The 72,089-nt window shown below is 37.1% G+C and overlaps 2 protein-coding genes across 8 annotated transcripts; both read right to left on the minus strand.

Moving 5' to 3' along the window:
- Positions 1-13,141: 13,141 nt before the first annotated feature.
- LOC107795285 (syntaxin-132-like) lies at positions 13,142-21,908 on the minus strand. Its single transcript, XM_016617896.2, has 13 exons — positions 21,740-21,908; positions 19,445-19,564; positions 19,226-19,282; positions 18,093-18,141; positions 17,251-17,339; positions 17,093-17,166; positions 16,402-16,444; positions 16,263-16,323; positions 16,128-16,153; positions 15,947-16,024; positions 13,687-13,767; positions 13,483-13,548; positions 13,142-13,365 (listed from the first exon to the last, which is right to left on the minus strand). The coding sequence occupies exons 1-13, from the start codon at positions 21,755-21,757 to the stop codon at positions 13,192-13,194; spliced, it is 936 nt and encodes a 311-aa protein (XP_016473382.2). The 5' UTR covers positions 21,758-21,908; the 3' UTR covers positions 13,142-13,191.
- An 18,416-nt stretch (positions 21,909-40,324) lies between these two features.
- LOC107795295 (uncharacterized) lies at positions 40,325-52,008 on the minus strand. 7 transcript variants are annotated; one of them, XM_075253951.1, is made up of 12 exons: positions 51,675-52,008; positions 46,219-46,427; positions 45,955-46,131; positions 45,599-45,865; positions 45,368-45,515; positions 45,179-45,266; positions 44,850-45,091; positions 43,939-44,148; positions 43,745-43,837; positions 43,576-43,674; positions 43,165-43,496; positions 40,325-40,593 (listed from the first exon to the last, which is right to left on the minus strand). In XM_075253951.1, the coding sequence occupies exons 2-6, from the start codon at positions 46,418-46,420 to the stop codon at positions 45,242-45,244; spliced, it is 819 nt and encodes a 272-aa protein (XP_075110052.1). In that variant the 5' UTR covers positions 46,421-46,427; positions 51,675-52,008; the 3' UTR covers positions 40,325-40,593; positions 43,165-43,496; positions 43,576-43,674; positions 43,745-43,837; positions 43,939-44,148; positions 44,850-45,091; positions 45,179-45,241. The 7 variants fall into 7 exon arrangements, with proteins under 7 accessions (XP_075110052.1, XP_075110051.1, XP_075110047.1 ...); XM_075253950.1 differs by having other exon boundaries at positions 44,850-45,097; XM_075253946.1 differs by adding an exon at positions 46,537-47,092 and having other exon boundaries at positions 44,850-45,097; positions 45,179-45,515.
- Positions 52,009-72,089: the final 20,081 nt, after the last annotated feature.

The following is a 72,089-nucleotide window of genomic DNA, read 5'->3' on the forward strand; positions in this document are numbered from 1 at the left end:
TGCATTGCATCAACACAATCCTACAATATCTCACAACCAGTCAGTCCAAAAATAAATCCTATACTACAATGAAAATCAAACAAAAACAAGAAGAAAAACACATGGGTTGCCTCCCAAGAAGAGCCTGATTTAACGTCGCGACACGACGCAAGTTACCATCAAATCATTTGAGATGAAGAAGTGCCACCACGTGGCTGTCATTAATTTTTCCCAGGTAGTGCTTGACTCTCTGCCCATTCACTCTGAAAACTTCCCCATTTTTGTTCTTCAAGTCAAGTGCACCAAATGGGGTCACAAACACCACTTCAAAAGGTCCACTCCATTTTGACTTAAGCTTTCCCGAAAACAGACGAAACCGAGAGTTGAACAAGAGAACCAAATCACCCACTTTGAACTCCTTGCTACGAGCATATTTATCATGAAGGTACTTCATCTTGTCCTTGTACAAGGATGAACTGGAGTAGGCATGGAATCGAAATTCATCAAGTTCATTAAGTTGCTCCACACGAAGATTTGCTGCCACATCCCATTCAAGATTTAACTTCCTCAAAGCCCACATGGCCTTGTGCTCTAACTCAACCGGTAGATGGCAAGCTTTCCCAAACACTAACCGATACAGAGACATACCAATCGGAGTCCTGTAAGCAATCCTATAAGCCCATAGAGCATCATCCAACTTCTTTGACCAATCGGTCCTATTTGCATTGACCGTCTTTGACAATATACTCTTGATTTCCCTGTTTGAGACTTCAACTTGGCCACTTGTTTGAGGATGATAGGGAGTAGAAACTTTGTGGTTGACACCATACTTTGCAAGCAAAGTGTCAAAAGCTCTATTACAAAAATGAGACCCCCCATCACTTATGATTGCACGAGGAGTACCAAACCTTGTAAAAATGCTCTTCTTGAGAAATGCAACAACACTCCGACCCTCATTGTTGGGTAGAGCCACGACTTCAACCCACTTTGAAACATAGTCAACCGCCACAAGAATGTATGTGTTTCCATATGATCTAACAAACGGGACCATAAAATCAATGCCCCATACATCAAAAATATCAACCTCAAGAATGGTATTGAGAGGCATCTCATCTTTCTTCGAAATTCCACCCGCTCTTTGACATTCGTCACACCTCTTCACAAGTTCACTTGCATCTTTGTACAAAGTTGGCCAATAAAACGCACAACTAAGAACTTTGGAAGTCGTCCTCGCCCCGCTATGATGGCCACCATAGGGAGAGGAATGACAAGTCTCCAAGATACTTAATTGATCTTCCTCTGGGATACACCTTCGGATCACACCATCCGTGCAAATCTTGAACAAGTACGGCTCATCCCAATAGAAATCCAAACTATCCCGTTTGAGCTTCTTACTTTGGTTAGAAGAGAGCTCATACAGGATTATACCAGTCAGAAGGAAATTAGCAACGTCCGCAAACCATGGCATACCATTCACCGACACCGAAAGGAGTTGTTTGTCGGAAAATGAATCATTGATCTGTAGGCCATCATAAGGCCTCCCCTCCTCCTCCAAGCGGGACAAGTGGTCCACCACTTGGTTTTCACTACCCTTCTGGTCCATAATCTCCAAATCAAACTCTTGAAGTAACAAAACACATCGCATCAGTCTAGCTTTGGAGTCCTTCTTCGTCATCAAGTATCGGAGTGCGACATGATCGGTATGGACTATGACCTTGGCACCCATAATATACGGCCAAAATTTCTCCATTACGAACATAATAGCCAAAAGTTCTTTCTCGATCACCGTGTAGTTCACTTGAGCATCATTCATTGTCTTGCTCGCATAGTACACTGGATGAAACATTTTGTTCATTCTTTGATCCAAAACTGCCCCAACTGCAACATCGCTCGCATCACACATGAGCTCAAAGGGCAAGCTCCAATTAGGTGCAGTGATTATAGGAGTGGTGGTTAACTTGTTCTTGAGAAGTTCAAAGGCTTGCATACATCTCTCATCGAACACAAACTTGACATCTTTTTCCAATAGTTTGCATAAAGGGGTTTACTACCTTCGAAAAGTCTTTGATAAATCTCCCGTAGAACCCCGCATGCCCAAGAAAACTTCTAACTCCCTTGACAGAGGTAGGGGAGGGAGCCTTGAAATCACATCAATTTTTGCTTTGTCTACCTCAATACCATGCTTTGAAGTTTTATGCTCAAGAACTATGCCCTCTTCCACCATGAAGTGACATTTCTCCCAATTAAGAATAAGATTGGTTTCTTCACAACGGGCCAAAACTCAATCAAGATTTTTCAAACACTCATCAAATGAATCACTCACAACACTAAATTCGTCCATGAACACATCCAAAATATCTTCCACCATATCGGTGAAAATGGCCATCATACACCATTGAAATGTAGTCGGTGCATTACACAACCCAAAAGGCATTCGAGAAAAGGCAAAGGTGCCATATGGACAAGTGAATGTGGTCTTTTCCTGATCTTCCGGAACAATCAAGATTTGGTTGTATCCAGAATACCCATCCAAGAAATAGTAGAAGGCACGCCCAGCAAGTCGGTCTAATATCCGATCAAGAAAAGGCAATGGAAAGTGATCCTTACGGGTCATTTTATTCAACTTGCGGTAGTCCATGCATACCCTCCAATCGGTGACGGTTCTAGTAAGAATCAACTCATTTTGTGAATTTGCAACCACGGTCATGCTACCTTTCTTCGGTACACATTGCACCGGCGAAGTCCACGAGCTATCAGAGATGGGGTACACAACCCCGACATCCAACCACTTGATCGCCTCCTTTTTCACAACTTCTTGCATTGCCTCATTCAACCTCCTTTGATGTTCCAAGGAGGGCTTTGCATCATCTTCCAAAATAATCTTGTGCATACAGAATGCGGGGTTTATCCCCCGAATATCAGCTAAAGTCCATCCAATTGCCTTTTTCTACTTTTGAAGCACCGCCAATGTAGCATCAACCTGCATGTTAGTAAGACAAGAGGAAAGAATAACTGGCAAAGTAGAACTAGGGCCTAAGAACTCATACCTGAGGTGTGGAGGCAACGACTTCAACTCCAACACCGGAGGCTCCTCAATTGAAGGTTTTGTTGGTGGAGTCTTCCTATTTTCAAGGTCCAAAGATAGTTTCCTAGGCTCATAAGAGTAAGAGACCATCCCATGTAAAGCGTTCACACACTCCACTTGGCCCTCATCATCATTGACATCAAGATTCAACAATACTACTTCTAGAGGGTCCTCCACATTGATCATTGCACTGTTGTCATCAACTATCACTGCCGTGACAAGGTCCACAAAAGAGCACACCTCGGAATTATTGGGTTGCTTCATTGACTTGCACACATAAAAGACCACTTTGGCATCACCCACCCGGAAGATGAGTTCCTCTACTTCCACATCAACTAAGGCCTTCCTAGTAGCAAGGAAAGGTCTCCCCAATATGATTGGAACTTCATAATCCACCTCACAATCCAAGATCACAAAATCAGCTGGCAAGATAAATTTGTCCACCCGAACAAGCACATCATCAATAATACCCAATGGTCGCTTCATCGTTCTATCCGCCATTTGCAATCTCATGGAAGTCGGCCTCGGTTTCCCAATATCCAAAGTCTTGAAAACTGAGAAGGACATCAAGTTGATACTTGCCCCCAAATCACATAGAGCCTTAGCAAAGTCCGCACTCCCAATGGTGCAAGGAATGGTGAAAGCACCAGGATCTTCAAGCTTCGGGGCCATTGAATGCACTATTGCACTAACTTGGTGGGTCATCTTTATAGTTTCACAATCCATGGATCATTTCTTTGTCACCAAGTCCTTCATGAATTTAGCATAGCCCGACATTTGTTCAAGAGTCTCCACCAAAGGCACATTGATGGATAAGCTCTTCATCATATCAATGAACTTTTTAAACTGATTCTTATTTTTCTACTTCGCGAGCCTTTGAGGATAAGGTGGAGGTGGCCTTGGCAAAGGAGCCTTGGCTTTAGGCACAACCGGCTCCGGCATGTCTATTACGTGTTCCCTAGAAGGGTTCACGTCAATTTGAGTTTTCACCTCGGCATCTTGAATATCAATCCTCACTTCTTCATTCATATTCTCATCAATCACATTTTCAACCATCAAAGGAACTTCATCTTCTTGCAACTCAACATCATCACCCAAAATTTGCTTTTGTTTGAAGGCATTCACATCACCGCCTCGTCCACTCCTTGTAGTTACTGACATGACATGATTGTTCCCACCCTTCAGGTTTACTACCGTGTCACTTGGTAGAACCCCCTTAGGGCGAGTATTCAAGGATCGTGAGATTTGGCCTAACCGAACCTCCAAATTTCTAATTGAGATATTGTGGGAAGACAACTAAGTATCAGAATCCGCATTCTTCTTCATCATCTGTTCGAACATCATTTTAATTATCCCCATATCATTGTTAGAAGAACTAGGACCTTGGGATGGAAATGGGGATGAATTGTTCGGTTATTGGTACATTGGGGGCCTTTGAAAGCCTTGCCCCCGGTTTCCTTGATTACCATTGTTCCACCTACCTTGCTTGTTGTTACCACCCCAGTTGTTGTTGTTACCATTCCAACTACCCTGATTGTTCTGATTATTGTTCTGATTGCCCCAATTTGAATTTTGGTTGTTGTTCCCCCAATTACCATTGCCTTGTTGTTGTTGATTGCCCCAATTGTCTTGGAGTCTCCATTGTTGTTGGTTGGAAGAATTGTCCGTTTGGCCTTGATAATTATTTATGTATTGCATCTCTTCATTCTGCACATCATAACTATTATCTTGGAATCCACCACAATCATTGTCAAATTGCTCTGAATTCCCTTGGTTCTGTTGACCCCTTTGTCTTCTTTTGTTGACTAGCATGTTGACACCCTCCATAGCATTCACTTGGCGAGGATTTTGAACTTGTTGCAACTGTGCCTTTACTAGTTGGTTCATTGTAGTTGTCAACTCAGCTATAGCCTGCCCATGATCATGTAACTCCTTGTGCAAATGAGTGACCATGAGGTCACCCTAGGACACATTGACTCTACTTTGCCAAGCAGAAGAAGTGTCAGTCATCTCGTCAAGAATGTCACAAGCATCATCATAAGTCAGCTTCATGAAGTTGCCCCCAGCAAGTTGGTTCACTATGCATTGGTTTGTTATGTTAATTCCCCGGTAGAAAGTCTGTTGGATCATCGCCTCAGTCATATCATTGTTGGGGCATCCTTTTACTATTGTTCTATAACACTCCCAAATCTCATGCAATGGTTCAGTGGGATCCTGCTTGAAAGCCAAGAACTCATCTCTCAATGGTGCCATATGCCCGGTGAGAAAATTTTTGCAATCAACTTGTCCGCCAACTCATTTCAAGTAGTGATGAAATGGTTGGGAAGTCACTCAAGCCAATCCAATGCCTTCCCTCTAAGTGAAAATGGGAAGAGTCTCAACTGAAGTACATCCTCGGACATATTTGTTTGCTTGCTCCCCCAACAGGTATCCACAGAACCTTTGAGATGTTTGTAAACATTCTGATTGGCAGCGCCCGTGAAATACCCACGATGCTCCAGCAATGTCAGCATCACATTGGTAATTTAAAAATTGCCCGCCCGGATAGGGTGGGACAATTGCACTTGCATAGCCTTGGTTGGGAAGCACTCGAGGAGCCGCTCTTGGAGGTGGCGGGGGAGGGTTTGGAATATTATCATTAGTCTGACGGCTTCTCCTTTGTCCTTGAGGCACAATAGGGACCTCATCATCAACATTGTCATCTACCTCCTCCCCCGGCGGAAGATCTCCAAGAGGTGCGTTGTTTAAGTTTGCTGTCATTTTGTACCTGAAGTTGTGACACACACAAATTAGTAACACGGAAGGGAAAAAGAACAATACACAATACTATTTAGATAGATAGCCAAAATCGTTAGCTCCCCGGCAATGGTGCCAAAAAGTGATCGAGGCCAAACCTGTATTACTATGAAGTAGCAAGAGAGGTCGAAGCAGCTTTTACCCGAGAAGGTCGAGATCTATTTCCACAGGGAGCTAGATATTGGAGTTGAGTTTCTATTTAAATGAGAGTTGTGTAATTGTTCCTAATTGCACTTCTAAACATTGTTTGTTTTTATTTTACTTCTAATTTTATATATTAAGATGCTAAATTAGGCCAAGTAAAGCTAAGATTAAACTATTGAAGGTTGTTCAAATAGATAAAAGGCACTAGGGTAGTGACTTTCTCCTAGGTGGCTAATTGACGGATTCTTGAGTCTAAGGCTAGATTGTCACATTTGGGGAGTATGATATAACCATTACACGATTCTACTCACTCTATACCTCTCGGTAGTTCGAGTAATTTTGCCCGAATTGACTTTTTCAAGACCAATTGGGTATGATAATTTGTGCAAGCAATTGAGGTTCAAGTCGGGTATTACTATCTCTAAATTTAACCCTTTAGTTGGGGCTATCAATCTCTTGAGTACGCCCCAATTCCTTGTTGGACCAATTTCATAGACTTAGGCTCTCTTTCTTAAGAAGAGCCAAAGTCTACTAGGCATAAACTAGTGTTTGCAACCACTAATTCAACATTAAAACCCTAAATTAGTCCAAATATCAAACACTCATAGACAATCAAGCATCAAAACACAAGACCCATCAATTACCCACACTAGGGTTGAGCCACAACCCTAGCTAATGGGTCTAGCTACTCATGATTATAGAAGAAAATAAAGAAATAGATGAAGAATAGCCCATAATAATTAATTACTAGATAAAACTTGAAGATTCAATGATGAAATTAAGCTAAAATTACTCAAAATGGTAAAAGAGAACTATTCACGAGCGCAACTCTACGTCCAAAAATAACTGATGACCTAAAAATGGGAAAAGAAACTATTTATACTAGGCTGAAAATTCTGGACAAAAATGCCCCTGTGGGGCTAGTGCGGACCGCACAAAATCGAGTGCGGCCGCACTAAGGCTCTTGGCTGAGATAATGTGCTCTCTGAAGTTGGTCACCGCGGACCGCAGAAAATGCACTGCGGCTGCGATGGCTTCTATTACGGTCCGCACAAAATGGATTGTGGACCACATTGGGCATAATCCTCCAATTGGCAACTCTTTGATCTTGGGCTCTGCGGACCGCACAAAATCGAGTGCGGCCGCAGTGAAATCAATGCGGTCCGCACAAAATCCTTTGCGGCCGCATTGCTTGGTTGCCTAAAATGCCTTCTCTCTGAACTTCATCTTTGTGGACCACACAAAATGGTGTGCGGCCGCACTGGCCCTGTTTGACTGAGCTTGGCCTTGATCTTGGTACTTTTGCATGTTTCACTCCTTTTTGAGCTGGTTTTTGACAAATTATTACCTTGTTGATCAAACCCTGCAATCAAGTACAACATGTGAGACTTTGGGACTATTTTGTACATATTTCTAATCAAAACTTAAGCAAGAAGGAGAGTAAAATGCATCATAACCCCTAGTTATCATTTGCCCATGTGAATTCTCTTTTATTTTTGCAAATCATATGTAAATTAACATGGCTAAAGCAACTATGCCAACTAAATAAATTATCAATATTGATAAAGTTCAGGTTTACACCATGATGTGTGCAATTATCAATAAACTCCAAGTTTATTATGATACGGGTTTTTATATCAATAAACTTCTACTTTATTATGGCATTCTTTTATTTGTGTAGTACAAACTGGAGAATAAAGCAGGTAGCTTTTTACATACATATCACCTCGCTACAAGTTGTAGTAATATAAGATATTATACTTTTCCTTTATTTATAGTCTCAATATAACCAGTCAGTTTTGCGAATACTTTAGAAACTAAATAAGTTTCTTTGAGACTTACTATAATATAATGGCTTATTGATAATTAATTTTGTTTCTTCAAAATAGTATAATTGGCTCTTGCATAGTTCTCAATTAATTTTGTAGTACCACATATTCATCAACATCCATATGGTGAATATCTCTTTTAAAGAGAAAGTTATACCATTATGGTTATGGTCAAAATTATATGCAAGATCTGTTTCTTGCTAATCACAATGCCAAAATATTTTGGCGTTCAATACGTACGTGACCAATGACCATTTATGCCATAATAACATTATTTTCTTATTTCCTCTCAAACCTCCTTCTAGAGGTGAGTGTGATATATACCACTAGCACACTCATATTCTTCCAAAAATGAATATGTATTCACAAATCACATATTGTCACATTCACATCATGAATAGATCATAATCATTTATATGTGCTTTACAAAATCTCATGTCAAATCGATGGCAAACATTACTTTCACAGAGTGAAGGATTATTTTGAGAATCCTTATTATTCTCATTGCCACAATGATGACGATTATAATTTCTCTTATTACCACATCCACATCCATTGATACCTTCACGATAATAATTTTGTCTTCTTTCAGACTTATTACATATTGCTACCACATTCTCTTAAGGGAATGGGAATGGAGCAAATTCAATGGGACGGGTTTCCACTTTTTGTGCTCACGATCATACATGACTTTGATCATGGCAAGACATAGAAATTTTACCACTTCGAGTGGTTATAATTTCTTACTAACTCCATTAGAGTTATAATCTAAATTTATTGTCTTTGCTTGTAATTAAAATCAAATTATAGAATAAAAGAAAAAAATACGGTAAAATACATACATTAAATTCAAAATTTAATCATGAAGGAAGTTATTGGAATAATTGACAATCATTATGCTCAATCCCAAAGCTTCTACTTAATTGGTTAGAGTCTCGTGCTGATAATGTGTTATAAAATAATGAAAAAGAATATTGCAAAGAAAGAGAGAGAATTCTTATTGGTTTTGGAATTAATTACAATGGAATAGAACCCTTCTATTTATAGGGAAAAAATGACTTAGCCACCAAATAACAAACCCTAAAATATAGACATTTACCTTAAATAGAATTCTATTTATAACATACAACATGTATTTATATGGCTCTAATTAAGTCATTTACAATAATTTATTAAGTTTTTCTAGTTGCTCATATAACGTGATATTTTCACTGCACACCAAAAAACAATAAGGGTCTATTTGAAAAGCCATCTGATAATTGGAATTGGTGTATTTATTAGGGTAGTAATTATACCGTTTAGTAATTATACAACATAGTAATTACGACGACCTATTTGTTTGTCATAACGTAGTTACAATGTAATTACAAGCATACTATTTGGTTGCACAAGTGTAATTACACAGTTAAATTAAATTTTAAATGAAATAATTATCAAAACTTAAAAGTTAATATAATAAATATATTCCTATAAATAAATTTTATAAGTATAAATGATATTAGATTTGGTATTTAAGATGAATATTTTTTCTTGAATATATATTAATTAATAATCATATATTTATAACTAATATTGTAAAAATAATTTATATATATATATTCCAAATTAACAATATTTAGTTTAATATCTATAAAAACTAAAAACATACATTTTATAAGAACATCATGAAATGTAATTTTATAAAATAAATTAATATTTACAAATATAATGTCAGAACATTTTTCAAATATTTGACAAAACTAATCTATCAATTCTAACTAAAAAATGAACAACATGCAATATAAAATAACAAGTCAATACTACTAAAACAAGTAAATTGAAACCATAAATATAACACAATTGCAAAATTCAATAAAATAAAATAGTTTAACATATGTCAAATTCCAACATAATAAGAATAAGTTCCATTACAACTTAAGATTAGGAAACATAATAAGTTTATAACCTCATTCAACAATGAAATTCTACTTTAATGGCATCGCTCATTATATGCCAAGTTTGTTAATGACTCATTATTTCTAATATTAGGAGGTGTAGTTTCAAAAATTAGAATAATAACGCAATTACACTAAATGAAGAAAATAAAACAAATAAGAAATAAACTATACGAGCAATTACATGGAATCACAAGAAGTAAAGGTAGAAAATAAAAGATAAATAATGTGCAAAGAAAAATATTTTAAAATTAAAAAAGAAATTTTAAAATAAAAAATAAAAATAAAAAGAAATTAAAATAATGGAAATAAAAAGTTATAAAAAAATAAATTAAAATAAAAATAAAAAGGAAAGAAATTAAAAAGTAACCTTGTAATTACACGGTGTAATTACCACCAATTTTCACCTCCCCTTAAGAGCATGTATGGAAAGCCACCTAGGATTTGGGTGTAATTACACAGTTTGGCATGTTTGTCTAGCCAAGTAATTACCTGGTCAACATTGAATTGAGTGTAATTGGAGAGATGTAATTACACTCTCCAATATTAATTTATTTTATCAAACATGCATTCCATAATGTTCTTACAAAATATATGTTTTTAGTTTTTATAATTAATTAAACTAAATATTATTATTTTGAAAAATATATATCAATTATTTTTACATATTAGTTATAAATATATGATTATTAATTATTGTATTTTCATGAAAAGATATGCATCTTTAATACTAAATCTAATTTCATTTATACTTATAAAAAATTATTTATAGTCATATATTTATTATTTTAACTTTTAAGATTTGATAATTACTTCACACTTGTTCAACCAAATAACACGCCTTGTAATTATACTGTCATTACGTTATGACAAACAAATAGGTCGTCGTAATTACTAGGCTGTGTAATTATTACCCTAATAATTACGTCAATTTCAATTATCGGGTGACTTTCCACACAGACCCTAAGAATTCGAAAGTTTAATTACACCTCTGCAATTATACCCAATTCCATGCTGTCCAAGTAATTACTTGACCAGACAAATATGCCAAAATGTGTAATTACACCCAATACTCAAATCTAATTCCTAAGTGGCTTTCCAAACACACTCTAACTTGAACATAGAAATACATGTTAATGCTTTCTACATTAAGTGATTTATAATAGTTGGAGCAAATCATAATTACCCTAGGGCTTGGACCAGAACTCTTAATTCCTCTAAAGATTAATTAACCAATCAAAAATGACATTATTGTCACAACCAGAGTTATGAGCCTTCAAAATATTGAGAGGGTCAGCTTGAGAAGCAAAAAAGTGTACTGAAAAAGAAAAAAAAAGAGTAGCAAAATGAAGCTCAAAAATTTATCCACCCTAGCCATTTAGTTTAGGAAGAAAGAGATGGAAGCTGATGTTTGAACTAAGATATTTGAGTTTGTTCAGTATGGATGTTCATGTTAGTTGCTGATACATGCAAATATATCGTACTAGTACTTTCTCACCATTTATTTTTCAAGAAGAATAAAGGGTTCGATGTAAAAAAAGTTAAAATTTCTAACTTCAGTCTTAATTCAGACATCAATTTTTATTCTTTTTCAAAACAAGATTTGCATTATTAGAAATTAGATAAAACTACTAGTATTTGCATTATATATATATATATATATATTTAGACCAGCCATGTTGTATGGGCTGAATGTTGGCTAGTTAAGAACTCACATGTCTAAAAGATGAAAGTAGCAGAGATGAGGATGTTGAGGTGGATGTGCGGGCACACTAAAATGGATAAGATTAGGAATGGAGATACTCGAGAGAAGGTGAATGTGGCCCCCATGGATGACAAGCTGCGGGAAGCAAGGCTCAGATGGTTCGGGCACGTTCAGAGGAGAAGCCAGATGTCCCTGTGAGGAGGTGTGAGCGGCTGGCTTTGATGGATACGAGAAGAGGTAGAGGGCGGCCTAAGAAGTTCTGGGGAGAGGTGATCAGACAGGACATGGCGTGACTTCAGATTACTGAGGACATGACCCCAGACAGGAATGTGGAGGTCGAGCATTAAGGTTGTAGGTTAGGAGGTAGTTGTGCATATTTCTACAGCGCACCAGAGTGAGGATAGTCTGTTGGGATTTAGTCTTAGACTGCTAGGGGTTAGTGTTGAGTTCACACTACTCTTTCCTTCCTCTTAGTGCCGAGCTTTATCTACTTGTTATTGTTTTGCTTTTCGTCTATTTTCTGGTTCTTGTGATGCTGTTATTTTTTCTATGATTTTTATTGATGGTATTGATATATTGTCTCTTTTCGTCTTCTTGAGCCGAGCTCTATCGGAAACAACCTCTCTATGTATACACTACTATTCTCAGACCCCACTAGTGAGATTTCACTGGGTCGTCGTCGTTGTATATATTATAATTAAAAAATATTTAAAGAATGTTTGGAAATTTTGTAGTCAAAGGAAAAAGTTGTTAACTCCTCAAATACTAATAGCGTCAAACAAAATAGAACGGAGGGCGTACCGCCTAATTTATAAATTGATTTTTGTTTAGCGATGATTAATAATTTTGACCAGGCAAAGGGCTGATGGCGACAAAATTACACTCATTCGAATCAATGAGTCACTAAAGTTAGGATTAATTGATTTGTCAAATTTTAGGAACTAGCTTCGAGTTTCTTGATTTTGAATAGAAGAAAAAAATAGAGGAAACTGAATGTAGCTTGGAAACTGGGAATTGAAGTAGCTGCTGACCGCCAGCATTTTTGGGGGAAAAAAAGATTTTACTGTTTATTCTACAACATGACTATGTGTCAAAATGATAATGGCAAAGATAGTAAGCAAAGAAGAACTAATCCAACGTAAAAATATTAAAAAATTAGTAATATTACTTGTTAAGATCAACCAGAACAAGTTAAAGAAGCTGATTTCCAGCTGAGTTATATTAAAGGATGCTATATTTGGAGAGTATTAAAGTTGAGCAGAATCAGACTCCAAAAAGGATTTAAGAAAAATTCTCAATAATGTTAGGATTAGTTGATTTGTCAAATCAATATGAGTCGTCAATAACTCGTTCACGCAAAAGACATTGGAGTTTAATGCACCCAAGCTGGCCTAGACACCATGGTTTCAATAAAATTTGAATCAATAGTATTCTTCCAGTACAGAGTAGTATTCTCCCAAATTCCAACCAAGAAAAAGAAAAAGATTACATATTTCAATCGCAGGTCAGACTCTATAAATAGAGATAAGCCCCAAGGTCCACATGTACAAAACCAAGAAATGGTATATATCAATAGCATATCCAGTGATAGTATCCATTATATATATATATATATATATATATATATATATATATATATATATATATATATATATATATATATATGTATATATATATATATATGTATACATTGCTTAACTGGGTGATGAATAAATTAAATTAAGCACCCTTGTTACTGCTCCATGGTTTAATCACGCCAACGACGATGATTGCAACAATAATGAGGAGGATAATGATGGCAAAGCACATCCATTTTCTGGAATTCCTTTGTAGTTTCTTCGCCTTTTGTAAAGCAGTATTCCCTGATTGCACATGGTCTACAGCAGTTGAAACCTGAAAATTCGGGTTGTTTGGAAATGAGGAAACATAAATGTAGCAGTCCCAAAGTGCCAATTCTTATTTTAAACAGGCTAGTAGAAGGGATAATACAAGGATAAAGAATTTCAGTACCTGTGATTCTATATTATCAAGCATGTCTCCTTGAGCATCAACCAGCACTGCTATGTCCAAGAATATCTGCGTAGCAGTATACAATAAAAAATTTAACCAGATATGTATTACTCATTTATCATGTCCCCATATATATATATATTCCTTTAATTGTCATGTTTCCAAATTGGTACCAGACTAGATGTGAATAAGGAAAGCATATACCTGTTGCAACTCAAGAAGCTTTCTCTCTAATTCTCTGACTGCATCATGGCGCTCTTGAATTTCAGCTAGAGTGCCCATTATCTGCAAGTCGCCAACAATGAGAACCAGTATACTATTAAATCACCAATCACTAAAATTTCAACTTACTAGCAAGATTACTAACGTACCTAAGCTTCTTTATCACACAATAGGCCAAAAGTTTGCATGTAATGTTATTTAATAGAACATGAAGAGAAAAAGAAATAAGGATCAGGTGATGGTGGTTCACTTTCATTGTATATTTCGGGCACTAGTTGTTACATTTCATCATACTTGGTCATTAGATCAAGATTGGCGGCCAAAAAATGATATGCACTGAAATAATAACATAAAACTCCAGAAAATCTTATCAATTTCAGTCACCAAAATAATAACCCTTTCCCACTATTATCTGCTGCCTCTATCACCAAGCGGCCAGAGCTAGTTCCCCTGCTATCTCCCCTCTTTTGAACATAATTCCAGTATGTTGCGTCATTCACTTTTTCGAGTGCTACACTACTCCAAGGGAAAGCCACTGATCAGTCATTAGCAGCTTGAGGATAAAAAAGATCTTTGTCAACTTGGCCTTATCCAGCTTGTATATTTCGGGCACTAGTTGTTACATTTCATCATACTTGGTCATTAGATCAAGATTGGCGGCCAAAAAATGATATGCACTGAAATAATAACATAAAACTCCAGAAAATCTTATCAATTTCAGTCACCAAAATAATAACCCTTTCCCACTATTATCTGCTGCCTCTATCACCAAGCGGCCAGAGCTAGTTCCCCTGCTATCTCCCCTCTTTTGAACATAATTCCAGTATGTTGCGTCATTCACTTTTTCGAGTGCTACACTACTCCAAGGGAAAGCCACTGATCAGTCATTAGCAGCTTGAGGATAAAAAAGATCTTTGTCAACTTGGCCTTATCCAGCTTGTATATTTCGGGCACTAGTTGTTACATTTCATCATACTTGGTCATTAGATCAAGATTGGCGGCCAAAAAATGATATGCACTGAAATAATAACATAAAACTCCAGAAAATCTTATCAATTTCAGTCACCAAAATAATAACCCTTTCCCACTATTATCTGCTGCCTCTATCACCAAGCGGCCAGAGCTAGTTCCCCTGCTATCTCCCCTCTTTTGAACATAATTCCAGTATGTTGCGTCATTCACTTTTTCGAGTGCTACACTACTCCAAGGGAAAGCCACTGATCAGTCATTAGCAGCTTGAGGATAAAAAAGATCTTTGTCAACTTGGCCTTATCCAGCTTGTATATTTCGGGCACTAGTTGTTACATTTCATCATACTTGGTCATTAGATCAAGATTGGCGGCCAAAAAATGATATGCACTGAAATAATAACATAAAACTCCAGAAAATCTTATCAATTTCAGTCACCAAAATAATAACCCTTTCCCACTATTATCTGCTGCCTCTATCACCAAGCGGCCAGAGCTAGTTCCCCTGCTATCTCCCCTCTTTTGAACATAATTCCAGTATGTTGCGTCATTCACTTTTTCGAGTGCTACACTACTCCAAGGGAAAGCCACTGATCAGTCATTAGCAGCTTGAGGATAAAAAAGATCTTTGTCAACTTGGCCTTATCCAGCTTGTATATTTCGGGCACTAGTTGTTACATTTCATCATACTTGGTCATTAGATCAAGATTGGCGGCCAAAAAATGATATGCACTGAAATAATAACATAAAACTCCAGAAAATCTTATCAATTTCAGTCACCAAAATAATAACCCTTTCCCACTATTATCTGCTGCCTCTATCACCAAGTATTAGCATCAGATCATCCAGAATAGTCATTTCCCACCGTTCATTCCATTTCTAGGAATTTGACGATCCCTATCAGACTTAAGAGGGTTGAAAGATGGATCATTCCAATGTCAATAAGCAGCTTCTGAGATGGTAAAAGAATGTTGCTGGAGTAAGGCATCACGGGCTTTATGTGATTCTGAGAAAACGTATTTAAACATAAAACAGCACTAAATGGCATAGGCTGGCCCAATTCCATGTTTAACAAAGCAGTGGAAAAGCCAACAGAAACTTAAGCTATTTACAAGCATGGACTTTTTAATCCCAGAGATAATAGCTTCAAGCATTAAGATATTGATCCTACGCGCTATGTGAATAGGTTACAACCTAATAATACTAGCGCATAAGGTAACAATACAAATTTTTTGAAAGGAAGAGATTGCAAAAACCATTGAGCAGGTTCATACCTGTCCTCGCCCTTGTTGCTGAATAGCTTTCTGGAATATTTGTTCACTATCCCCAGTCTCTATCAATCTATCAATTGTCTGAAGATGAAAATAGAGGGAAACAAGAAAAAGGGGGACAGTTAGAAGATATACGAAAAAGAATCTACGTTCTCAATAAGTAACAAGAACTACAAAGCTTTACTTCTTCATCAGCTCGATTACCCGTCACTGGCGACCACAAAAAGAGAAAGATACAAACAAAAAAAAAAGCAATTAGAATTTGTTTTGAAAACATTTAAAATCCATGCAGAAATTCAAACTCAGAAGTTTTTTGCACCTGTGAATACTCGCCTTTCAACAACCTCACGGTATTCATGGTGGATGTTTTCTCTTAAAGTCTGCAAACATTTTAATCAATTGAACCTAATAGCAAGTAAAACCTAGAGAAAAAGCCATTCTTAACGCAACTGACGTACCTGAAACTCGGCCATCTTATCTTTGAACTTCTTTTTCAAGGAACTGCGCATATATAACGAGTTAAGTGCATACCATAGGTATATCAAGATAAGTATTAAGAATGTGCAATAATGCAAGAGGGAAAGACTAAAGAGAACAATAAGGGCTTCACTTTAACTATTTCTCCCATATATTAAGCACTGACAAACTGGAAATTACTAACTGAATTGTTTCCACATGTGTGCATATAAGAACTAAGAGTAAAAGTTAAGATTTTAATACTTTAATGATTTGATAACAGGGAGTACTATAAGGAGGAAACACACTGTTTCTGTTTAACAGGGATTATAATCACCCATCCATAAATGAATTACTAAAAGGAGGAAATACACTGAAAATATTCTGCTGTCTACAATCAAGTTCAACAGAAACTATACATCCCCTAGCACAAACATTATTTACTCTCCTGATCAGTACAAAATTCAAGAATTCAAACTCTATTTACTATGAAAACATTAGTGTTTGGGACTGAGGCATAGCAGTTGTTGTTGTTGCTTGCCGCAGCATAGTGTCTACATACATCATAGCCAACCAATTTGAGCATCTCTTTAAAATAACTTTGTGATACCCATTCAACAATGTCAAAATAGTAACTGTATGACAATGAAGTAACTATCAGAGAAACAAAGGAGACAAAGTAGTCGACATTACACGGTTGTAGCTGTTCTTGATCTGTCAACAGCTGATCCTTTACCACATCCCGGCTTGTTTCTATTGGCTAGATTCTGCAAGAGAATGAACAATAGATTGAAACAGAGAGAAGATTAAAGGACCAAAAGTACAACATGTAAGAATTTAATGTTACTCACTTCTTTATCAAGTTCCTCAATTTTTAATTTGATTAATCGAGCTATTTTTCCGACTTCATCGACATCTTTTTCCATTCGCTGCTTAATTGCTGCAGGTTACAATTTTATCAATTAACAACTACCTACTTAAAAACAACAGCAAACACAATATGAAAACGAATAGCAAGAATCAAAGGAGAACGGACTTTCCCAAGCAAAGGGAAGATCTTACTCAGTGCAAAACTCCAATTTCAATTGTTATTTTATTCGCTACATTTGCAAAACCAAAAACAAACATTCAATAAACTGCACCTACTTGCTTCATAAACATCCTAAATTTAAGGACAGTAGCACTAATCCATTCCCAAATTGCTTTAGGGCATGCTCTCATCTTTTATCTGTACTCCTAATGTGTTTATTATTTGTAAAAAAAGGGAACAATATGGTCTCTGTGTTACATAAATTGGGATACATACTTATACAAAAGAACACACAAATTGGAATAGAGGGAGCATCTAGTTATCTTATGTCTTAATTCATTCTACTTTCTATTGTATGGTATATCAAGAATGACAGACCTCTTTCTACAAAATTGTGGAAGTCTACCTGCAGGATATCATAAGAACATATAATAATCTCACTACATAATACTGAACTCTGATGCATGTCTTTTTTCCTAAAGTAAAACCATTTTTGACATTTCAACTATCCTTTTGAAGAAAGTTTTTGATTCAACTTTGGTAACACATTGGGTGCTTCTTACTCCAATCAAGTTAAACTAGGTTCCATAAAAAGTTAGTGAGTATATATTACGAGTCCAGAATACCATAAAAATGCAAATCAATGGCGAAAGGATGGGTTACCTTTCATAGCAGCAGCTTTTGTAACAGCCTTTGATTCCTCATGAGCATCCTGTTAGAACATTCAGATCTTTAAGTATTTACATGTTTACCTGGTATTTAAAGAAACAAAAGATTATGCAGATCTTCCAACCTCATTTGGCTCATATATCTTCTGCTAAGTAACCTACATTGCGCCTACAGTTCTTAAAGTTACCACTTCAACCTCTATGTTAGTTGAAGTACACATATTGAGAGAGAATTATGAATTTTAGAGGGAATATATGGAAGAGCCTTCTAGTTATGTATAGGAACACGATTTATCTCTGGAAGCTAGGTTATGTTACGGAACAGCTAAAAGTCAAAATGCTCAGTCAACCAACAATCTTTTGGACACAGTGCTTTTCCTGACTTAGACACAGTGCTCTTAATAAATCTAAACACCAATGAACTGGTGGAAAAATGAAGTTGCAAAAGATGGCAACTACTATCTGATAAACCATGACATGGAATACATACCGTCAACAATATTAATTCTCAAACAGTAGAAGCTCGCCGGAATACTTGTCAAAGAAAAAGAAAAGGAAGCTCGTTGTAATCTTACTAAAAAACTGAGATACACAGGCTTATAAATTAGGTGGTCAATAGAAAGGAAGTTAATCATATAACACATTAGAGTTTTACTGGTTTTAGTATAAATATCCAAATCCAGAGAGAATACAAATATTTAAAATGTGACACCTTTGTGTGCTTGATTAGCACATCGAGGAATGCAAATTTTAAAACAAAATCTCTGCAAGTGAAAGTTGAACCTTGGAGCAGAAAGACGTTCAATTAAACCAAGAGCTTTCTACATCAAGTGGCGAATAAAAGAGGTTACATTAGAATTTTAAAGACCTCGAACACATATCTTATAACACACAACAAGAAACCAAACTCATAAAAGAAATACAGGCATGAGCTGCTCATCAAAGAATGATCAAGTTGTTAGAGATAGAAGCAGTGTCTCTGACACAAAAGTAAAAGAAAAAGGGAAAACGTGAAGTACTCAAATGCACTTTCGAGGAAATTAGGTGCCACTTCATTGCAGGGTTATATTTTGGCAATTGTACCTTTTAAAGAGAAAGACTGAAAGAAAAAAGGACAGAAATTTATACCTGAAGTTTCTGGAGTAGTCCGTTCAGTTTTTCATATTGTTTCTCAATTTGTTGAACCTAGCACACGAAGATAAGTGGGGCAAGAAATGGAGGAAGTGAGAAAGCTTCATGATATCAACTTCAAAATACCAGAGAAAGTAATTGAAGAAGGGGAGGGAGAGGGATAGTACAATCATGGTATTATTCTTCTAAAAAAAAGCAACAAGATTATTCATAAACCTTTTTAAAGAAATCATCGAGGCCTAGCTCCCCGGAATTCATTGCTCTTTGTGTTCCCATTTCAATATCTCCATTTCTATCATTTTGATGCCTAGGGGCCTCGAAAGTATCAAAATCATCCTACAAGAGAAATCAAGCTGTTATAATATGAGAAATGAAATTTTATATGTTTTTCAACAAGTGCATTACCAAAAGGATATAGATAATTATATTGAGTACTACATGCAGCAACATGCTTCAAGGATTATATCAAAGCCGACATGAGTGAATGAAGTTAAAAAACTAAGACCACTAAAAATAGCACTAAACATACTAAACTTTTGGAGAAGTTCAGTGACACAGACATTGAATATCCTCTGAAATCATCAGTAAAGAAACAAAAAAAGGAGTTCCCTAGGATAATCATTTTTTATATATAAATGGCAAAACAAAGGCTAATTAATTTTACATACATCTTTTTTTAATAAGAGTGGTGTCTGGGCCAGCTTGCGCACCTCACAATTCCACCAGGTACCTTAATTTTACATACGTCTTATACCACATGAAGAAAATCCAGGTTCAAGGACAGTTGGTCAATGACAAACTATACCCACAGCTATTAGAGTTTTACATACCACATTGAGAAGGAAAAGGATTTTCAGGTTGCCAGACCAAAAAGTTATGTAGAATATACCATTTATGAAGCGAAATTTTTGAACTATAAATCACATATCCAGTTATCAGCTCTTTGGTTCAAAGTTACAGCAAAAAGATGGATCTCATTAGTGAGTAGTGACACTCTTTCATCTATTATCATGGAGATAAGATAGTTATAATGACACCATATTAGCATTGGTTCCTTTTTATTTCAGCAAGACGTTTAACCGAGCACTCATTAGAGACCAAAATGCCAACCCAAATATTGCTACGAGGTGTAAAAACAGCTTATAGTTTGACAATTCTCGGGTCGAAAATGTGCCATGGAGATAGTTTGACAATTCTCGGGTCGAAAATGTGCCATGGAGAGGAGTCTACAGAGGATCAGGCAACTTTGCCTCCTAATATCTAATCTTACCAAGAAAATGTGTTAAAATATGTGCAGGGAAAAAGTATGGACACTTCTTTCACCTCCATAACAGGGAAACAATTGAGAATAGTGCTTCCGAAGGAGAAGATCATGCTAAGGCTAGAGTCATTTTCCCCCTCCATAAAAGGGACACGACAACATTCAGACATAATCATTGACAACGAAGCCTAAGAATCATTTCTCTTCCTTGTGCATTAAAATCCTTATAAGCAATGGAAATTCTAGGAAGTTGTTTTCCTTCACTTCTTCTATCCCTTACAGCATTAAGTTTAAAAGCCAACTTCATCGTAGTGGCAAAGAAAGGCCAAAGAATGTAGCTTTTTAACAATTGTCATGATCCAAATGTCATTTTGTACTGTCTTTTTCATTACAATTATTTACTACAGAAACCTTTTTCTTAATCAAATCAAGAAGAAGAACATGGTAAGTCTGAGTGATGACATACAAATATTTGACCATTTAAGCTATGAAAAGTGAAGCAAGGGAAAACACAAAAAGGTTCAAAATAAATTTTTGTCTTTTTTCCATTTCTTTGTCATTCTCAGCTGTTCATACAGATTTAAAAAATGGTAAATTGGGTATACTGGCAAATAAAATTTGATCCTTTTAAGCTAGGAAAGCATTGAAATCCAAGAAAAGGTTAACAGGTTTTGTTCTTTTCCCATTTCTCAGCTGCCAAAAGAATTAACAAGAAAAAGAGGTAAATTGGTTATAATGACCAATAAAACATGACCCTTTGAGCAATGAAAGTGAAACATGGAAAATCCATAAAGATTTAACAAGTTTTGTTCTTTTCCTATTTCTTTGTATTTATCAGCTTCCATATAAATTTTAAATTAAAAAAAGGGTAAAGTGGCTATCATGGCAACTAAAATTAGACTATTTGAGCAATAAAAGCAGTGAAAGATGAAAAAATCCAAAAGGGGTCGACAAGTTTTGTTCTTTTTCTCATTTCTTTGTATTTGTCAGCTCTCATACAGATCAAAAAAACAAATGGTAAAGTAGCTATCATGGCAACTAAAATTTGACCCCAATTCGAGGTCAGCATCGTCATAAAAAAATTGACCCTTTGACCAAAGAAAGAAGTGAAGAAAGGGAAAATCGAATAAGGGTCGAAAAAGATTCATTCTTTTCCCAATTCTTGAAATTTCTGAGCTGCCATATAGATCAAGAAAATGTAGATACAGAAAAAACAAGAGGGGTGTTAGGGGGAAATATGGAAAGCTTACATTTAAAAGGTCGTTCATTGTGGAGAAGAATGAGAGATCTTTTTGGTGCTCTCTCTCTCCTCCGTAGTTTTCTTCTCTATAAGTTTTGCTTTGAGAATTTTAAAGAGAGAGAGACAGTGATACGAAAGAATGTGCTTTGCTGTTGCAACAGCGTGTGAATATTCGGTGACAGAGCGTGAAGGGAGGTTTCTTTTCTTCAATTCAAACCTTCTTCTGTTACAATACTACTATTTTTAATAGAGTAGTAATAAATTCTATCGTTTCTTTTCTTCAAACAAGGACTTCTACAGTTCTGTTTCTCACTTTGAAGTTTGAACTTAAAAAAGCTAAAAGCTCACAATAGCCCACTAAGTTTGATGTTTCACCCAGAATTGTCTGATTACCCGAATTAAATTCTACTCAGTAATAGTTTAGCTGAATCGGTATAATTTTTATCAACATTTTGGTGTTATTTATCCCACATAAAGGTATCAAAAAGACAATTGTACTCTGTGATGCCCATGACACACGGCGGACTTATGAGAGTGGCGCAAGCAGGACTGAGTACATATTATTTCAGACGAATTCCACATTGAAATGGGAGTGAAATGTGAAAGAACTTAGCATGACATAAGTTCATATGGTACGCACGCTTTTGGGGCTCGATGTGATGTAGCCCAGAAGACAAATCCGTACGGGCTTAGGCCCAAAGCAAATGATACGTGTCATGGGCTTGGGTCGTGACAAATATGGTATCAGATCGAATCTCCCTCAATACGATGGTGGGACAAACCTCAGCGAGGACGCTAAGTCCCGAGATCAAGCAGAACGGGCGGGATTCTAGACTGAAAAACTTATGTCAAGCTTGGGTCGTGATATACCCCTCAAACCTTTTATGATCACCCATATACAAGGTTAAAATTTGAAAGAGAAAATTTATCTAAGTTTATTTAGCTTCAATCTAGTCCAAGGTTTAGATTATACATGGCATATCTCTTTTTTTATATATGAACCAAACAGTAGTACAAAATGACTTGAGGATCATTAATCTCAGTATATAATCCTAAAATTATATAATTTGCAAACCAAACAACCCCTTAATACATAAGGTGAAACATTAACACCCCCAGAGTTTTCAAAAGCGGTAACCATCAGTGCAATCCAACAAAATCCGGTAGGGGTGTTCATGTTTCGGTTTGAATCGATTTTTCCTTAAAAAGAAACCAAATCAAGTAAGTCGATTTTTCAAATATTAGAACCAAACCAAACCAATTAAGTCGGTTTTATCTCAATTCGGTTTATGTCGGTTTTTTGATTTTTTCGGTTATTGGTCGGTTTTTTCTTAAATATAAGACATACACTACCAAACACATATTTCAGCGACCACATTTTCAACGTAACACTATCAAATCAATTGCCCTTTGAGAAATCTATTATTTACCAAGATATATTGATGATAATTGAATCAAATAGTGATGAATAATTTAAGAACTCAATTAAAAATATATTATTTTTAACATGAATAGATTCTTACACTTAACAAAAGAAAACTACCAATCAAACTAGAATGTAAAGGTAAAGAACTGTACTAAAAATGCAAACGATTAACATTTACTATAAATTTTTTGAAACTTTGTATAAAAGTATACATATATATAGGTGTAATAAGGAATTTAAAATAGCTACTCCTATATTCGGTTTGGTTCGGTTTTTTTTTTTTGATTAAAACCAAAACCAAACCAAATTTAATCGGTTTTTAAATTTCAAAACCAAAACCAAATCAAACCAAAAAGTATCGGTTTTTTGGTCAGTTTGGTTTGATTTTCAGTTTGGTTCGATTTTTCGAATTTTTATGAACACTCCTAAAATCCGGTTATTCTTTGAGATAAAATTTAAATTTGTCTTTAAAGGGTTAGAGATAGTTGCGAAGAAAATGGCTTCCGCCCAAAGTGAAGAAAATCATTATCTTTTTTTGGTAAAAATATTGTCTTTGTAAAATATTTCCTAATAACCAAGCATCAAAAGTTGACTTATTATCTGAAAACAATACCGTAATACCGAATACACCCCTAGAAACCATTGATTTTCCGACAAATAATGGTGTAGAATATTTTATTTTAGTATACAATGAAAAGGAATGCCTTTTCTAATAAAAGGACTGTATGTGTTCCTGACAGCTGTTTGACCAAAAAGTTTTAAGTCGTTAAAAGTTGAATCCAAGTTAAAAGTAATAAATTACATATCCGAAGTTTAACAACTTTGGTGGTACGGGACCGTGTTCAAGTCAACTAATGTCAAGTTAGTGCTCGATGACTATCAATAAATGTGAGAATAAAAACATGCAATAAATGTGATAAATGACATTAAATGTAATAAGAAGGAATTTGTCACTCAAATGTTAAATAAGATGGATGATTCCTTCTTCTGACTACAGCGTGTGACAACAGACTATGAAAATGAACAAAGTGTCCTTGGATCTTGTGAACTAAAGGGGAATATTTTGTAATGGAATCCAACAGAGGAGACAAGACAAGCTTTTTGTATATTCTTGATGGTCAACCCTTTACAAGATGTTCTTCTTAAATGTCCCCAGCCCCCTCTTGTTTCCTCTCTCTTCCTATTTATAAAGGATATTCCTAGAAAACTCTAGAAAAGTATAATTTGGGGGAATATTTAATGGAATATTCCTATTCATAATCATAGGAATATTCGAACAGTTGCAGCTGTTTATTCTCTACTCGACCTCGGCACTGGTCTCTCTCTCTGAGCGACTCCTCGCCACTGGACCGAACTTGATTTCGACCTCGGCCTCAGCTCGTCTGTCATTAAGTTAGACCTAATTTTGACCCATACAGTTAGTCCCTTCGCTTATTGAGGTCGTCCTCTTGGGAGTCCTCGATGAGCGGATTTTATCTGTATCTAATCACAAGACATTTCGCCGTGGCGAACGAGCTGAATTGGTCGACGTCGCATTGATGACGGATCGGCTCAAAGGTTGTGGTTGGCGTGGCTAACATAGGGTGACGTCACGGCCACACGCGTTATCATTACGCATCTTCCCGATGCAATGTGTCGTTTCCAGTGCCTCTATTGCTTCGATTTTAGTGTCAATGACAGTTTCTTGCATCGATCTGTATCTTATAAATAGGGGAAGGGAGATTCAAAAATGAAACTTTTCGCATTTCATATTCCTTTGGCACTTTGCTTGTTCTTCTGCTTCTTCTCTAACCCTTGCTTCCGATTTCCTTCTGCTTTTCAGCTCTAGCTTACGGTTTCTTTTTCCGTTGATACTCTCGTTCCGAGTCTACTGTATACACGTTACTGCGGAAATGACAAACTCCCCTCACACTTCTGACATAGTTTCTGATGCCACCTCTCTATCGGTAGCCATGCCTTCCGGTAGCGGTGAACCCACGGTTGCGGAAGAAGAAAGTTTTCTTACCATGGAGGAGATTGTTCCTCGGAACCCGTCGGTCAGAAATGACTTCCCAAAAGAACTTGCCCCTGCGCCTGAGCAGGTACTATCAGTTATGGGGTCGAAATAATTATCTGACATGCGACCTAAATTCTGTATTCCTACTCACGTCGACATTGTTCCGGCGGGGAACGACACGATACAAATTCACCAGCCTGGGTATTGCGCTTTCTACGCCTACCCATTTTTAGTGGGTTAATCTCTTCCTCTTCCCCTACTAGCCGAGGAGTTCTGCTGCTTTTGTGGCGTCTGCCCGGCATCGCCAGCCCCTTACCTATATAAAGTCTTTTAGATGTTGGCGAAGTTCGCAGAGTTGGCCGGCTGCGAAGTCTCCATCCGTCATCTGCTGCATCTCTTCTCGCCTAGTTTATATCGAGGCACGCTGATTCATCTCCGCCACCATGGGACTAAAGGATTAGTGACGGGGATGGATGATAAGGCGAACCATCGGTTCTGGTGCAATTACTTCTTCGTCAGGATCAAGCACGTAGTGGCAGACCCAGCCGGGTTTTTCGAGCAGTGGAACTTCAATCGTAATGGTTTTTTATCATCTGTCATATATTTTGTTTACCCCCCCCCCCCTCTTTTGTTTTTGACTTGCTCATGTCTTTCTACTTTTAGCTGGTAGGCGTCCACTTTCCTTGGTTCTTGATATCGAAGACTGGGTAACTCACGTCATACCTCATACTATGGGAATTCGCGACTGGGCGTCCTTTAACAAGCGGTTTGGTCCCAAGCCTTCGACTAGTGAGTCTGATTCTCATTTCCCCAACCCTTTCATTTTCGTTATAGCCTACCACCGTCTTGTCATTATTTTTTTTAACATGATTTTCTTTTTTCGCCAGGTCGGTGAGCTTCCAAGAAAGCAAAGGCTCTGATGCCCGCATTCTGCCAGGTGGTCGCTTAGCTGGAATGCAATTTGTACTGGCCGAGTCTGTACGAGAGGGTCAAACTCTAGCTCTGCCATTGGGTGATTTCGCCCCACATGCAGCCATTACGTAGGCTGAGACTTCCGATCACCGTGTTCTGCACCTAATTGACAAGTCATCTCATGATGATGAGGAGGCAGTACCGAGGAAAAGGCAGAGGGTGGAAACTAGAAGAGTTGGTGCTGTTGATACCGAGTCGAAAATGCCCATTGTTTTAGATGCGGAGGCGACATCCTTACTGGGCATTGAGGCTGCTCCCACCCCGGCTATCATCATGGAGGAAAGGCCGACGGAGCTGAAGGGACCTACGACAGAGGGAACCTGCACAAATAGCCGAGGTCAGCTCATCATCAACGTGCGGAAGGGATAAAACTATCCTCGTAGAAGATGATAGGTCGGTCTCTGATGTCGACTTTGAGGAGGTGCGGGCTTTTGAGGAGACGTTCACCCGAGTGGAGATAAGGACGGAGAGGCCTAATTGGCACATAGTCATCCCCGTAGATTATGACCTTTTGGCCAACTCGGAACGGATAGTGCTGACCTGCGCTCCTCTGTGTGCGGATTCTGAGAACAGGACGTTGCAGATGCTGAAGGATGCAGATCTGTCGTTGGGTATATCTGGCATGGCCTTGCGAGTAAGTTTGTTTTTCCCATGTTAGGTTAGTTCATTTCATATGTGTAATTTACTCCCGCTGACATGTCAACTTTTAGTGTCAGACCTTCATTATAGAGATTGAGCGTGATCGGTGGGAAGAGCGTAGGGAGACCTTTTTCAAGAAGATGGTATCCAAGTACAATGAGTACCGCTCTAAGCACCGAACGCTAGTCGACTTACTTATCCAGGACGACTAGTTTTAGATGCTTTGAAATGGGCTCAAGTAGAAAGATGAGGAGCTGAGGGAGAAGGACGAGGAGCTTATAAGGGCCATCGGCAGATGCAGCGTGCTCGAGGGGGCGCTGAGGGCTAACGAGGATGAGCTCGATGTGATCAGGGGAGTGATGGCTGAGAATAATGACCTTCAGGCGCATGTGGCATCTTTAAGGGTCGAGCTCGAGCAGAGCGAAACAAGGGCCGTCAACTTGAGGGGTGAGTTGAGCACCAGGGTCGAAGAATTGGCCCGAGTTGAGAGAGCCAGAATGGCCGCTATTGTCACGCCCTAAAAACCAAGGAGCGCGACCGACGCTCAACCGGGTAAACCCGACTGAGCAATCCTGTTAGGTTTCATTCTGCCCAAACTAATTCATGAATAAAGAGGAGATGAACTCCAAATATCATACCTCGTAAATATATCATTAACGACTTCCATTTCATTTCCATTAGTAACTTCGTTCATAATCTTCAAAATATTACAAGTTTTATACATCTTTGACAAATATAAATATTTCTAATTCAATTCCCCATTATCAAACTCCACCCACAACCTGTCTACGGAGCCTCTAAATACAACTGAAGAGTAATATGGAAATGCCGGCAACAAGGCTCCAGCTATACCTCAAAATACAAGTACATGATAAACAACGGTACAGGACCCCGAAATGAAGTGGGGCTTACCAAGTCAGCTGAAGGAAGATGCGTCTCTAGCTGCGACCAACACTGCCTACTATGGAACCACCTACATCCATTTAAAGGTGTAGCGCCCCCGACAAAAGGGACGCTAGTGCCGTCGAATAGCACTAGTATGTATAACTAAATACCATCTCATTAGAAAGAACTATCATACAAGGGCAAAGAAATCATAAACACCATATCAATAGAAAGAACTATCATACAAGAACAAAGAAATCATAAACACCATCTCAATAGAAGGAACTATCATACAAGAACAGCGAAATCATAAACACCATCTCAATAGAAGCAACTATCATACAAGAACAAAGAAATCACAAAGATTCAACAAAAGCTTGAAACAATCACCACATCATCAAATAACAAGAATCGCATAGCTTTCACATAAAGCTTTAGGTTGGGACATTTCATACTGTTGCACCATCATTCACAATACCACCGCCTTCTTGTGCGGAGTCCGATCTCGGCCCGATCGGCTAAGCCGTCTCATTTGAGACGTATACCTCAATCACAATTTTATTCTCACTTTCCGGTTTCAATATCAGCACAATACCACCATGTGTGTAGCATGGCGTCCGATCACGGCCTGATTGGCTAAGCAATCTTACCAAGACGTTACCCTTTTCCATTAATCGTCTCACTTCAATTTTTGTTTCACATATATTAGTTCATCGGCACTTGGGGACACAATTATCACATCATACTTGGCACTAGGCCACATTCCATAATTTGAGCTCTTTTCCCCCACATTTCACATCAATGTCAATTTCAACAACAAGCCATTCAATCCAAAATGTCAAGTACACATGAGAGGAATTATAAATCATGGGCATATACAATATTTCATAAATTATACACCTCAAGTTTATTAGCAATGGAACTTTAAACACAACGGATTCTTCCAAAAAGGAGGGGACAACCAAACCACAGTAGAAACACACATCAAAGGCATAAACAAGCAATTACACCAATTATTCTTGAATTACTCTTTTCCAATCATGACAATATACAATTTCAACATCGAAGTATGTAACAACTCGGATCACATTGGATTTACTTATAAGGTAAAACATTATCTCGAACATCCAATTATGGGCATAAATTGTGTACAATGCCTTTAGGGCACTTTATTATTGAAGTCATTTATGGAAAGCAGAGTCAAGGCTCATTTCATAATCTGTTTCATATTTTCTCATGTCATAGGCATCACCAAGCACAATTATAATTCAAGTTCTCGGTACGTTGGCCACACTCTATTTTCCAAATTCATTTGATTTACTTCAAATATCTTTATACATAGAGGATTTCACATAGTTTGGCATAGCAATCTCAATTTAAACTTGATTTGAAATCTAGGCATTTTAGCACATAGTTCACATTCTTCGCATATCCTCAATTTACCAAGAATAGCATATTGAACACATTGAGATACACCTTTTACATATATCTTGCAACATTAATTCCTTTGAAATAACAAGTACTACATCAATCAAATTTCGGACTTACAATATTTGCATGAACGCCATGGGAGCTCGATTTCTAAGAAGAGGGGGTTTTAGCCATACATACCTTGTTTAAGCTTTCCTTAAGTTACTACAATGTATCAACATCTCTAGCGGTAATAATCTATAAGGAGAATGCGAAATCAATTAATAATTTAGAAGGATTTCCCATGGTATAACTCTCTTAGGAATTTCATCAAACACCTAATCATGTGAAATAGACAACAATGTTCTACAATGGAAATTCTTTCTTCCCTCATCCAATTTCATCAAGAACTACCCAAAATAGTTTATTAATCCCACATACTATAGCTTAGTGTCACATGAATGGCCTATTTCTAACCCCACAATATATTTTTGAACTCATAATCTCATATATGAAATATTAGAAGTAGGACGTACCTGGAAGATAATGAGCTAGAGATTATCATGCTTGATTCTTGAGGGTTTATGCAAGATTGATGATTAGGAGGCTAGGTTCCCTCTTTCTTTCTCTAAAATGATCTCACCTCTCTCTAGATTTAGTGTAAAATGGTCCCAAATGAAGTCCCAAAGCTTATTTATCAAAGTGGGTTCGGATATAAAAATTTCCAAAAATGACCCCCGAAGTCAAATATGTGGTGCAATTATGCTATAGCATAATTGAAATGTAGGAAGCATTCTTGCAGCATAATTATTATGCGATAGCATAATCGACAACATAATCAACATGCGACAGCATAACGTTTTGCCCAACATTGCTTCATTATGCGACGCATATGCTGTCCGCATAGTCATTTTGCGATCGCAAAATTGATCGCAAATCCAGCCTTTGGTAATTTGATCATAACTTTGTATAGAAATGTCCAAATGACAAACGATTTGAAGCGTTAGAAACTAGACTCAAAGACCTTTCATTTGATAGGTTTTTCACCACATAAAACCTTATATATATTTAGATATGCTCGTCCAAAGTGTGGACTTGTGCGAACTCATTTGGAATTTTAGCCTAGTATGAAAATTTTCAATTTGACTTAGACTTAGGCCTCCCATTAGACCCCACATTACACATTATAAGACTTATACACTTATTTACCAAATCCAATTGATGCCCATCATGCTAATAGCAAATAAAATATTATAATTAGCCTACCTAGCACCGCGAAATCCTAAATTACTAAGCAAAATTTCCGGGGCCTTACATTCTCCCCCCTTAGGATCGTTCGTCCTTGAATGAGGAGTAGAGTCTGCCCTAAACACTTAACATAATATATCTCTTTTCTTCTCACCTACCTCAAGTCCCTAAATTTTGACTAACTCCTAAATTTTTCAGAAATTTCGGCAGAGTCTCCTTTGTAACTAGGCCTATCCACCTGCCAGAGAGTCACCAAAACCATCCTAATAACACATCCACAACGAGACAAAGCACCACAATGTATATATCAACAATACTAATCTCACAATTACAAGAACTACATTATCATAAGGGTACCTAGATATGAACTGCACATTTCTAAATCATAATACCTAGAAGGTACCTTTCAAGTCAAAACCAATTGCTATACAATCAAGAGAAAATACCTTATTTCCACAACACTCTTGGTCTTTAATATGCCTCTTATACTTATAGGCTTTGCCATAACACATTCACGGAAACAATCCTAACCCCCAAACTTATATAACAAGGATGACAACTAGATACCGCGCATAAACTAACTATCCATTAACTTTACCTTCAATAATTTCCACCGGGATGATACACAAAGGATCTCCAACTACCTTCTTAGACATAGATGTATGAAAACACAAAATACATGGGGACAACTATGGGGAAACATCATACTCCTAGTGCGGCCTAATGTGAAATGCACTTATGTACCCTTCATTATAAATTCACATAACCTCTTCAGGAGAAAATATTGAGAATAACCTGTCGCCCTCCTAAATTCTAAATCTCTACGCGAACATCCATACTAAACCTTTGATGACCTTCAACGATTACTCTAAGATGTGCTATCATAATTTGACCATAAAATTTCCTATCGAATATATGTGACCACACTGTGATGCTTCCCATTTGACATGTTTAGACCTTCAATACCTAATAGATTCAATTCAATAAGGAACAACAGAGTTCAGGATTGGGCTGGAATTACTTAGGAATCCATTAAGGTGCTGAGCAGAGTATTTCATGAGGTTATATGCTAAGAGACACGGAGATTACTACTAACAATGCTGACATCGTACCATTGTGACGACATCAATTATCAGACAAATGAAGCACAGAGGTAACTAAAGATACGACAACTTGTCTTCTTAGTCAGTATGCCTATGGTATGTGTAGAAACTTGGAAGCATTTAATCTCAACCTTTTATGAGTGAAACCATATAGCTAGGACATCTTTATATGGAGATAATATCATGTATTGGTTAGAGGGGTTCTAATGATTAACATGATGCTCCGGGGAGAAAGAAAATAAAACTCATATCCACCCAAAGAGGTGGAATGCCAAGTATAGCAAAACTCCCCGCACATGACAATGACCTGGTCAATGATTCTAGAAGTCGAGTGTACAAAGGCATTAGAACCCAATGAGGCAATATAGAATAATCATGGAAGGTTGCAGATGTTCATAATGAGTTCTCCACGGATGTTGATTTGAGAAGTATCCCGATGCTAATGAAAGACAAGAAAGCATAAGAAGCAGGCATTATGTTATGATAACCCCCAAAGGTGCATTTAGTCTTGACAGGGAGTCTAGTAAGGGTCCTTATGAGAGAGGAAGTGTTATAGTAACACATAGGAGGACACGTTCTCTCCTATTTATTGAATAAGTGTTGGGAAACTATCTCAATAAATTCATTAACAGAGGAACACCATTAACACATGTTGTGGAGGTGTAAAGAGAGAATAAATATTTGTCATGCGTTTGTCATGCTTCTGCTATATTAATTCCCAACTAAGGTACACGACCATGTCACAGACAACCACAATACTAGGAACAAAGTGAGATACTTACTACGGGATGTCCCAAGTGGACACGGAGGTTATACTGAGATGGCAACACAAGATCTTTCTATGACGGGGATGTGAGGATCTTAGTTTTCAGAGATAACTTATGCACACAGTGACCATTTCTATTGACATGCACTCATATGATAGGTGTTAAGGCATGCTCTTATGTTACTAGAGAGTGAAAAGGTTTAATAATGATATTCGCAAGAGTAGGGTGACTATTCAAACCATAGAAGCCATATACACCGGTGAGAAGAAGAGTGACTTGAGAAGGATCGCAACACTGGGATGCTTTTCATGGAACTTGACACTCCATAGGTAAACATTATGACGGTGCATGCATAGGCACAAGTGAGCATACGTTGTCCATTTAAATAGAATGATTTTGTAAGAAATTCATCGGGTATAGTCCCTTGTTGAGAATTTAGGAAAGCAAGTGGGAAGTATTAATCCTAGAGTTACAACTCAATCCAAGGACATAATTATAGAACTTAATTTCACAAGTGAATGTAAATAAGAGAATTGGTGATAGAGTGGATTCACCAATAATACGTCTCATTCAAGGAGTAGGTTCATGCAATGTTTTGTGACTCAACATGTTATTAAGACCATGTCTATGAGAACTCTTCAATATGGATGTACATATACAACAAGAGTACGTTGGTTGTACTAAGGAGTGACTCATTTGGTGACGTTAGGTTGATAGGGCAATAGCTTAATCGATGCCCCTCGACTCCATATCCCTAACGTACATTGGTAACATACTGATATTCTACATGATCTGGTGGTGCAATGACATCAATAGGAACAAGGGTACTCCCCTTAACAACAAGTTCTACCAATCCCTCCATGGCTCGATACATTATCTTAACAAAATCTTGGGCAATCTACCTCAGATTTAATGGTGGGGTAATTCCCTCCTTACTGTTTCAAAGTCATGAATTACTCATCTTGAGATAAGACATAGAGAGGAAATTAGCTCCCTATCTTGAGTGCTACCGCACGATCTAGAGTATCAAAGAAGAGTGAAATTCCTAAATGTCCAAGTAGCCTCCTAATTATAGATGTTTTCAACAACACACCAATAAGAAGGACTTTACTAGACAAGGCTCCGAGACATCCTAGGACATTTTAAAACATTAGGCTCTGATACCAAGTTTTTCACGCCCCAAAAATCGAGAAGCGCGACCAGTGCTCAAGCGAGTAAACCCGACTGAGCAAGCCTGTTAGGTTTCATTCTACTCAAACTAATTCATGAATAAAGAGGATATGAACTCCATTAATCATATCTCGTAAATATATCATTAACGACTTCCATTTCATTTACATTAGTAACTTCGTTCATAATCTTCAAAATATTACAAGTTTTATACATCTTTGCCAAATATCAACATTTCTAGTTTAATTCCCTATTAACAAACTCCACCCACAACCTGTCTACGGAGCCTCTATATACAACTGAAGAGTAATATGGAAATACCGGCAACAAGGCTCTAGCTATATCTCAAAATACAAAGTACATGATAAACAATGGTACATGACCCCGAAATGAAGTAGGGCTTACCAATTCAGCTGAAGGAAGATGCGTCTCTAGCTGCGACCAACACTGCCTGCTATGGAACCACCTACATCCATTTAAAGGTGTAGCGCCCCCGGCAAAAGGGACGTTAGTGCCGTCGAATAGCACTAGTATGTATAATTAAATATCATCTCATTAGAAAGAACTATTATACAAGGGCAAAGAAATCATAAACACCATCTCAATAGAAAGAACTATCATACAAGATCAAAGAAATCATAAACACCATCTCAATAGAAGGAGCTATCATACAAGAACAACTAAATAAAAAAAACCATCTCAATAGAAGGAACTATCATACAAGAACAAAGAAATCACAAATATTCAACAAAAGCTTTAAACAATCACCACATCATCAAATAACAGGAATCACATAGCTTTTATAATTTCCATAGCTTTAGTTTGGGACATTTCATATTATTGCACCATCATTCACAATACCACTGCCTTCTTGCGCGAATTCCAATCTCGACCCGATCGGCTAAGCCGCCTCATTTGAGACGTATACCTCAATCATAATTTCATTCTCACGTTCCGGTTTCAATATCAGCACAATACTACCATGTGTGTAACATGGCATCCGATCACGGCCCGATCGGCTAAGCCGTCTTACCAAGACGTTACTCTTTTCCATTAATCATCTCACTTTAATTTTTGTTTCATATATATTAGTTCATCGGCACTTGGGGCCACAATTATCACATCATACTTGGCACTAGGCCACATTTCATAATTCGAGCTCTTTTCTCCCACATTTCACATCAATATCAATTTCAACAACAAGCCATTCAATCCAAGATGTCAAGTACACATGAGAGGAATCATGAATCATGGGCATATACAATATTTCATAAATCATACACCTCAAGTTTATTAGCAATGGAACTTTAAACACAACGGATTCTTCCAAAAAGGAGGGGACACACCAAACCACAATAGAAACACACATCAAAGGCATAAACAAGCAATTACACCAATTATTCTTGAATTACTATTTTCCAATCATGACAATATACAATTTCAACATCAAAGTATGTAACAACTCGAATCACATTGGATGTACTTATAAGGTAAAACTTTATCTCGAACATCCAGTTATGAGCATAAATTGTGTACAAAGCCTTTAGGGCAATTTATTATTGAAGTCATTTATGGAAAGCAGAGTCAAGGCTCATTTCATAATCTGTTTCATATTTTCTCACGTCATAGGCATCATTAGGCACAATTATAATTCAAGTACTCGGCACGTTGGCCACACTCTATTTCCCAAATTCATTTGATTTACTTCAAACATCTTTATACATAGAGGATTTCACATAGTTTGGCATAAGAATCTCAATTTAAACTTGACTTGAAATCTAGGCATTTTAGCACATAGTTCACATTCTTCGCATATCCTCAATTTACCAAGAATAGCATATTGAACACATTGAGATACAGCTTTCACATATATCTTGCAACACCAATTCCTTTGAAATAACAAGTACTACATCAATTAAATTTCGGACTTACAATATTTGCATTGACACCATGGGAGTTCGATTTCTAAGAAGAGAGGGTTTTAGCCATACATACCTTGTTTAAGCTTTTCTTAAGTTGCTATAATGCACCAACATCTCTAGCGATAATAATCTATACGGAGAAAGCAAAATCAATTAATAATTTAGAAGGATTTCCCATGGTATAACTCTCTTAGGAATTCATCAAACACCTAATCATGTGAAATAGACTACAAGGTTCTACAATGGAAATTCCTTCTTCCCTCATCCAATTTCATCAAGAACTACCCAAAATAGTTCACTAATCCCACATACTATAGCTTAGTGTCACATGCATGGCCTATTTCTAACCCAACAATATATTTTTGAACTCATAATCTCATATATGAAATATTAGAAGTAGGACTTACCCGGAAGATAATGAACTAGAGATTAGCATGCTTGATTCTTGAGGGTTTGTGCAAGATTGATGATTAGGAGGCTACGTTTCCTCTTTCTCTCTCTAAAATGCTCTCACCTCTCTCTATATTTAGTGTAAAGTGGTCCCAAATGAAGCCCCAAGCTTATTTATCAAAGTGGGTTCGGATATGAAAATTTCCAAAAATGACCCCCGAAATCAAATATGTGGTGCAATTATGCTATAGCATCATTGAAATATGGGAAGCATTCTTGCAGCATAATCATTATGCGATAGCATAATCGACAGCATAACGTTTTGCCCGACACTGCTTAATTATGCGACGCATATGCTATCCGCATGGTCGTTTTGTGATTGCAAATCCAGCCTTTGGTAATTTGATCATAACTTTGTGTAGGAATGTCCAAATGACAAACGAGTTGAAACGTTAGAAACTAGACTCGACGACCTTTCATTTGATAGGTTGTTTACCACATAAAACCTTATATATATTTAGATATACTCGTCCAAAATTTGGACTTGTGCGAACTCATTTGGAATTTTAGCCTAGTATGAAATTTTCCAATTTGACTTAGACTTAGGCCTCCCATTAGACCCCACATTACACATTATTAAACTTATACACTTATTTACCAAATCCAATTGATGACCATCATGTTAATAGCACATAAATATTATAATTAGCCTACCTGGCACCTTACTTAGCGAAATTTCCGGGGCCTTACAGCTGTGGCGGAGGCGGCATCCCTAGGGTGCACCCTCCGTGTTTGCAGGTCTGACCGAGTTACTTAGGCGAAAAATTCATTGCTCAAGGAGGCAAGGTTTGAGGAGCGGATTGGGGGTTTGGAGGCGGAGCTGTCTGATCTGAATAAGCAGGTTATCGCCCTAACAGCAGGCCCAACCATCTACTTCTTATACTTCTGTCGCTCCTGGTGTGTCACGGTAGTTGTATGAAATGTGGGTTCATGCCGAGGCCCAACTTGACATATAAAGGTCTCTGAAGACGGTTGGAAATATTTATGAGGCAGAATTTGAGGATATTCGTGTCAAGACACGTATAGCTCGTGACGTTTATGGTTATGATCCTGGTACGCTTGGTGGGGGTGACGATGAAGACGCCTTAGATGGGCTTGCCTAAGACTCTTGGTACGATGATGAGTATGTCGGTGACGTCGGTGATGGGGGGGATGATGCGGCGTTAAGTCTTTGTACTTGGTTTTTGCTTTTTTGTGTTTTGCTATTTTTTATGGGGGGCGTCTATCAAGCCCTTTGTAAAATGTATTGGAATGGAATGATTGAAATGGAACAATTGTCTTTTGCTGTGTATTTCAGGCTCTTCTTTCTTTTTTCTTTCCCGTGAGCATTCTTTTGTGAGAAAGTCCCCGACTTTCGGTCGGTCGAATATAGATCGATTCGAACGAGGTTGAATGTAGATCGATTCGAGCGAGGTCGAATGTAAGTTAATTCGAGCGAGGTTGAATGTAGATTGATTCGAACGAGGTCGAATGTAAGTTAGTTCGAGTGAGGTCAAATGTAGATTGATTCGAACGAGGTCGAGTGTAGATCGATTCGAACGAGGTCGAGTGTAGATCGATTCGAACGAGGTCAAATGTAGATCGATTCTAACGAGGTCGAATGTAGATTAATTAGAACGAGGTCGAATGTAAGTTAATTCGAGCGAGGTCGGATGTAGATCAATTTGAACAAGGTTGAATGTAGATCGATTCGAACGAGGTCGAATGTAAGTTAATTCGAGCGAGGTCGAATGTGGATTGATTCGAACGAGGTAGAATGTATATCAATTTGAAAGTAAGTTAATTCGAGCGAAGTTGAAAGTAGACTTAGAAAATAATTTGAGTGAAATCGAATGTACATTTCCTTTGTGTTGGCGTGATGTGTAAATTGGTGGAGTTGTGTAAGAATGTCATATACTACTTTGTTTATTCATTGGAGAATATTACATATTTTTGTTCGACCCGTACATACATTCGAGGAGTCAGTCTATCTAGTCCCTTCATCGCTCGACCTAGAGAAGTAGTTGATAGGCGGGGCGATGAATTTAACATCTAAACTTCGAGATGCCCTCTTTGTCTCCTCATTAAAAACCTCCCCGAGAAAACCTAATTGGGACAAAACTCGGGTGAGGGAAAAAGAGTACGACTTGGAGGACGTCCGTCTTCAGAAGTTGAAGTATTTGAGGTGGGCGACTTTTCAATTGTTTGGTAGTAGTTTTCCCTCCATTCACTACAAGAAAAAATGCTCAATAGCGAAGGGAAAACTAGTCCCTAAAAGTAAGGAATTGGTCGCAAATGCTCAATAGCGGCCAGCTAACCTGGTCCTTATAGCTTCCGTCGCTTAAGGTTATTAAGGACGAGATAGTGCGTTGGTCGCTAAACCAGTTAAGCGACCAGTTTAAAATTGGCCGTTAAATGTGTTTTAAAGACCATGTTTTTGGTGCTTATTTTCATATTTTAAGGACTAAATTTCTGGTCTTTAAAATATTTTTGCAGCTAGTTTAAATATGGTCGTTAAAATGTTTCACGACCAGTTAGAAACTGGCCGTTATATCTATTCAGAGAAGTTTAAAGCTGGTCCCTAAAGAAACAAGTCACAAGTCCCTAAATCACATTTAGTTTGCAACTAGAAAATCGGGAATATTAATATATAGATAATGTTGCTTTCATAAAATAATACCAAAAATGATCAATATCAATTAATTAATTGAATCGTACATCAATGATGTAAGCTAGTCACAATATTGTGTTCATAAATATTTAGCAAAAAAACTACATATACTAATAATATCCTTCGATTGTAATGTAAAATTTTCTTGAAATTCCCAGTAAAATTGTGGTTGATCACTATGTCGTCAAAAATCGGCTTCTCGTAAACTTCAATATCCAAAACCTATTGAAAAAATAAGAAATTTCAGTTAGAAAAACTATATATAACAGACGTATAAATACTCAAATTTTCAAAAAAAGTCTAGTCTCAACAATGATTAGGATACAACCGACTTGCTTCCCCCACCCAGACAACAAAATTTAGTGAAAGAAATGATAAATAGATGACTTTGCAAATTTTAACAACATAAGAGGTAAAACAGTGTCAAAGCTACAGAAAGTTACTCCGCAGAGATCAATCATGCACATAAATGCACTCATGCAGCCTATCAGACCTATTCCTATCAAAACCCTATCGTTTTTTTGTGGAGAACCTTCTGTTCATTGGAAATCAAGAGAAGTCAAGTGCATGTTAGCCATAGAAAAATCTCCAATACGCAGTCGTTGGTAAGTTTTCTTATGGATTGCCAGATTTACAAGAATTACGAAGATTGGTTCCAATCCAAAGTGAAGTTAAGTGTCCCTGCCAGGTTGGTTATTTGCGTGATTGACATGTTTTGATTCGTTGATCACTGTTGGAGAATTATGTCAATATGATGTCCAAAGTTGCGCACTATATTAAACATCAGGATTATTACTACCAGATAGATCTCTCAAAGATGATACGAGATTTAAGCCGGAGGAGGAAACCCCCAGTATTGTAGCCTGGATTTCTTTTTAAGCCTTGTCTCCTACTTTCTTTGTGAAGGAGTCATGTTTAGAATGGCTTCTGCTGTTGGGAATCCGTAAAGATTAATATGGCTACTCAAAATAAGACTAGACCTAGTTGTGTGAGGGTGAAGTTGGAGGTTAATTTACCGGATGAATTTCCAAAGTAAATTCAAGTTGAAGTAGAAGAAGTTAAAGATGATCATACAGGTGAAGTGACGTCCGAACAATTTTAAGATTAATTATGATTGTCTGCCCAAATATTACAGAGAAAGTAAATTGCAATGCCACAATGAGGCAGGGTGCAGAATTATACATCCTGAATTAGTTCAAGAGATAAAGGAATGTGTCACAACCTTTTTCTTGCGGGACAAACAATATGGCTTTTGCTACAAAATTCCCGAGCCAATATAGAGTAGTTATCATTGTTGTTAACAGTTTTGACTGGAAGATGAGCTTTATCCTTAGTGTATCATTCATCAGATGAAGTCATCAATTCCTAATATATAGAGGAAAGAAAAATCATTTGCTAAGGGAGCACTGCTGCATGCTAACAACCTTGATTTATAAACTAATAAGTATTTTCTTACATGTTTTGTTGTAGAAATATAAGCTGAGCTGAGATAAATGATAGAAAGGGATGTAAGAGAGGTCTCCAGCAATTGCAGTATTTTCTTTCCTCTCCAGCTTATAGAGGAAAGAAAAATCATTTGCTAAGGGAGCACTGCTGCATGCTAACAACCTTGATTTATAAACTAATAAGTATTTTATTTCATGTTTTGTTGTAGAAATATAAGCTGAGCTGAGATAAATGATAGAAAGGGATGTAAGAGAGGTCTCCAGCAATTGCAGTAGCTAGTAGTTGACATAAAAATTTAGTTTGAGAATGTTCAAAAGAATAACTAGCTTGTTAGAATTTTCTTAGGCCCACACCAGCCCTAAATTAATTTCCAAACATTATCAGACAGAAGTGTCACGACCCCAAACCCGAACCCAGTCGTGATGGCGCTTCTCGTGAAGACAAGGCCAACCAATTAAACCCAATTCACTTTTTAAACAGTTAAACAACATAAAAGCAGTCTAAAACATGATTTAGTAATACTAAGTAGCAGATAATATCAATAAAGTGCGGAAGTACAACCCAACACAGCCCTAACCGAGGTGTCACTAGTCACGAGCATCTAACAATACTGAATACTCAAATGTAACTACAGAGTTTAACACTGAACTAAGGATATAAGGAAAAGAGATAGGGAGGAGCTCCGGGCTGCGAACGCCAACAGCTACCTAAAGACTCCTCGAGATCCGCCTGAAGCTGGAATGAATCAGCACTCGTGAGCGGGACCAGCTACGCCTGAATCTGCACACAGGGTGCAGGGAGTAAAGTGAATACTCCAACTCAGTGAGTAACAAATGTAAATAACGACTGAAAGTAAGAAATCACATAAGGCACAAAACATTCTATAATGAAGCAATATAACCAGTTAAAAACAGTAAATCAGTGAAAGATAGATAGAATCCTTTAACTCAAATGTAGTTTCATGAAAAGCCCTTTTTAATAATTAAGCAGAAAATTGACAGTCAATTATGAAAAGTAAACACATAATGGTGTATTGGGAAAAATTGAGTTTACATTACCAGCCTCTCGGGCAATCACATAGAACAATACCAGCCCCTCGGGCTCAATCTCACATCACAATAGGTATCCGCGCTCACTGGGGGTGTGCAGACTCCTGGAGGGGCCCCTTACGGCCCAAGCACAATAACTAGCCATCTCGTGGCATCAAAACTAGGTCATCGGCCTCATATCAATCAAGCTACCTTGTGGCGTACATATCTCAGGCTCTCGACCTCATAATCAATATCAAATGTTTCCTCACAACATAGGCCCTCGGTCTTACTCAGTCAAAAAATCCTCACAAGCCACTCGGGCAGTAGTAAAACATGTTTCTCAGCCTAAAAATATCGTTTAAAAGATCATGTAAGTGTTTAAAACAGAGTAAACATGGTTGAATATGAAAACAGTGAAATATAACATGATTGAGTTCAAGTAGAAAGTCAAAACAGTGAGGAAATATCAGTAAAAATCCCCGAAGGGCTCAAATAGTTGGCACAAGGCCCAAATATGACATTCAACCCAAATAATGATGAAAACAAGTAGATTTCAGTCAAATACGCGGTAAAATCATCAATCGGGACGATCAAGTCATAATCCCCAATAGTGCACGACCCCATGCTCGTCATCAAGCGTGTGTCTCACCTCAATATAGCACTACGACCCCTCGGCCTCCACGCGTGTCGAATCTATGCAAAATCATATCGAGGATGTCAAAATATGCTAAGGGAACGAAGCTCAAGCGAAAACAATCAACAAATGGCACAAATCCCAAAATTACCAAAACCCGACCCCCGAGCCTACGCCTCGGAATTCAATAATTTTCACATCAACGGATTCCTTATCTTCCCACGAGTTCATACATATCAAAAACATCAAAATCCATCCACAAATGACCCTTCAAATCCCAAATGTTTGGTCTCAAATTTCAAGCCCTAGCTCTTCAATTTTAGGCTTAGATTCCATGATTTTTTTCTAGGTGGAATTCACATAATAATCGAGTTTTTAGTCCAAAATCCTTACCTCCAAACGTTTCCCCTTGAATACCTCTTCAATCTCCTTCAAAAATCTCTAAAAACGATCAACTATGGAGGAAATAAATCCCAAAATCGTGGACAAGACGAGCTTAAAAACATTCTGCCCAGGCATTTATTCCTTCTTCGCGAACGCGGTCAAACCCTCGCGTTCGCGAAGCACAAATTTACTTTGACCAACTTTCCTCTTTCGCGAACGCGACATGACCATCGCGAACGTGATGACTCCTCAGACATACACTTCGCGAACGCTCTCCATCTCTCTCCCGCAAACGCGATGAACAACTTGGCCTCAAACCCAGCTGACCAAACGACTCTACGCGAACACGATGCTCCAATCCTTAGCCCTTCGCGAACGCGAAGCTCCCATCGCGAACACAAAGGTTTAATCTTTTCCTTCCCCAACTGACTCTTCGCGAACGCGAGGGTCCACTCGCGAACGCAAAGGGAAAAATCCCTGCAACGGCTGAACATAATTTCTGCAATAATCCTTAACTCCAAAATGATCCGTTCGACCCCTTGAAACTCACCCGAGGCCCCCGGGACCTCAACCAAAGGCACAAACACATCCTAATACCTTATTCAAACTTGTTCCAATCATCAAAACAGCTCAAATAATATCAAATCACCCAAAACACATCGGATTCAAGCCAAATTTCCTAAAAATCTTCCGAATTCCACTTTTGATCAAAAACCCAACCAAACCACGTCCGAATGACCTGAAATTTTGCACACACATATCAAATGACACAACGGAACTAATACAACTCTCAAAATTCCATTCCGACCCTTATATCAAAAACTCGCCTACCAACCGGAAATCGTCAAATTATCAACTTCACCAATTCAAGCCTAAATCTACTCTGAACCTCCAAAACTCATTCCGATCACGCTCCTAAGTCATAAATCACCTTCTGAAGCTAACCGAACCATCAGAACTCACATCCGAGCCCTCTAATACATAAGTCAATATCCAGTTGACTTTTTTAACTTAAACTCACTCTAAAGAAACTAAGTGTCTCAAACCTTGCCAAATCCTTTCCGAATTCGATCCAACCAATCTGATACCACAAAACACGGATAACGAAGCATAAAGAAGCAGAAATGGGGGAAACGGAGCGGTAACTCATGAGACAACTGGCCGGATCATCACAAGAAGCTTGTTAGAATTGACACCGATGAAATTCGTAATTAATAGAAGAATAAATTCCACAAAGGATATACAATAACATACACTTAAATAAACAAAATAAATTAACATTTCATGTAAGTTGTTACTCACTTGGTATCATCAAGGATCCAAATAGTCATTCTCCTGAGCTGGAGGCTGGAAATTAGTTTGTTGCGCTAATACTAATTCTTTTATTTTCCTCAGTTCCCTCATCTCATTTTCGAAGTTAGACAGACGATCCTTCAAAGATAGTTTTCATTTTTAGTTGAACGTAGCTTAGCCAATAATTTAGTTTTTGAGGTAGTTCCCCCTTTCAAATCTTTCACCTTTAATCCACCCTCAAAGCCAAATACATGACTACGACTTTGAGGTTCAAAGCATTTTTCTACAATCTCTATGTTAGGAAGTGACGGTTCAGACTGCACCAATTCCTTGATTTGAGCCTACAAATTATATAGAAATTTTTTTGTTAGATCCCATAATAACTAAAAGTAAAGAACATGTTCAATTAATTATACGCACATGTTTCTCGATTGTTTTAGGTTCAAAAAGTGTGTTATTCTTCTTGCGAGTCTCGAAGAAAATAGTTGCCAAATTTGGTGGTTTGCCATCTTTTCCGCCCTTCACATAAAAGTAATATGTCAAATAACGTCTCGTCAATATTAAGCAAAAATAGATTTGATGATAACACCTTTTGATAAATAATCTCTCTAATTGGTTTGCTACCAATACGATGAAGCATCTTCAACTTAGTTCTATTTGTTGCATTCCTGTTACTTCTCGCCTATATTTGAGTGACAACATTAAATCAAATGCTATAAATAAGTTATCAATTAAAATATCACTGTATAAAATAAAATTACATAATTAGGTATTATATCAAACCTGAAAACTTTCTGTAGAAAAATGTTCCTTTACCAACCACTCCCATTGTTTCTTGTCTACCCCCTTGGGCACATTTTTAAGAGCCTCTTGGATTGGCTTACCCTTCACATATTTTGCATGCACTTGTCCTCTTCATTTGTTCCATAACTCTTTCATCCATCCCAAAATATGATCGCGATGTATATCCATGTCATCACTCTCAAATTTATCCTACAATACATCAAACGTAGATTGATATCCAATATCATCACAGAAACTCCATGTGATAGAAGAAAACATAGTTCTACAATAAAGCTTGAATTAACAAATGCCTTAGCTTTATTTCAATTTTGTGAATTTAAAACATATAACATGCACCAATAGTGCATCATCCAGGTAGTCCCAATCAGCGTATCACAATAGAAAACAAATTAACTATATACAAATAAAAGATGCAAGTTGACATCTAGGCCCTAAACTACCACAGATTGCTATTACAATAATTAAATTGAATCCAAAAGTCAGTAAACATGTAACAAGAGATGTCCTAAATGGCGATTCAGATGATACATTTAGCAGCTAATAGGTACAGGTGACTGATGCACTGGTGCACTAGCAGCAACAAAAAAACTATGAAAATTAACCACACCCCCAACATTTCAGGCTAAAAAAATTGTACGTGATAAACTAGGAGCTGCTTATGGTAAATGACAACGCGAATCAGATATTCAGATCAGCTACAATTGTTAAATTACGAAAAGCAGGAGCACCTTTCCAGTAGGGTGAATCTTCATTTGAGTTATGAAATATAAAATGAACACTAAGCTCAATGCTTAGTGTAATTGCAAAAAATAAGAAAAAAAATAGTTAAGCCCCAAGAATGGATTGAAAAGAGGAAATAAAGGAGATATTGGAATATTCCATCTATTTACCTTAACAGCTGCCCACATGTGATTTAACTTTTCTTCCTTAATGCGATCCCACGATAATATTCCCAACGGATATATATTACGGTCGCAAACTATTTTTCCCAAGTGCCTCGAAAATAGATTGTTATTCTTTCCAACTGTTCGATTATTGTAGAATGTTACTTTTAGCTTCTCTCCAACTTCAAGTGATGCAACTTCTTTGCACTTGTTACTTCCTCTAACCTTTTTTACCTTTCCTGCAGTACCTGAACCTACATTTGCTTAATTTATAAATGTTAGAAAATATTGTAAAAATGATAAACTTGTGATCAAGCAGATTTGAGAAACCATACTTGTTTCAACTGTTTGGGTGGACTGCATAACTTGATCAATAGAAGGAGAAAACCATACTTGTTTCAACTGTTTGGGTGGACTGCATAACTTGATCAATAGAAGGAGAAAATGAAATATCAGTTTGCATATTCTCCTTGTCATGAAACAAAAGCTTTTGATTCATTGTTCGTAATCCTTGAGCGGCATACATGGTAGAGTCTAATCTTGTACTCTTAGAATGTCTTGACATATTTTGACTAGCATAATGAGAATTCGGATAGAAGGATCGCACTTCATTTTCAGACTCCTCAAATGAGCACATAGATCTAACTCGCCCTCGTCCTTTCCCTAGAATACCTGGTGCAAGAAATCATATTACTAAAAATTTGGCATTAAATTAAATTCATTTCTAAAAAAAGAATAGATTTGAGAAACCATACTTGCTTCAGCTTTTTGGGGGGACTGCATAACTTGATCAACAGAAGGAGAAAATGAAATATCAGTCTGCATATTCTCCTTGTCATGAACCAAAGGGTTTTTATTCACTGTTCGCAATTCTTGAGCGGCAGATAAGGTACTCTTAGAAGGTCTTGACATGCTTTGACAATTATAATGAGTATTTTGATGGAAAGATCGCTCTTCATTTTCAGATTCTTCAAGGGAACACATAGATCTAAGCTCTTGCTTTCGTCCCTTTCCTAGAGCACCTGGTGCAAGAAATTACATGAGTACAGGAAATCAAATCTAAATAATTACAAAATTGATTTTAAAAGAGAGTAGATTTTAGAAACCGTACTTGCTGAATTTTTTTGGATGTAGTGCATAATGTTATCAGTAGATGAAAAAGATGGAATATTAGTTTGCATATGCCCTTTCTCAAAAACCAATGGTTTTTTATTCGTTGGTCCCATTTCAGACACCCCCAAAGAGCACATAAATCGAAGCCCTCGCCCTCGTCCCTTCGTTACAGCACCTAGTATAAGGAAATCACATTACTAAAAAAATAGCAATAAAATTTAACTGTACAAATTGATAATACAATATATTTGAAAAACCATACCCGTTTCAACAATTTGGTTGTACTTCATAGCTTGATCAGTAGATGGAAAAAATGGAATATCTATTCTAGATACCCCTAAAGAGCTTAGAGATTTAAGCCCTCTCCCTCGTCCCTTCCCTATAACACCCGGTGCAACAAACACATATTTGGTAGTAGCTTTCCCAATAGATGCTACCTCATTTTCATTCTTTGATGGTCTCATATCAAACCTACAAAAAGAAATAAGACATTATAAAGGCAATATACCAACAAAAAAAAATCATATAATCAGAATGCATAACAATATGAATATGCTAATGGCATAAAGAGATACTTCACCTCAGTCGGTTCTTTTCCGTTTATTTTGTATAGGATTTTCTAAATCTACAACATCACCATCCATTTGTTGCAAAATCTCATAGGAATCACGAGATTGTGTCTTTCTTGCTACACACCAGCCTTTGTTGGAATTATCATTAGCATAAAATACTTGAGATGCTTGGTCCGTTAATACAAAAGGCTCATTTATTTTCAAAAATCGCCCCCAATTAACATTTACAATACCATATTCATCTGTTTTAGTTCATTTCTTTTTATCATATGCATCAAACCAATTACATCGAAACAAAATTACTCTTCTTCCGGTGAATTGCAATTCAAGAGCGTCAATTAAAACTCCATAGTAATCAATATTCTCACTATGTTGATCAGTCTCACCGACAACAGCCACACCACAATTTTGAGTCCTTAAATGTTTATCATAATCTTCCACATGAAATCTATATCCATTAACAACATAACCACTATAATGTAACACATATTGGATCGGACCGCGTGAAAGTGCAAGGAAATCTTCCATGATCTGACTATCATCTTCTTTATACAATTGTGCAACCTATTGACAAGATAAAGTTGATTACTTTAGAATGGGGAAAATATAATATTGGATTTTTAAATTTAATATGTATATATTACTCGCCCTATCTTTAAACCATTCAATAAATTGTCTGTTCCATTCTGTATCAGACAAGTGTTGAGTAGAATCCACATGAGTTCGTGCAAGCTCTCTACAAATTTTAGTTGAACCACAAATGTCATACATAAAGGATAAACAATCCTAAAGGAAGCAACGAAAACAAAATACGATATGAAGGACAAAATATCATACTCTAGAAATGGTAGAACTTCATCACAATTCTTCAGTCTGTATATATGTGCTTGCTCCAATTCATCCGCTTCAAGATCATGATATTTTGGATCTCCTAAAGTTTTTCCAGATTTACAAAATAGAGATAAACTTCCATCAAAATTTTTTAAACCACCATCGTCATTTCATTCTGGTCGATTAAACTTTGTGTCGATTCTATGCAGATACCTAGAACATAAGGTCATACATTCATTTGCAAGGTAACCCTCTGCAATTGAACCTTCTAGACAAGCCCTATTACCAATGAGAGATTTCAAAAAATATAACCATCGTTCTATAGGATACATCCACCAATACTGAACCGGTCCAGCAAGCTTAGCTTCATTAGCTAAGTGAATAGGCAAGTGCACCATGACATCAAAAAATGAGGGAGGGAATACCTTTTCTAACTTACAAAGTGTTATAGGAATTTGAGCTTCAATCTTATCCAAGTCACTAGTCCGTAATGCCTTTGCTCCAAGAACATTAAAAAATAAAGACAACTCGATAAGGGGTTCACACACTGTTTTGGATAGCATGCCACGTAGAGTAAGATGGAGTAAATGTTGTAGAAGAACATGGCAATCATGACTCTTTAATCCAGAAATTTTGTGCTCTTTCAAGTTAACATTTTGAGAAATATTAGATGAAAATCCATCTGGTACCTTTAAATTCTTTAAGAAAAGGCATATGTTGTGCTTTTCTTAGGGAGCTAATGTATAACATGCAGTTGGAACTTCATATTTTTCTCCTTTTCTGATTGGGTGCAATTCCGGCCTAATGTTCATTTCTTACAAATCGAGTCGAGTTTTAATGGTGTCCTTGGTATTTCCTTTGACATTCATGATCGTCCCCAAAATATTATCACATATATTTTTTTCAATATGCATAACATCCAAATTATGTCGCAACAAGAGTGATTTCCAATATGGAAGTTCAAAAAGATTCCTCTTATTCCAGTTATCTTTTTGAACATCATGTGATATCTTGGTCCTTTTCTTTGGATCCTTTGTTAATTGTAACCCTTTAAGATCTTGAACTTGATTAAGTATCTCAATACCAGAACGTATTTTTGGTGGGAGCCTTTTCTCTTTTGTGCCATCAAATGACTCCTTATCATTCCTCCATTTGTGATTAAGAGAAAGGTAATGTCGATGACCCATAAAACATTATTTCTTACTATTCTTCAATTTGATTGAGGAAGTGTCTTTATTGCAACATGGGCATGCCAATTTACCTTTTGTACTCCATCCAGATAAATTTGCATATGTTGGAAAGTCATTGATAGTCCATAACAAAGAAGCATGTAACTTAAAATTCTGTCTGGTTGATGCATCAAAGGTCTCAACACCAATTTCCCATAACTCATTCAACTCTTCTATCAAGGGTTGAAGATATATGTCAATTGCATCTCCTCGACTATCTGGACCAGGTATAAGCATGTACATAATAAAAATTTTCTGTTTCTTACACAACCAAGGTGGTAAATTATAAGGATTAAGTACCACATGCCAAATACAATATGAGGTTTTTGAATTTCAAAATGGCTGAAATCCATCACTAGCAAGTCCAAGTCGAATATTACGAGGCTCAGCCGCAAATGAGGGATGAAGTTCATCAAATGATTTCCATGCTATTGAATCAGCTGGATGCCTCATTGTTCCATCATCAACCCTTTTATCATGATGCCATGTTATTAGGGAAGATGTCTTTGCCTACATATACAACCTTTGAAGCCTAGGCTTCAATGGAAAATAACGTAAAATCTTTGATGCTATTATTTTACCATTCTTGTTATTTTTTGCTTCCCCGCTATGTTTATCTATTTTCTATCTGGATGCACCACATACTTTACAGGAATCAAGTAAATTATCTTCCTTCCAATATAGCATGTCATTTATACAAGCATCAATTTTTTTGGTAGGAAAGCCCAAGGTCCCGAATCACCTTCTTTGCTTCATAATATGAATTCGGCAAATTCGCTCCATCAGGCAACATCTCATCCTTCAACATTTTTAATAACATTGTAAATGACTCGTTGCTCCAACGACCCATACTTTTTATGTGAAGCAGTTTAATCAAAGTGGAAAGCTTTGAAATTTTTGAATTTTAGTATAGTGGCTTCTCGAAATCTTTCAATAGGCTGTAAAACTTTTTGGCTTCAACATTTGGTTCTTCTTCAAGTAAATCATTGTAACCAACATCAGCAGTGCCTCCATCATGATTAGGATACAAATCCCTCAGCATTTCATGTATTTCATCCTCATCCTCATAATCATCTACTTCATTATCATCTTCAACTTCGCATTCCGACTATGGCTCACCCTGAACTTCTCCATGATGATACCAAAAAGTATAATTTTGAATTATTCCATATACTTTCAAATGTATCTCGACTGTCTCACGTGTTCCTAATGTTGTGTTACAACATTTGACACACGGACATCGTATTTCATACAATTCTCCTGTTCTTCTAAAGGCATAATCCAAAAAAGTTTGTACCCCAATTAAGTAGGATTCGTCAAGTGGGTTATCAATAAGTTGCATCTATCGCTTACTTGGTGCCATAACCTTGGATAGCAAATAGAAATAATATTTAAAAAATTAAGATCACAAAACATTTAGATGCACATTACTTATAAAAGAAAGTACTACGATGCACATTACTTGTTATTACACTTGCCAGACTCATCTTTATGACTAAACTTCCTACGATTTTATAAGAATGAAATAAATAACAAGTTGATATTCATAACATATAACTCACAATTGCTCAACAAAATGAGAAATTAAAACACATAAGACACTCTAAAATTAAATCACTAATTTTTTATCTTATCTTCCTTAAATAAAAGAATGATACAATAACTGTCATTCTACTATTAAAAAATTGTAATGATTGTTATCTAATGAGACACTAGCTATATTTGTCATTTTTTTAATCAAGAACTAGTTATATATATATATATATATATATATATATATATATATATATATATATATATATATATATATAAGTATGAATTTTCAACCATATCCTAAGGATAGCTAAAAAAAACCTACAGATAAGCACAAAAACATGAAATGCTATTAATCTTTAACATAATCAAAATCCAACACCGAAATTTGTTAATTTAGTGAAGAACTATATTTTCCGCTCCATCAAATATATTCTTTTCCAATCAAAGTAAAACTCACATTATAGCTAGAATCAAAATAGAGCCTATATTATAATAGTTGATATATTTGTTCATTAATATGTTAGTGCCATCTTGGTTCACTTGTGGGTGGCAAAATAAGGCAGAACTAGGAGAAGGATAGAAGGAAAAATGGTACTTGGATGTATTTCAAATTTTCTGTTGTTCAGGATAATGTGTTTGCTTTTTACAGCACAACATATGTTCTGGAAAATGTAGGAAAACAGTTGACAACTGACAGTAGTGTCTTGTGAACATGATAAATTTAACGCTCAAAATATTGACCTTATCAGAATATTACGAGGCTCAGCCTATATTCTCTTGCAGTCCTAATACGAGCAACCAATACCCATTTTTGGTGAAATTTTAGTTCTGGGTTGCTTGACATTCTCCAATGTCCGATGATTTTACGAGAAACCAAACAGCCCCTCTTTTGTACAAATTTCTCCTCACACAATAAAGATCACCCAATTTTAAACCCAATAATCTCACTTTTATCACTCACACAAGAAAGATCACTATTCAAAACAATCAATAAGCTGCAAAATGGTACTAAAATATTTCTCCACAACAGTGTTAGGTCAGAGTTTTACTAAACACCAAAAGTACAAAATGTAATCTTATCAAAAATCTCAACTTCAAGCTTTATAGAGTATCTTGCTGTTACAGGAACTATGTGACTTTGCAGACATGATTTCTTAATGAGAATTATGCTTTTTGTACTGTAAATATTTATTTTATAATCATTATAAAAGCAACTACTTTTAACTTAGCTTCATTCTACATTTTCAATAAACAAAACTGTATAAACAGGAAAACCTAAAAGGTCAATTAGTAAGAGAGATTTCTACATATAGAAACAAAAAATAAAAGAGAAAGAAATTGAAGAACCCTTTTGCGATTTCTGATTCAAATTGAAGAAATTGAAGAATCCAGATTTTGACTCTCCATATATAGAGTTCTAAGTTGCAGAAAACAAATAAAGAAACAAAAAATTGAAGAACCCCTTTTGCGATTTTTGATTCAAAGGGAAAAAAGGACACGAAGAAGAAGAAAAAAACAGAACATATCAAAGAGAAAGAAATTGAACTTACTCTTGTTTAGCGGATAATCCAATAGTATAATTTATGTAAAGTACTTTGGAGGATTAGCGGCCTCCAAAGAAGAAATTGAACAGAGTTCTGGATGCCGAAGTTTAGCAGCCGCCTCGCTCGCTCTTTGTGACCTTTCTTAGAGTTTTTGACCTTTTGAATTTTGAAGGAGTTTAGTGGCTGAGATTCTGAATTTTGAAGGAGTTCGATCGGCAGTCTGTTAGGGATTTTAGGCTGAAAGTTTGAGAGATTTTAGGGTGAAAGACAATTTGGAGGGATACCGTGAAATTTTGGAGCTTACTTTCCTTTTCTTTTCTTTTTTTACTTTTAGTTTTCATTAGTTCCCGCCCCTATCCCGCTAAAATCCAATATTAGAGATCAGATATTAATTTTTGTGTAGACCAGAACACGTCTGGTAGTGTATTTAAGAGATAAAATTGCATATTAAAGACTAAAAGAAATTCTCATCCCTATAAGTATACTTTTAGGGACCATAATTAAAACTTGTCGCTAAATGCTGGTCCCTAATAAGGCTTTTTCTTGTAGTGATTGTTTCTAGTTGGAATAACCCTTTGTTTGCTGTTGCCGTGATTTTATATGGACCGTCCCAATTGGTTCCAAGTTTGCCTTCCCGTGGGTCTTTACTCGCTAGTATTTTGGCTTTGAATACATAGTCCCCTACCTTGAGTGGTCTGACTTGGGCTTTTTTGTTGTAGTACCGTTTTGGTTGTTGTTTTTGAGTTATCATTCTTACGTAGTCCATGTCTCTTAGCTCATCTGTTTCGTCGAGGTCTTGCTTTCTGCTTTTATCGTTACTTGGTCCGCTCTCATTGGAGTACCTCAAAATCGCTTCCCCGACTTCGACTGGTATCACTGCGCCGGTCCCATAGACTAGTGAATATGACGTCTCTCATGTGCTTGTTTTTGGTGTGGTGCGGTATGCCCATAGCACTTCCGATAGCAGTTCCGGCTACAGTACCTTGGCGTCCTCAAGCTTTTTCTTCATGATGTTCAATATTGTTTTGCTGGAGGACTCAGCCTGACCGTTGCCTGCGGAATGATAAGGCGTGGAGAGTATTCACTTGATGTGCCATTTTTTGAAGAATTCAGCTGTCTTTCTTCTGGTGAATTGGGGTCCATTATCATAACTGATTTCTTTGGGGATGCCGAAGCGGCATATGATGTTCCTCCATATGAACGTGATAACTTCTTGTTCGCGTATTTGAGCGAATGTACCTGCTTCTACCCACTTGAAAAAATAGTCAGTTAAAACCAAAAGAAATCGTATATTACCTCGTCCTGTTGGAAGGGGTCCAACGATGTCCATCCCCATTTGATGAATGGCCAAGGAGATGTGACTGAGTGGAGGTGATCGCCCACCTGGTGGATCATTGGAGCATATTTTTGGCATTGTTCGCACTTTATAACGAAGTCGGCGACTTCCCTTTTCATGGTGGGCCAATAATAGCCTGCCCGTATGAGGCATCTAACGAGGGCTCAATTACCGGTATGGGCTCCACAGTGGTCTTCATGTAATTTTTCGAGGAAGCGCCTAGTTTGATTTGGTCCTAGGCATTTTTCCAAAGGACCGCCAAATGTTCTTTTATACAAGTCATGGTTGATGATGTTGTATCTGGCCGCCTGCATTCGAAGCTTCTTGGCTTTTTTTTATTGGGTAGGAGCACTCCGTCCTACAAATATGACATAATACGGTTGCAGCAGTCCTAAGCAAGTTTATAGTGCGTACCTCAATTTGGTCTATTGATGAACGAAGGAGGGTGATCACGTTTTCCTTTCCGCTTATGTTCTTGGTGGCCGCCGCTAATTTAGCAAGGCCGTATACTTCAATTTTTTTTGCTCGAGGTATCAGGTCGAGTTGGCACTTGTCGAACTTGGACAATAGCTTATGAATTTCTGCCTTATATTTTTGTAGCCTTTATTCCTTGATTTGGAAAGTCCCTGTGACTTAGTTGATGATGAGTTGTGAGTCACATCGGAGGATGACTCGCCGTGCTCCATACTTGAGAGCTAGTTTCAGTCCTACAATTACGGCCTCATACTCGGCCTCATTGTTAGTTATGTCGGGACACCGTATGGACTGGCGGATGACTTCGCTTGTTAGGACCTCGAGCATGAGTCCCAGTCCAGATCCTAACACGTTGGAGGCACCATCGGTGTACAAGACCCATAGCTCAGATAACTTGGGAGAGGTACGAGAGGCTTCCTGCTCGGCCTTAGGCATTATTTTGGCGCTGAAGTCGATGACAAAGTCGGCGAGTACTTGTGATTTTATCGTTGTTCGCGGATGATATGTTATATCGTGCTCGCTTAATTCGATGGCCCACTTAGCCAGTCTATCCGACAGCTTGGGTTTATGTAGGATGCTTCTTAGGGGGAAGGTCGTGACCACCGAGATGGTGTGGCATTGAAAATAGGATCTAAGCTTTTGCGAAGCTACGACTAATGCAGGAGCCAGTTTTTCGAGGTGAGGATACCTCGTTTCGGCATCGACCAGGATTTTGCTAATGTAATAGATTGGAGATTGCATACCTTTGTTTTCATGGACCAAGACTGCGATTACTGTGACATCGGATACGGCCAGGTCGATTAAGAGGCGTTTGCCAGGTTCTGCCTTGGCGATTAACGGGGGCGAGGATAAGTATGACTTTAATTCTCTTAGGGCATTGATGCATTCGAAATTCCACTGGAGTCCGTTGTCCTTTTTGAGTACGTTGAAGAATTTGTGGCATCTGTCAGAGGATTGTGAGATGAACCTTGACAGGGCGGCTATATGGCCGGTCAACTTTTGCACATGTTTCTTGCTGGTCAAAAGTTTAGGTATTCCCTCTATAGCCTTGATTTGACCGGGATTGACCTCAATGCCTCTCTACAACACCAAAAAGCCAAGGAACTTTCCTGAGGTCACGCCGAAAGTGCACTTTTCGGGGTTCAGCTTCATGTCGTATCGCCTAAGTATGTCGAAGGCTTCCCTATGTGGCCGATGTGGTCCTATTTTCTTTTTGATTTGACCAACATGTCGTCTACATAGACTCCCATCGTTTTGTCGAATTGCTCTTTGAACATCTTGGTGACCAGCCTCTGATAGGTCTCCCCTATATTTTTGAACCCAAACGGCATGACTCTGTAGTAGTACGTCCCTTGGTGGGTGATGAATGTGGTCTTTTCCTGGTCCTCCTCCTCTATGAGGATTTGGGGTTAGCCTGAGTAGGCGTCCAAGAAGCTTAATAACTCGTGCCCAGCTGTAGCGTCGATGAGTTGATCGATGTGAGGTAATGGGAAAGAGTCTTTCGGGCAAGCTTTATATAGGTCCGTGAAGTCTACACACATGCGCCATTTCCCATTTTTCTTTTTCACCATGACCATGTTGGCGACCCATTAGGGGTACTTTGACTCTTGAATGGAACCGTTGACGAGCAACTTTTCTACCTCTTTGCAGACGGCCTCGTTGATTGAAGCGTTGAACTTTCTTCTGATTTGTCGTACTAGCGGGTAGAGTGGATCGACATTCAGCTTGTGTGTTGCAATGTCTTTCGGGATACCTGGCGTGTCTGCATGGGAGAAAGCAAACCAATCAGCGTTGTTAGTTAAAGATTTATGGAATTGACCTGGTTTTGTGAGTTTGTGGCTGATATAGGCTTTTTTTGTTGCGGTTGTTGTTGTCTAGCTAGACGGGATTGAGGTCTTCCACTGTTGGCCCTATGGTTTCCACGACGTCGGGGTCTTTGACGACATCTATTTGTTCGTCGGATTCGAGCCTCGACTTTGGTAATTGCTATGCTCCTGAGTCTTCCCCTCTTAATTCTTGAGTGTATGTGCAGTCTTGGGTGATGTGGTAACATTCTTGAGTTGTGCAACGTTCACCGATGCTGAATATTCCCCATGGGGTAGGGAACTTGATAACTTGATATAAACTGGACGGATGGTCCTCATGGCGTGTATCCACAGTCGCCCTATAATGACGTTATAGGTTGTGTCTTGGTTCATGACATGGAATGTTGTTTCCAAGGTAACACCCCCGGCCAGAATGGGAAATGTTATCTCTCCAGAGGTTCGTTCAACTGCATTGTTAAAACCTGTTAGTGTTATGCAGCGTGGTATTATCTTATCGTCGAGTCTTATTTGTGTGAGAACTCTGGGGGTGGATAATACACGCACCGCTCCCGTCGTCTACCATGATCTTTTTACATCGGTATCTGAAATTCGTAAAGTAATGACAAGAGCGTCGAAATGGGGAAATGTCAAACCGTGGGTATCTGACTTATCAAAGATGATATTGTCTTCAAAGTCATCATACCGTTCATGGGTGATCGACCGCTTCAATTTGTGCGTGGTGGTGAATTTCACATGGCTGATTGTTGCTTCGTCGCATCCACCAATGATCATTTGGATGATGCGGGCGGGGGAGGTTGGCTTTGGGGGGCCTTGATGTTGTTCTCGTCCACAAGCGAAATTGGCTCTCCCTCGGTCGCTCATCAACTCCTTTAAATGTCCTTGTTAGAGCATGTTCACTACTTCTTGTCGTAGGGCTATGCAATCCTCGATCTTGTGGCCCTGTTCCTGATGGAACTCGCAGAGGGCATTTGACTTTCTGTAATTTGTGTCCGACTTCATATTTTGTGGCCATTTCACCTTGGGACCGAGCTTCTCTAGGGGGTAAACTATTTCTAAAGGAGAAACACAACAATTGTGAGCAGATAAAAGTGGGGGCATACCTCTTTCATTTTGGTGAGTCCCCGTCTGTGGTCTAGACGTCCCTTCGGCTTGGCGGGAAGTTAGTGGGGTGGCCGTTCTAATGTATGGTTGGTGCCTTTCCCGATTGAGGCGTGGATCTTCATGATCTCTTCGGCTATCATTCCGTCGATCTTTCCTTGATTCCATTTGGACTATCGTTAACTGTTGGGTTGGACCATTGAGGTCGTCTTCGTCTGCTCTCACCTCTGCACAGTAAGCATTGTGAATTTCTTCCCAGGTGGTGGGAGGGTATTTCATGAGTCTGCTTAATAATTTTCTGGTCGCCCTTGACTCATTCCAGTTTAGCCCATTTTGAAAGGCCGCTATCGCCATCCCCTCTAACACGTTTGGCAGGCTCATTCTTACTCTGTTGAACCGGGCGGTACCTGAGTCCTTCGCCAGGAGACTGTTTGATGGCGAATATGTCATTCACCCTGGCTTCTGCTTTTTTGGCCTCGACATGGGCGGTGACGAACTTGTCGGCCATTTCCTCAAATGTCATTATGGAATGTGCCGGTAATTGTGAGTACCATGTTAAGGCTCCCCCTGTTAGGGTTTCGCCGAACATCTTCAGCAGCACTGACAGTACCTGCTCTTTCGAGAGGTCGTTGCCTTCTACCGCCATGACGTAATGAATGATATGGTCTTCGGGGTCCGTTGTGCCGTCGTATATTTTCAAATATGTCGGCATTTTGAAGGTTTTGGGTATGGCATGTGGGGCTGCCTCCTCGCTGTATGGTTGTTCCACGAACCGGCCGACGTCCTTCTTTGGCAAAAGTTTTGGGGCACCTGGTATCTTATCAACTGTTTCTTGGTGCTCCCTCATTTGGTCGCGGAGTGCTTTATTCTTATTCTCCATTTTTTCCTTTTTCCTCAGAATAGTTATGAGGGTGTCGTTACCTACATCAACAACGGTATGAGTGTTACCTGTCGGGGGAGGAGTGTGCTGCTCGTTGATGGTTGTTGGGGGTGTCAACTCGTGCGGTGTTTCTACTTGCCCCTTGAGCGAATTTGTCGAGTATGTTGTTTAGGGTGCTCTTCGGGCCTCCAATAACTTTTTCACTACGGGTGACTCTTCCTCCGTCGTGGACGTAGAGGCTCCCTTCTCATATGAAGCGGTTACACTTCTATGAGGAGGAGGTGAGTCACTTTGCCTGGGTGAGTCGCTCGGCGTCACATTCTCCTCATCTTCCCTATCCACCTCGTTGATGGTGCCTAAGAGGTTAGTAGTGACGCCCATCACTGCTTACAGTCTTTCCTCTCCTTCTCTTGCGAAGCTTTTAATATTTTTTTAGATCTAGAAGAAACTAAGCTTTTTAACTAGGAACTCCCCATAGACGACGCCAAATTATTTGACCAAAAAGTTTTAAGTCCGTTTTGTTAAACCAATTTAATAAATAGATAAAGGGTGAATCCAAGTTAAAAGTAATAAATCCCAGATCCGAAGTTTAGCAACTTTGGTGGTACGGGACCGTGTCAAGTCAACGAATGTCAAGTTAGTGCTCGATGACTATCAATAAATGTGAGAATGAAAACATGCAATAAATGTGACAAATGACATTAAATGTAATAAGAAGGAATTTGTCACCCAAACGTTGAATGAGATGGATGATTCTTTCTTTTGACTATAGCGTGTGACAACAGACTATGGAAATGAATAAAGTGTTCTTGGATCTTATGAATAAAAGGGAAATATTTTGTAATGGAATCCAACAGAGGAAGCAAGACAAGTTTTTTGTATATTCTTGATAGTCAACCCTTTACAAGATGTTCTTCTTAAAAGTTTCCATCCCCCTCTTGTTTCCTCTCTCTTCCTATTTATAAAAGATATTTCTAGAAAACCCTAAAAAAGTACAATTTGGGAGAATATTTAATGGAATATTCCTATTCATAATCCTAGGAATATTCTAACAGTTGCAGCTGTTTATTCTTTACTCGACCTCGGCACTGATCTCTCTCTCTGAGCGATTCCTCGCCACTGGACCGTACTTGGTTTCGACCTCGGCCTCAGCTCGTCCGTCTGCATTCATTAAGCTAGACCTAATTTTGACCCATACAGTAACCTCCCTTTTTGTAGACTAAAAGTTATACCATCATGATACTTTTAGTCCAGCCAAATGAATGATTATTTCCTTTCGAAATTTGCAAGAGTAAGATTTCACATTACTTAGACGAATATCTCATGAAAGTATTTTCAATAATAACTTAATAATTCAAATGTTATAATTCTAGCTTCTAGTAGAACATTTATTTTGAAAAAGAGAGGAAGTAATATAAGTTTGTTTCTTTTTTATGAGTTGTTTATGATTTTGTAAAAAAAAAAAAAATGATATGACCAATAAGGAGAGTGACAGGATGGTAAAAGTTTACTCATATGATGTTTACATACTATATTTATTAGTAACTTTACCTTGACGAGAGGGACAATTTTCCATCTTTTAAGATAAAGTATTTTTTTCGCTTTACACAAATTAAAATTAGGCGATTTACTAAAATTTTAGTGCCCGTCTGGACATAAAATTTGATGGAAGATTTTTCCAAAAGAATTTCACCTTTTTCCGAAATCAGCGTTTGTTCATAAAATTTTTAATTTTTACTTGAATATGCATTTTGAAAATTTTCAAAAAATTTCAAAATTACAAAAACTATTTTTCAAATACCATTTTGACTTGGAAAAAATTATCACAATTTTTTGAAATTTTACAATTCTTATGTCCAAACGCCTACTTATACCAAATGGATAAAGAAAAAAGTTGTGCAAAATGAAAGGAGCTCTAGTTCGTGGTAGCTCGCAATCCCCTCTAACTCAAATCAATACACGGGTGCCACGCGTCCAACTCCACTTTACCGACCAAACATTCATCGCACTTCTGTCAATTTCTTCCTCTCATCTTCTTTCCTTTCCCGAAAAGCAACTTAAGAACCAATTAATTCATCTCTCCTATCTTACCGACATTTGAAGTCCATATTCAATTCTCCATGTTGCGTTCGCCACGCGGGCGGTTATATAAACATATTCTGTCCTTTATCTTCAATTCTTGCTATAAATTCCCAACTTCTGGATTTGTTCTAATATCCACAACATATTTATTCTTTTTCATATACTTTATATAGAGAGCACAGAGTTTCTTGGAGTTTCTGTTTCTTACTGAAAATGGTAAGTTTTATATTTCCTTGCTTATTTGTTATTTCCTTTAAATATCTTACCTTGATGTTGCTAATATAGTAGTATATCTTTTTTGCTGTATTTCTATCCTTTTTATTGGTTTTCTTGCTTATTCTTCTCATTCTGCAAACTCGTTTAATGTTGATTAGTTATGTGGTATTGAGATCGCTATATGCAAATATATATATATGGGGGCTGCTTTATCAATCAATTTTGAGGTTTCATTTTATAGTTTATGTGATGTTAATTTGGGGTTAATGTTTTTTTACTAGAACCCTCCAGAACTCCCGTTTTGCGAGTAAAGCACAAATCGTTTATCTCTGTATTGTTTATATTGTTATGTCAGTGTCACTTTCCTCTTTCTATGCAAAACTTACCATTTTGATTGATTGTGATCGTCCAATAAGTTTTTGTATGCAATATAAACGGAAAATGGTCAAATATATTCTTGTCCTATTAAAAATAGTTTAAATATATCATTCGTTTTACTATCCGTTCAATTAAGACCTTATCGTTATACTATGAAATAAATATACCCCTAATTTAGACGGAATGACACGGAATAAATATGGGTTTTCTGCATCTGAATTAGGAGATTGGTGAAAATATATATTATGTAGTGAATCAAATCATAGTTTCTTTACATGTAACAAAAGTTTACTGATAATTTCTAGTATGATAGAGTGAATGAAAAAGAAAGAAAAACTACAGTAGAGTGTGGCTTACCAAGAAAAAGAAATGCTGAAAATCATTTAGAATCTGAAACAATAATGCGGCATGGGGTATAGAGGTGCGGGAAAAGGATATAAAGAAATTAATGTTTCATTGAATTATATTTTTGGAATCATGTTTACTCATGTATAAGCTCCAGCTAGTTAATCCTTACTGCATCTTTACTGTATTTTCATATGGTCGACTTCCCTTTGATATTTGTCTTTTTTTCTTTATCGTGTTACAACTGCTAACGACTAAGTTGCTTACCATGTGATTCATATGGAATACCAGAACAATACTGCCAATGAATCTGCTGAACATCCTTGTGAGAGACAACTTTGTGGTTCATTAGGTTCTATTTGCCTGGTACCTATCCGACGTTAATTCGGATTAGTTGGGCGTGGTTTCGGTACCAGATGTCTAAAAAAGAAAGAAAAAACTGCCTAGTGCCAGTCGACCAAATACGTAGTCATTTAGTTATCCTTGTTCAGTCTTTTTGCCATTGTTGTTATTTTTCCTTTCTACCTAATGCTTTCATTAAACATGAAAATTATAGACTTATTGTTTTCTTAATTATTTCATCTCCTTCTTAGATACCTTGGAGAAATTAAAGGCACATTGACGTGCAGACAATTGTTGTGCCATGGGAGAAGTAAAGATGGAAAAGGAAAAGAAGATAGACATGGAAGAAAAGCATGAAAAAGAATTGAAGGAGAAAGAGAAAGAAAAAGAGAAAAAGGATAAAGTAAAAAATAGGGGGAGCAAAGAGGAGTCGGAGGAAACAGAGGATGAGAAAGATGGTGAAACAAAAAATGTAAAAGAAAAGAAATACAAGAATAAAAAGAAAGAGAAAAAGGATAAAGTACAAAATACGGGGAGCGAAGAGGAGTCAGAGGACACAGAGGATGAGAAAGATGGTGAGACAAAAAATGTAAAAGAAAAGAAATACAAGAAGGAAAAGAAAGAGAAAAATGATAAAGAAAAGAAAGAGAAGAGTAAAGAGGAGGAGTCGGAGGAAGAAACCGAGGAAGAGAAGGATGATAAAAAAGGGAAGAACAAGGATATAAAGAAGAAATTCAAGAAGGATAAGAATGAGGAAAAAGATAAAGAGATGAAAGCCGAGCAAACATGAGTCAGAAGAAGAAGACGGCAAAGAAACAGAGGAAGAGAAGGATGACGGAGAAGGGGAGAAGAAAGATAAAGAGAAGAAACTTAAAAGGGAAAGAAAGACAGAAAGGAAAAAGAGAAGAAAGACAAGATCATAGATGAGTCGGAGGAAGAAAAGGATGATGATAAAGGGGAGAAGAAGGATAAAGAGAAGAAAGACAGGAAGGAAAAGAAAGAGAAAAAGAACAAGGAAAAGAAAGGCAAGAGCAAAGGGGAATCAGAAGAAGAAACCGAGGAAGAGAAGGATGATGAAAAAGGGAGGAACAGGGATATAGAGAAGAAATTTAAGAAGAATAAGAATAAGAAAAAAGATCAAGAGAACAAAGGCAAGAAAAACAAGGAATCGGATGAAGAAGACGAGAGATAGACAGAGGAAGAGGAGAATGATGAAAACGGGGTGAAGAAGGATAAGGAGAAGAAAAAGAAGGAAAAGAAAGAGAAAAAGGGTAGCGAAAAGAAAGATAAGAGCAAAGAGGAGGTGGAGGAAGAAACAGAGGAAGAGAAGGATGATGAAAAAGGAGAGAAGAAGGATAAAGAGAAGAAATGCAAGAAGAATAAGAAAGAGAAAAAGGATAAAGAAAAGAAAGGCAAGAGCAAAGAGGTGTCAGATGAAGAGGAAGAGAAAGATGACGAAGAAGGGGAACAGAAGGATAAAAAAAAGAAACATAAGAAGGATAAGAAACAAAGGATAAAGAAAAGAAAGACAAGAGCAAAGAGGAGTCAGAAGAAGAAGATAAGGAAGAAATGGATGATGAAACTGTTGAAGTTTGGCAAAATGCCGAAGTCCCACATTGGTTGGGAGTTAAGTTTGGAGGGGATTTTTCCCCTATAAAAGAAGGCCTAATGTTTAGGATTTAGACACACCTCTCATTTGCCTTCTCATCTGTTTAAGGCATTTGTATCTTCTCTCTTTAGTATTATTTCACTTGTATTTTTGGAGTGGAATAAAATATTGGTTGTGTCCGAGGAGTAGGCAAAATTAGCTGAACCTCATAAATTCTAGTGTTTCCTTTATTGTTGTTTTATTGTCTTATTTATTATTTGGTGGCTGTCATAATCTTTGGTATAGTAGTTGTGACTTATTCACACTATATACATTTGGCTTCCGCAACAATTGGTATCAGAGCCAAGGTACTGTCTAAGTATGCTCTGTGGTTGCAGCATAGTCTGATCTTCCACATCAGAAAAGATTTATCTTGGTAACTGAGTCAAGGTTCTGTCTGAGTATGCTCTGTAGTTGCAGCTTAGTCTGATCTTCTACATCAGAAAGGAAATAATCTTGATTTGTGTCGTCAGCTATTAAATAATATTTGTGTCAAATATGGGGGACAATAAACAAGAAGAATCTACATCAAGTGTCAACAATACGTCATCATTGGCATCTTCGCTTATGACAAGAATTGTGTCAAATGCGAAATTTGCGGTAGAAATTTTTGACGGGTCCGGACATTTTGGGATGTGGCAAGGCGAGGTTCTAGATGTCCTTTTTCAACAAGGGCTAGATCTGGCCATTGAAGAAAAGAAACCAGATGTTATTGGAGAAGAAGATTGGAGAATTATCAACCGTGTTGCTTGCGGTACCATTCGATCCTACCTTGCTAGAGAGCAGAAATATCCATACACAAAGGAAACTTCTGCAAGTAAATTATGGAAATCACTGGAGGATAAATTTTTGAAGAAAAACAGTCAAAATAAATTGTACATGAAGAAGAGACTGTTTCACTTCACCTATGTTCCTGGTACCACGATGAATGAACATATCACCAGTTTCAATAAGTTGGTCACAGATTTGCAAAATATGGATACAACTTATGATGATGGTGACTTGGCCTTAATGTTGTTGGCGTCACTTCCTGATGAGTACGAGCACCTTGAAACTACTCTACTCCATGGAAATGACGAAATTTCTCTCAGAGAAGTTTGTTCAGCTTTGTACAGCTATGAACAAAGAAAGCGAGAAAAACAGAAGGGCGGAGAAGGAGAAGCACTGTTTGTGAGGGGTCGTCCTCAAAATCAAACGAGGACAAAGAAGGGAAGATCCAAGTCAAGATCCAGACCCAGTAAAGATGAATGTGCCTTTTGTCGAGAAAAAGGGCACTGGAAGAAAGACTGTCCGAAGTTGAAGAATAAGGCCAAACATAACAATGGAAAGGCTATTATGGATTCAAATGTAGCTGATTGTGATGATTCAGACTTCTCATTAGTTACAACAGAGTCATCAACATCATCAGACATATGGTTGATGGACTCGGCTTGTAGCTATCATATGTGTCCCAACAGGGACTGGTTCATGGAATTTCAAGAAGGAGAATATGGAGTCATCCACACAGCGGATAACAGCCCTCTTACCTCATATGGCATTGGTTCAATACGATTAAGGAACCATGATGGAATGATCAGAACATTGATAGATGTTCGATATGTACCGGATTTGAAGAAGAATCTCATCTCTGTGGGAGCCCTAGAATCAAAAGGGTTCAAAATCATTGCAGAAAATGGAGTGATGAGAGTATGCTCCGGTGCACTAGTGGTAATGAAGGCTAATCGGAAGAATAATAATATGTACCGCTATCGTGGCAGTACAGTTATTGGGACAGCGACAGTAACATCCAGTGACGACAAAGAGGCAGAAGCAACCAAGCTATGGCACATGCGCTTGGGACATGCTGGAGGAAAATCCTTGAAAACTCTATCAGATCAAGGATTGTTAAAAGGAGTAAAGGCTTGCAACTTGGAGTTTTGTGAGCATTGTGTTAAAGGGAAACAGACAAGGGTTAAATTTGGTACAGCGATCCATAATACTAAAGGCATTTTGGATTATGTACACTCTGATGTTTGGGGTCCTTCCAAAACACCTTCATTGGGTGGGAAACACTATTTTGTAACCTTTGTTGATGATTTTTCCCGAAGAGTATGGGTGTATACAATGAAGAGCAAAGATGAAGTGTTGGGAATTTTTCTCAAATGGAAGACGATGGTGGAGAATCAGACAGGCAGGAGAATCAAGTGTATTCGCACAGACAATGGAGGTGAATACAAAAATGATCATTTCAATAAGGTCTGTGAAAATGATGGCATCATCCGACACTTCACTGTTAGACATACACCACAACAGAATGGAGTGACAGAACGTATGAACCGGACCTTGCTGGAGAAGGTACGATGTATGTTGTCCAATGCTGGCTTGGGCAAAGAATTTTGGGCTGAGGCAATTACATATGCATGCCACCTCATTAATCGTCTACCATTTGCTGCTATTGATGGCAAAACACCATTTGAAAAATGGTACGGAAAACCTGCTGTAGATTATAACTCTTTGCACGTGTTTGGCTCAACTGCATATTATCATGTGACAGAGTCAAAATTGGATCCAAGGGCAAAGAAGGCTATTTTTATGGGAATTACTTCTGGAGTCAAAGGATATCGCTTATGGTGTCCTATGACAAAGAAAGTAATATTCAGCAGAGATGTTACCTTTGATGAATTTGCTATGGTAAATAAGGTAACAGAAGATACCAAACAAAATGAAGGTGCTTCTAAGCAGGTGGAGTTTGAGGGAAAATTTATTTTTCCTACACAAGAAGCAGAGGAGGAAACAAATGAAGATTACCCTCTGGAAGGAGAGCCAGTAGAGGAGATTCCAACTCAGGAATCTCAACAACAACTTGAATCAATAGCAACCAGCAGGCCAAAAAGAACAATAACGAAACCTGTTCGTCTCATAGAGACGGTTGCTTGTGCAACCTCAATTGTAGCTGATGATGTTCCTACTACTTATAAAGACGCTGTCCAAAGTTCAGAAGAAGATAAGTGGAGGATTGCCATGAATGATGAAATACAGTCCCTTCATCAGAATCATACATGGAGATTGGCCAATCTCCCGAAGGGAAAGAAAGCAATTGGGTGCAAATGGGTATTTGCAAAGAAGGAAGGATTTCCTAACCAAGTAGATGTTCGCTACAAAGCAAGATTGGTGGCCAAAGGATATGCTCAAAAGGAGGGAATTGATTACAATGAAGTGTTTTCTCCAGTTGTAAAACATTCCTCCATTAGAATTATGTTGGCTTTGGTAGCACAATTGGATTTGGAACTAGTTCAGATGGATGTAAAAACTGCGTTTTTACATGGAAACTTGGAGGAGGAAATCTACATGACTCAGCCAGAAGGATTCAAAGTTGCTGGAAAAGAAAATATGGTGTGCAAACTTGAAAAATCGTTGTACGGATTGAAACAATCTTCTAGACAATGGTACAAGCGATTTGACGAGTTTATGTTGCGGCAAGGGTACAAGAGAAACAAATACGATCATTGTGTGTATTTGCACAAGCTTAAAGTTGGTTCCTTTGTATATCTTCTCCTATATGTTGATGATATGTTGATAGCTTCCAAGAATTTGGAAGAAATTGATAAGTTGAAGATTCAACTGAAGAAGGAGTTCGAGATGAAGGATTTGGGTGAGGCAAAGAAAATTCTTGGCATGGAGATAATTAGAGATAGACGTTCAAAGAAACTCTGTTTATCTCAAAAGGAATATTTGAAGAGAGTACTTCAACGTTTTGGCATAGATGACAAGACTAAGCCAGTTAGTACTCCACTTGCTTCCCATTTTAAGCTAAGTACTACTATGTCGCCAATGAATGAAGCTGAACGAGAGTATATGTCAAAGGTACCATACGCAAATGTTGTTGGTAGCTTGATGTATGCAATGGTTTGCACAAGGCCTGACATTTCACAAGCTGTTGGAGTTATTAGCAGATATATGCACAATCCAGGGAAGGAGCATTGGCAAGCTGTGAAGTGGATTCTACGGTATATTCATAATACTGTAGATGTCGGGTTAGTTTTTGAGCAGGAAGACAATCAGTCTGTAGTTGGATATTGTGACTCAGATTTTGCGGGTGATATGGACAAACGAAGATCAACTACTGGTTATGTGTTTACTTTTGCAAAGGCACCAGTTAGTTGGAAGTCTACTTTGCAGTCAACAGTTGCTTTGTCTACAACAGAGGCAGAATACATGGCTATTACAGATGCTGTGAAAGAGGCAATTTGGCTTCAAGGATTGCTAAAGGAGCTTGGTGTTGAACAAAAAGGTATCACAATTTTTTGTGATAGTCAAAGTGCTATTCAATTAGCGAAGAACCAAGTTTATCATGCAAGGACGAAGCACATTGATGTTCGGTATCATTTCGTACGAGAAACATAGAAGAAGGTGGAGTCACGGTGAAGAAAATTCATACTACAGAGAATCCTGCTGATATGCTGACAAAGGTGGTGACTGCGGTCAAGTTTCAACATTGTTTGGATTTGATCAACATTGTTGAACACTGAAGATTGAAGATGAAGACACAACCAAAATTTGTTATTGAGAGAGAATTGAAAATGTGGAATTTTGCCAAGGTGGAGATTTGTTGAAGTTTGGCAAAATGCCAAAGTCCCACATTGGTTGGGAGTTAAGTTTGGAGGGGATTTTTCCCCTATAAAAGAAGGCCTAATGTTTAGGATTTAGACACACCTCTCATTTGCCTTCTCATCTGTTTAAGGCATTTGTATCTTCTCTCTTTAGTATTATTTCACTTGTATTTTTGGAGTGGAATAAAATATTGGTTGTGTCCGAGGAGTAGGCAAAATTAGCTGAACCTCGTAAATTCTGGTGTTTCCTTTATTGTTGTTTTATTGTCTTATTTATTATTTGGTGGCTGTCATAATCTTTGGTATAGTAGTTGTGACTTATTCACACTATATACATTTGGCTTCCGCAACAGAAACAGGGAAGAAAAAGGAAAAAGAGAAGAAAAGCAAGAAGGATAAAAAAGATAAAGAAAAGAAAGTCAAGAGAATAGAGGAGTCAGATGAAGAAGACGAGCAAGACAAGGCGAATGAGGTTGAAGTCGCCACAAGAGAGATAAAAGTTGAGAAAGACGAGAAAATATTCGACGGTGACGCAGACGAGAAAAGTAAAAAGAAGGAGAAAGGCAAAGAAGGTAAAGATGAGAAACAAAAGGATGCAAAAAAAGATAAAGCTGAGAAGAAGAGAAAACTTGAGGACAAATATAAAAGCAAAGGTCTAGATAAGTTGAAATCCAAGTTTGAGAAGATCAATGCCAAACTGGAAGCTCTTCAGCAGAGAAAAGCGGACATCCTGAAGACAATAAAAGAAGCCGAGGATAAAAACTTAGCGGTGGTTGAGAGTCCTAAAGAGGCAGAGCCGAAGGCACAAGATGGAGTAGTGGTCGAACAGTGAGTAGTATATTTTTCAGAATAATGTTACATATTCTTATACTGTCGTTCTCTTTTCTTGTTTTTATTTTTATTTTTATTTTTTTCTTGTTTTTTATTTTATTTTCGTCATTCTGAGCCGAGGGTCAATCGGAAACAGCCTTTCTGCCCCTATCGGGGCAGGGGTAAGGTCTGCGTACACATTACCCTTCCTAGACTCCACTATGTGGGATTTTACTGGGTAGTTGTTGTTGTTGTTATTCTTATACTGTCGTTATGTATCCCTTTCCCTTCCACTGTCATTTAGAAATGTATTTATCTTTGTCTTAATTAAGTTAAAGTAATAAGAGATGTAATACTTGCATTAAGTTTTATAAATTTTGACCTTTTGCAATTCATCTTTTTTTTTTTTAAAAAATTCACTTCCTTCTTCTGTATTGCTTTGTGCCCATCTTAGTGTAAAGTTGTTAACATGGTTCAGGCCCACTGCATCTACAAACTGAGCGAGTAAAGTGTTGATGAGTCCGGAAATATCCGTATCTCATTCTCCAGGGAAAACACTAAAATTTAAAATGAAAATTAGTGAATGAGGTTCAAGAAGGTTTCATCTTCAGCTGCCAAAAGGAATGTGTTCTGTGAGGTTTTTAAGTGAATAAGTAAAAATTCGAGTTGCTGTGAAAGCATGGCGAACAATTTGAAGGGCAAAGTTCCTAGGCATATTAGTCTATGTCATGCAATGCCATTTGAAGAGTTCGGAACCTAAATGTTGTATTTTTGGACTCAAAATACATAAATAGGTAAAAAAAAATTTAGTGACCAAAATATATAAAATACATTTTTGAACCACATTTTACCTTAAATTTATTTTCAAAACTGTGTTTTATAAAAACGTGGTTTCAAACCACGTTTTACCTTAAGTCTCCTTTTCACTTGAAATCAGCGAAGGTAATAAATTTTCTGGAAATTTGTTCTTCATTTTTTTTTTTAGAAAAAATAATCATTCTAAAGGGAACTTATATATGTGGCATTACATAATAAATGATTGAGATAGACACTACTTACCTTATTGGCTCTAACTACTATGCTATTTTATTCCTTTTCCACTATTTTTACTACTTCCTTTGGTTTATATCTCTTAGGAAATATTTTTAATAGTCTTAATCTTAATTAATTAATTAAATTATTCTTTAATTTTCTTAAAATGTCTCATTTGATTAATAATGAGCTCTCACCGTTTTCTTTTACTTATTTAGTATAATACTAAAGATAGTTTTTTCCTTTTACTTCCTTTTAGCACGTCAAGAGAGAATTAGTTAACTTTTTCAAATTTGCTCTTATTATTAAGTATCCATTTCACAAACTAATTGATATATTAGTACTTAAAGTCAGATTTGTAAAGTATTATTAATAAGGATAATTAAATATTTAATTAATGTTTTCTCGAGAAGTGAAAATACAAATCGAACAAGTAAATAGAAACGAAAGGTAAGTTTTACAAATTGTTATATAACTATGATTTTTTCGCACCAAAGTCATATAATTTTATTTTCTCACACAAAAATCATAGTCACTGAAAAATATAACGTTTTAATAGTATTTTCTTGTTCCATAGTCTTTATTTTTTATTATTTTCAGTCTAATAAATAATAATCCAATTTAAATCTTATGCATTTTATACTTACACAATGAAATCATATAAATAAAAGATAATTGCATGTAACTTTATATTGTCACTCGCTTCAATTACTTATTATATTATTGTTGTTATTGCTTGTTGCTTTATTTTACCGTTTCTTAAGCCGAGGGTCTATCGAAAACAACCTCTCTGCCTTTATAGGGTAGGGGTAAAGCTGCGTACATACTACACTCCGCAATTAAGCTGGGTGTGTTATTGTTGTTGTTGCATGTAACTTTATATAATAAGCATGGATTTAAGTTAAAAGAATTTACAGTGAATTTAATTGATTATAATAAGTTGTTCTATTTTCTAAATTAATAGTTCAACTTGATCGTCTAAAAGATCTCTTATATAAACTCAATAAGCAATACTGGGTAACTTAGGATATATGATAAACAACCTTTGTTAAATTACAATGATGGTATAAAGATTCTATATAACTTAAATCTATATTAAGAAACATTTCAATATTCAATTCTCACCAAATCAAAACAGAAAGTTCAAGTGAAAAGGAGACTTAAGGTAAAACGTGGTTTCAAAGTATTTATAAAACGCTGTTTTGAAACGTGTTTTACCTTAACGTCACAAACGGACGTTAAGGTAAAACGTAGTTCAAAACTGCATTTTATATGTTTTGGTCACTAAATTATTTTTTCACCTATTTATATATTTTAAGTCCAAAAATATAATATTTAGATTTCGAACTCGCCATTTGAATATGTGGCCTCTTATATAGGCATAGAATCTATTTGTATGACGATATCAATGGTTATAAATGTGCATGCATGTCTGTATTGACAAGTACCGTGGATATTATCTATTGAAAAATAGTTAGTCCCATGATTTAGAGAATTAACGGTAAATATCCAAATGCTTTGCTCTTGTAATATCCGATACTGATCGACTTTGCCATCCATTAGAGTTTTGGGATAATATTACCCCTGCTATTGGGAAAAAGTCTCGTCTTTGCCCTTGATCCCTAATGGAGTTGGGTTTTTCTAGGTTGGGGCGAAAACTCCAAAATTCAAAACGTTGGTTAGGGTTCCAAACCTTTCTCTAAAAATAAGGTAAGCTTTCAAGCAGCCGCCCTTTAAAGGAGCGGGCACAATGTTTTTCTCGTAGAATTTGAACATGTGGAGTCTAATCATTTCATAAATAAGAAAATTTTCAATGAATGGGTGCACTGATTTTTTTTTTTACTATAAAGCACTACAAAACCGCCTAAAATTCATTATCTGTCCGATTTCGCAGATTTTTTTAAGAAGAAAATAAGTGGTTGCTATAAGGTCTCTTTCGTCTTATTTTTAGCAATAGGTCTCTTCAAGAAAAAAGGAAATTAGAAGAAAAAAAAAAGTGGTTGCTATAAGGTCTTTTTCGTAAATTTTCTTGATCGTCCAAGAACATTAGATACATACTCTTCTAAAGTTTTGTTTAAGACTGGTTGGATTTAACATTTATTTTCGGCAGAATACATAATTGGACCCTTAAATTTGGTATTTTTTGTTACTTGGACACTTAAACATAAAGTTGTTCCTATCAAGTCCTTCAACTAAACCACATTTGCGCCAATTAGATACTTTGTAGACAATCCGAGAAAAACTTTTATAAAAATTAAACGCGAGTGCCGTGTAAAAAGAACAAGCATGGCAAATGAGAATATCAAATCCATGTACACTAAACTTTCTTTTAAGAAAAATTAAGAGGAAAAATGATATGTTCACGGGAAGAAGAAGATAAATAGAATGTAGGGTAAAAGTTAGCTTTAATTGGAATAATATATTAGAATAATAATAATAATAATAATAATAATAATAATAATAATAATAATAATAATAATAATAATATATTAATCTCCACCATATCAAACAACCTTTTCTCATGTTCACGCGCCCTTTCCCACTCACTCAAGCATGTCACTACAAAGTGTTTAATTGGCACAGATGTGATTTAGTTGAAGGGCCTAATAGGAACAACTCTATGTTTAAGTGTCCAAGTGACAAAAAAAGCCAAGTTTAAGGGTCCAGTTATGTATTCTGCCTTTATTTTTTTTTTATGTACAACGTTAATTATACACAATTATATGCTTATTATACGTAAATTGTATATAATATATATTCAATAACTAATTTTAATTAAAACGTTAAGTAAACTGCTATTTAGATCGATCACATTAATTATGAGCCACAAGAGGTTGCCACTACTTAGTACTCACGTGAATCGTGATAATTGTTGCCGCTAAGCTTCACCGAATCAATTGGTATACAATTTTTTTAATGAGGTAGACAGAGTAAAAACTACGCCTTCAATCCTTAATTTTTTACCTTCACTATCATAATTATGGTTTAACTGATGAACTTTAGTTATATGGTCTTTTGTATGAGAAAATGCATTGAAAAATATTTCTACGATAATCTAATATTCTTTTTAAGATTTTTTAGAATATAAAATAAGATTTGGACTTTTGATCAATGGTGTTATAGTGGTTTTAGCATAAGACACCCACAAAAATGCCAATTAGCTGTCACGACCCAAATTCCCCCTCCGTGAATTTGTCGTGACGGCACCTAGTCTCTACGACTAGGTAAGCCTAACATTTGCGAAAAAAAAGAGAAACTTAAGAATTAACAACTATCAGAAACATATAATTTAAATAAAACATTTGAGATGCCGCTCGGCATATACAATAATCACTCTCGAAATATACACAACTCTCCCAAGACCC

The sequence above is a fragment of the Nicotiana tabacum genome, chromosome 5 (genome assembly GCF_000715075.1).
Source record: "Nicotiana tabacum cultivar K326 chromosome 5, ASM71507v2, whole genome shotgun sequence".
In the NCBI taxonomy this organism is placed as follows: domain Eukaryota; kingdom Viridiplantae; phylum Streptophyta; class Magnoliopsida; order Solanales; family Solanaceae; genus Nicotiana; species Nicotiana tabacum.

What these genes read in the sequence shown, in the direction of transcription:
- LOC107795285 (XM_016617896.2), bottom strand. An exon ending in AAAAGCTGCTGCTATGAAAG is followed by an intron (nt 17,340 to 18,092) that starts GTAACCCATCCT and finishes TGTAACCTGCAG; the next exon opens with CAATTAAGCAGCGAATGGAA. An exon ending in TTGAGGAACTTGATAAAGAA is followed by an intron (nt 17,167 to 17,250) that starts GTGAGTAACATT and finishes ATTCTCTTGCAG; the next exon opens with AATCTAGCCAATAGAAACAA.
- LOC107795295 (XM_075253946.1), bottom strand. Translation starts at nt 46,420, where the DNA reads ATGAGACCATCAAAGAATGAAAATGAGGTAGCATCTATTGGGAAAGCT. An exon ending in CATCCAAAAAAATTCAGCAA is followed by an intron (nt 45,866 to 45,954) that starts GTACGGTTTCTA and finishes TTCTTGCACCAG; the next exon opens with GTGCTCTAGGAAAGGGACGA. An exon ending in CCCCCAAAAAGCTGAAGCAA is followed by an intron (nt 45,516 to 45,598) that starts GTATGGTTTCTC and finishes TTCTTGCACCAG; the next exon opens with GTATTCTAGGGAAAGGACGA.